General features: G+C 37.3%; 3 protein-coding genes across 9 annotated transcripts; 1 reads left to right on the top strand and 2 right to left on the bottom strand.

Moving 5' to 3' along the window:
* Positions 1-23,752: 23,752 nt before the first annotated feature.
* CYCH;1 (cyclin H;1) lies at positions 23,753-35,359 on the bottom strand. Of its 4 annotated transcripts, none has more exons than XM_010272832.3 (15): positions 35,220-35,359; positions 34,958-35,030; positions 34,748-34,798; positions 34,117-34,195; positions 33,805-33,923; positions 33,640-33,713; positions 33,173-33,293; positions 33,020-33,088; positions 32,815-32,856; positions 27,372-27,449; positions 26,434-26,492; positions 26,231-26,315; positions 24,311-24,399; positions 24,131-24,214; positions 23,753-24,016 (listed from the first exon to the last, which is right to left on the bottom strand). In XM_010272832.3, the coding sequence occupies exons 2-15, from the start codon at positions 35,015-35,017 to the stop codon at positions 24,013-24,015; spliced, it is 1,014 nt and encodes a 337-aa protein (XP_010271134.1). In that variant the 5' UTR covers positions 35,018-35,030; positions 35,220-35,359; the 3' UTR covers positions 23,753-24,012. The 4 variants fall into 4 exon arrangements, with proteins under 4 accessions (XP_010271134.1, XP_010271133.1, XP_088759426.1 ...); XM_010272831.3 differs by having other exon boundaries at positions 35,114-35,305; XM_088903300.1 differs by having other exon boundaries at positions 34,958-35,305.
* A 429-nt stretch (positions 35,360-35,788) lies between these two features.
* On the top strand, positions 35,789-48,996 carry LOC104607249 (Acyl-CoA N-acyltransferases (NAT) superfamily protein). 3 transcript variants are annotated; one of them, XM_010272836.3, is made up of 9 exons: positions 35,789-35,937; positions 36,147-36,249; positions 36,796-36,875; positions 36,992-37,318; positions 37,714-37,790; positions 37,874-37,916; positions 38,022-38,090; positions 44,810-44,868; positions 48,599-48,996. In XM_010272836.3, the coding sequence occupies exons 1-8, from the start codon at positions 35,878-35,880 to the stop codon at positions 44,834-44,836; spliced, it is 786 nt and encodes a 261-aa protein (XP_010271138.1). In that variant the 5' UTR covers positions 35,789-35,877; the 3' UTR covers positions 44,837-44,868; positions 48,599-48,996. The 3 variants fall into 3 exon arrangements, with proteins under 3 accessions (XP_010271138.1, XP_010271139.1, XP_010271137.1); XM_010272837.3 differs by lacking the exon at positions 48,599-48,996 and adding an exon at positions 46,142-48,566; XM_010272835.3 differs by lacking the exon at positions 48,599-48,996 and adding an exon at positions 44,998-45,283.
* A 9,605-nt stretch (positions 48,997-58,601) lies between these two features.
* On the bottom strand, positions 58,602-61,355 carry LOC104607251 (type IV inositol polyphosphate 5-phosphatase 9). 2 transcript variants are annotated; one of them, XM_010272838.3, is made up of 8 exons: positions 61,193-61,355; positions 60,908-61,086; positions 60,695-60,802; positions 60,262-60,604; positions 59,984-60,168; positions 59,444-59,552; positions 59,181-59,332; positions 58,602-59,083 (listed from the first exon to the last, which is right to left on the bottom strand). In XM_010272838.3, exons 1-8 carry the CDS (start codon positions 61,208-61,210, stop codon positions 58,846-58,848), a joined length of 1,332 nt encoding a protein of 443 aa, XP_010271140.1. In that variant the 5' UTR covers positions 61,211-61,355; the 3' UTR covers positions 58,602-58,845. The 2 variants fall into 2 exon arrangements, with proteins under 2 accessions (XP_010271140.1, XP_010271141.1); XM_010272839.3 differs by having other exon boundaries at positions 60,914-61,086.
* Positions 61,356-72,089: the final 10,734 nt, after the last annotated feature.

The following is a 72,089-nucleotide window of genomic DNA, read 5'->3' as shown; positions in this document are numbered from 1 at the left end:
TCAATAGACTACTAAAGGATAAGGACAACGAGCACATGTCAATTTTAATAATAGGGTCATGCTTCAATCTAATAGCAGAAGGGTACATCTCTAGAATGATAAAGATGCATGTCTATCTACTTTTATGATAGAAAAATGGGCACCTTTGTCTTTTCATAAGAGATGTACGTACTCACATTTGTCAAATTGGAATGTGCTCAATCACCACACTTTTCAATTCATGATTGAGCATCATTTGTCTTAACATAGATTCATGTAAGTTCAAAGTATTAATATGTATTTATTTAAACCCACTGATAAGATAAACATTACTAATTAGGAATTAGGACATCTTTCCACTTGGTTTAGATGGTCATGTTACCATTCTCAAACAGTAACACAAATGGTTCTTAACAGAAGGTCAAATAAGTTAATTGGTTGTAAATTATGAGGGGTGTTTTAGTAAAACTCAAGCCATATATAATGTAGGCTGTTGTAAATCTGTGAAATTATAGGGGATGTTTAGTAAATGAGCCTATTTCTATTTACATATATCCCCTCCATGATAGTTATCTTAAATTGAAGTTTGGATTTGATAGTTATCAATTGTGTAATTTGATATCAATCTATACTACCCATAAAAAAGAGCCAATACCCCTTCTTTTTGGAATTTTCATCAGGCATTTTCTACTCCCCTTGTCTAAGCATACAACAGGCATAAAGAGGGCATATATGTCTTTTACTCTCACTTCAGACACTGCCCAGTTATAACCGTTCAGAAACTGCACACTTATAATCATTCAAAAAATGCCCATGAATTATAAATAGTTTTGTCTTAGAGATACTGTCACGTGCAAATGCACGTACACGTTTACTAGTTGATTTTTGAATGCCCAATTTGTTATCAATTCAAGGGAATAGAAATTGGGTGCTTCGCATAAATTAATAGGCTTTGTCCTTCAATGGAAAAATAACAAAATGACTATAATAATCAATCCAACTCCAGCTTTAGCCATTAAAGAGGCCATATCCTCCTTTAATAACTTAGATGTTGTTTGATATTATGGGTGCTTCAAGTAAAAATTAATGCTGCCACCCAAGGTTCAAAATTTCATCATGTATTGGTCGATACGTATCGTATCTTTGAGGCTCTAGCATGGGGAATGGTACCAATTCCTTAGTATCATTCATTTTCATTGTGCTAGAAGTGTATCGTGCCCGTATCGATAGTGTTTTGGTGAGTATCAGCCTATTTTTGTGCTATATCAACTGATACCGATATGGTGCGATTTTATTGTTATAAAAAACAAAATAAAACATCATTCAAAAGAGGGCTTCTAAACCCATTTCAGAAGCCCTCTTTCTTCCCTAAACCCTCTAGAAACCTTCATACCATTCCTAGAGATTGAAATCTAGCCAAAATTCACCAAAACATCCACAAATTTGCAAGATCCAACAAGTTTTTCAAGATTGTTAAAAAATGAGTAAAAATAGGCATGTTTATTCATTTTTTTTACAATCTTAGCCAATGTTTTTGTTTTTTTTAGTTTGGATACTTAGAAACATCTTTATGTATGTTGATATGCTATTCTTGTGCAAAAAATCCCACTTATTTTGCTGCATGTAGATCTTTGTGAATATTTGAAGAAATTCTAGAATAGTAAAAAATCTAAATGATATGAAAATTTTAGGTTTTTCTTGTGATCTACCTCTAAAAATTGATTATGTTGTAGATCTATGGATGATCTACCATGTCCATAGATCAATTGAAATTTCTTCTAAATAATTGATTTTTTAATTTTTGGAATAATATATAATATATAGATAATTTCTTCAATTTTATGTGATGTAACCCTATAGGTTGAGTATGTTGTAGAGATAAAACTTGCATCAATATATTGAAAAATCATGTAAAAGTTTTAATTTGTTTTTTTTATTTTTATTTAGATTATAAATATTTATTTATTTCTCTAATTTTTTGTTATGATCTAAATTCTAATGATAGATATTTATAGTAAATATATGGATGATCTATTATGTCCATAAACCCATTTAAATTTTCTATTACATATTTACTTTTTTAAATTTTAGTTTAATTTTAAGAACAAAACATGCAAAATAATTATTTGAATAAAAATAAATAATTATTTGGTTTTTAGAATGAAACATGAAAAATAATTATTTCACCTATTATGTCCATAAATCCATTCAATTTTTATATTACGTATTTACTTTTTTTAATTTTAATTTAATTTTTAGAAGAAAACATGAAAAATAGTTATTTGAATAAAAATAAATAATTATTTATAAAATACAGAAAATGTTTGATTAAATAATTATAAATTTTACATAATTATTTGATTCAATAATTGTTATTTGTTTAATTGGATTAGATAACACTTGGCATGTTTAAAACAAATAAAAATAATTTTTAGTAATATTTAAAAATGTTTAAAAATACAAAATAAAATGCATTCATATATTTCACATGATAATCTATAATTTGAATGTAAATATAATTGGATATTTGTATTAGTTAATAATTGAAAAAATATATTTTTTTTTAATTTCTTAATAACAATTGAAAACTAGTTTACTAACATATTAACACTAAAAATTGGACAATTTATATAATAATTGATTTTTTATGTGATTCATGTAAAGTTGTAAACATCATATTGGGATTCAAATGTTGAATTTGTAAATTATAATAGATTTAAAATTTGAAGTTGGAACTGAATTAAGTACATTATTAGATAGTATGTTTTTGCCCCTGTTTGCTGATTATAATATGTTTTTTCATTAAACCCATTAAAACAAATGCTTTTTATATATAAATAGCTCATTTAAGTCTTATTTTAGTGATATCGATATTTATTTATGATTTATTAGAGTATTTATAGCATTTCCATGTGTTTCCATGTGTATCTTAATTTTTCGTTTGTATCCATGTGTATCCAAGGCATATCTCGATATGTCTTTTAAATTTGCCTTTCCGATACTTGAACCTTATTGCCACCTCATTGGCCTTGTAGGTATTTTGACTCAAACTCTTGAAAATCTGTTTATTTGACACCATTTTGAATTGAAATGGCCACAAAAAGTTCTGGATAGAAATCGGTGGGGGTGGTTAGAGAAACACCAAAATTCCTACTATGGGAAGCAAAATTACAATAGATCATCTGAGGTGACATTAATAAGATTTTGACGTGGATACAAACAACAAATGCATCCCACCAAACAGGCTTCAAGTATAAATGGCGGTTTTCTGTCTCACGCTGAAATGATGTTTCAACCCAAATACTTGGTACCAAATAGAAGCTTAATTCAAGGAAAGGTAATTAGTTATTAGCTTCAATCACTTCAAGCTTTTTTGCAAGTTGAGAATCTCAAAAACCTCAAAGACAAAGAGCTAAGCTTCATGAGCCCGTCTCGAAGGGGTTCAGCTAGGGGTGTTTACAGTCCAGTTCTGTGTGGTTTAGAGAAGATCTTAGACTAAATCAGTAAATTACAATTTTAAAAATTTATAAATCAAATCAAAACCATTTTGACATGAAAATCAAACCAGACTAAACCATTTTATTACTGTTTGGTGCGATTTCTACTATGGTTTGGGGAATTTTGGACCATTCTTTGATTCTATTGGGCTTAATCTAATTAAAAAGCCCAAATAGCATCCCTAAAAATTAAAACTTAAAACTTTTATTTTATTATTTTATTATAAAATAGAAGCTTATTATATATTTATAATTTTATACATTCGGTTTAGATATATTATATTATATTATATATTTATATAGCATTTGTTTATATAATTATATTGTATATATAATTTCGATTTATGGTTTATGGTTGGTTTAATTTTACTATTTGAACCAAACAATGAACACCCCTAGGTTCAGCTTTGTTGAGCTGCTTTGATTGAACCACGTGGAAGAAGTTACCAAAACTAGCCGAAAAATCAATTTATTATCTCAATTAAAGTTTATCTTGGTTGTCTAGGGGACCATTTGGCAAGTCTTTTTTGAAAGATCTTCTGGAAGCTCTGATAGTCAAAAGATGTAGTGAGTTTTTGCATTGAGATCTTGACAGCTTGAAGACGAGTTGAAAAAAAATCGAAAAGCTCCATTTGGAGCTTCCCGAAAATTGCCCAAAACGAGCTTCACATGTCTTTTCAACATGACATCTTTTAGTGACTATATCTTTTCACAACCAAATGGGAAAAAATGAAAACGTGGGCTGCCAGGCTTCTAAAAAGCCGACAGCCTGCACGAAAATGCACCAAACAAGGCCTAGGTTTTTCATTAAACATAGCTTCTTAAGCTTTTTTGTGTGAGGCTCACCTTGGAAAGTTAGAGGTTGCTGCGTTAAAACCCTCCCAAATGGGCATTATATTACTGAGGTATGACACATGCTCCTTAACTTGAAAATGGATAAAATGTACCTTGTATTAGATGTATTATATCAATATTCAAAAGAAAAATATATGTTGTCGACAGGCCCGGAATTAGAAGGGCTTTGACCAATAAACCCCTGGATTAGATTTAAAAGTTGAACCCCTATTTGAAACACAGATTTAACCATTCAACATGTGATAAAAGTGATAAAACTGGCAGGACAAAAACTATCCCGTTGTTTGACTGGTAGTTGCATTCAACAAATGTGACATTAAAGTTTTTCTACCACCCTAATGGTGCCCTTGTTCAACTTGGGCTTTAAATCAAATTGACCATCATGGCTTACCTTAAGGCTGTGTTTGATTTGAAAAAAAAGGTATGAAAAAGGAAAAATAGGAAAATCTATATAGGGAATTTTATTTTTCAAACCAAACACAGCCTTTCCTTCCCAAACTTTTCTTTCAAACCAAACACAGCCTACCTTGCTTTCCCAACCTTTTCTTTCAAACCAAACACAACTTTAATATAATACATATGTGCAACCTACTCACTAAAAGATCTGCCTTCTTCAAGTAAGAGGAAAATGAGAATATCATGCACGTGCCATTGTTAATGTGGCCAGCAAATTTAATATGTATATCAAAATTCTTAGCTTGGAATTTTGTTGAAGTATAAATCGAGTTTTGGATCCCTAACTTCTAATTCGCAGATTTTGATGTGCCCCATAGTGCCATTAATTTCAGTCCAGATCAGCTATCCGTGAACACACTGAATGGGATCTGTTTCTCATACGGGGGCGCCTCACATGCACATCCACCGTGTATTGGGAACATCTCCCGTGAATAATAATTTATAAATACCAGAGATGTTTTCAATGCATGATACGATGTGTGTGTAAGGCACAAGTGAGGCATCCTGTGTGAGTAGCAGATCCGGTCTCATGACTACCCACAAGGCACTACAGGAATGCATTGGAAACATCTCTCATAAATGACAACGTACAGGTAGAGGAGATGTTCCCATATGCAACTGTAATGTCTTGCGAATAGGTTTAGGTAGTACCACTAATTTAGTAACATAAAAAACCAGGTGATTCATCCACAATGCACATAGTACATATTTTAGCATTAGATTGAAAGGTTGTGTAGATCTGTCCCTCTCCAGACCCCACATTGGCAGCAGCTTGGTGCATTGTAAAAGAGAGAGATTTTAATATTTGTTTGGAACGTAACCAACTATATGGAATGTTAAAGTATTTTTCTCTCTTACTGTATAGTTTGGGACAGGATATAAAATATCACAGGAGCTTGGATTTCCTGCAAGCAAAACTCTGTGCATAGCAACCAATCACACATTAGGAATATTTTTACAGGAAAACCTGTCATCATTATATATAGAATTCTAAGAAGGAAGTTCGGATCACCTGCCAACAAATTATGTTCCAACACCCACTAAGTACAGGATCTGAAACCGCATATTTTATATATGGAGAGTCCTAATAATTTTTATGGTGAGTCCCAGTCTCAGTGAAATATGTGGTATCATATCATGTTGAAAGGGTATTGGAACGTGTTGTTGGCAAGAGATCCCAACTCCTAAGGAGGTCCTTTACCCCTCCAAACATGTTTATCATTGAAATACCATACTAAAAAAAAATAAATCAGGCCTTATTTGATTCGCAAGAATTGGGGTCGGGAATTGAATCGGAATTGGAATGGCCAACCGATACTTAGATTCTTGGACTCTTAATTGGATTGAATCGAATTGGACTAATATCTGATCAAGTTACAGTTACTGCCCAACCTTTTACACATAAGGCAGCTAGACATCAACCCACAATCCTCAGTCCTCACGTCACGGCCTAGGGTAGCACTACTTCAACTCATCAGTCATCATTCATGGTTTGTTTCAACCACTAAAAATATAACTCATGGTGATGATCTGTGATCTGAAATTTCCTAATTGGAAGGTTGTTTGGACGTTATTCGTGTGGCGAGTTGGATCAAACTGCAAAACTGAGATCAGAGAAACCAAGGTGGATGACCCAGTGAGGTCGCTTCAATGCTTAAGTTAATATTCTTGTTGTGGTTGCGAGTTAAAAGTTTGAATGCTAGAGAACTTGAATGTAAATAATCACGCATACTTGGGCCCTGGAGGGGTTGATGCCCTTATATAGTTGAGCTGCCGTGGGTCTCACGAAACAGTTTCGGTATCTTTGGCCTGAGTAGATGAGATCCGTTTCTACTTTAGACGGGGGATAACGTATCAGTCAATGAAGTCTATCATTACCACCCAATCCGAGCGGGGAGAGGATAAGGCCTGCTGTTACGCGGCGTGATCCCAGGAGGTTTGGAGTCCACTGAGAAGCTTCTGGAGACGATTACATGTCACTTCGGTTCCTGGGCCCCGAACTGGCTTAGGTGCCGAGGTGCCTCTATACCGAGGTGACTTTATGCCGAGGTGGCTTTGTACTGAGGTGACCGAACACCCGAGCTCTGAAAACTGATGACTAAGTCCTCTTGTTGAGTTGTCATCCTACTGGCAGATCACGTCCATGTGACCTTTACTTACTAGGTTGTGCCAAATTACCCCTCATCAATTGCCCCCCACTCCTCGTGCCACGGGTCCTGAATCGGCACAGGAAGTTCATGACGAGCCTAGGTGGATTTGGCATGATGTCTAGGTGGTACGGAAGACGGATCTTTGGTTGGACCTATTCGACCATTTGGCTCGACCAGGAAGTGACCCAGATTGCGTATCAGGTATGTGCGAACGTCAAGCCGATTATAAACCTCGCGGATGTCAAAATGCGTGCTCAACTGATTTCAACCTCGGGTAGCATGTAGCCAGTTTTCCTAGGAGCCGTTGGATCGCACAGATCTCGGTTGTTGATCCCTGGATATAATGGCTATAAATAAGGGCCGAAAGGCCCATTTTCTTCACCACAAACCGCAAATCTAAAGTCCTTGAGGTCGCGTTCAAGTCTCCCATCACGGTGTCAACTATTCCCGAGTCCGAGGTCATCTTGCTTTCTTCAGTCTTCTTTGGTGAGTTCGTCTTCCTTTGCTTCGATTCCATTGTCTTTTTCATTAGCATGTCTAGTCTTAGCTTAGATAGCCTTTTAGATGGGAGCGATGAATCCGCTGGGGCCGAGGTGGGAACCTCGGCACAAACCGTGGAGCCTCGTCCTGTTGAGGTGGGCACTTTGGCACAAGATGTGGACTCCAGCCCGTCCAAGGCGGACTGACCTCGGCGAGAGTGAGAAGCCTCTAGCAAGTCGACCTCCACCTTACATCGAGGTTGCCTACCGGATAGCTTTGGCCCGTCTACAATGACAGTGGACAAGCTCTTCTCTTTAGTAGCTTGATACAAACCCCCTAATAACTTATCATATAGTATTCCCTTAGGCAACTTTCCTTGGGATCACAGTCACGACGTGATCGTAGTCTTCAAGGAGCAGCTCATAGCCGGGCTGTGTCTTCCACTCCACCCTTTCATAGTCGAACTCATTAAGTTTTTTGATATTGCCATAGACCAGCTACATCCGAACTCCATCCGCAACATTGTAGGTACCATTTCCCTTTTCCACGATTATAACCGACCTCTAGACCTCGACATCTTCTCTTAATTCCTTTCCATCAAGAAGAACTCGGCCTGTGTTCTACCCGAGCATAGGTGAAGTTATTACATGTCTCCTTGCCCCGAGTACAAGTTGTTGCACAAGTTCCCAAACAAAGTCATGGCCTGTAAGAGACGTTACTTCGTGGTTCATAACACTGAGGGGTGGTTGTTCCCAACTCACTGGAGGGCAGCCATCCAGGACCCCGACGTCAGATTGGACCCAAAGACACGGGAGGAGGTCCGATCTTGGGCAAAGCTTGGCTTGAAGTTCGAAAGCTTCGTGACCAAGGAGAAGCTCGTACAAGCTGGTCTAAGTCCTCCTGGTAGGTCGCCAACTGTTGTACTTATTTTCTTTGTTTTGTTTTATTTTGATGTTGCATCTAACTCGATTCGTCATCTTTTTGCAGCTATCATGGCTAACATCCCCGCCGACGAGCTCTTCTGGAGCATTCAGAAGGGGAAGAAGAAGAAGAAGAAAAGGGCCTCCAAGAAGGCTCGCCTCCACATCGAGACCACCACCTCCGATGTCACCACCTTCTTTGGTGAGTTCGTCTTCCTATGAGCACCCACCAGTTGTCAACTTGGTTGAGGAGGACCAAGGCAAGGCTACTCCACCTTGCGTGCCCGAGGAGACCACATCTTTTGAGCCCCAACATGTGTAGGCCACCACTCCGTCGAGTAGCAATACTTTTGCTCAAAGCATTTTGACTCCGAAGTTCGGCCTCCTCAAAAGCAAGGATGTCGTATTCGCCAAGGAGGTAGCTCGTTGGGCTGACTTACCGGTCGCTCAGCTCGGGGCCAGAGCGGCCACACATTGCATGGTGGTAGGTACTCAATCTTCGAGTTAAATTATACTTAGATTTTTCTCCATACTTAGATTTTAGTTTTTCTTTTGGTAGGTGAACTCCTCGATCCATGCCCTGTCCTACCAGTCTGAGGTGAACTTGAAGCGAGTTCTCGAAGCCGAGGAGTCCTCCCGAAGTGCCCACTTCGAGCTCAACTTAGCTCGCAACGAGATCAACCAGCTAAAGAACGATGCACGAGCCAAGGAGTTGTTGACTCTGCTGATGGCAGAGAAGGAGGATCTAGAGGCGGAAAAGGAGATGGAGGAGCGCGAGGTGACTCTGAAGAGAGAAAATGAGAACCTCGAGGCGCTGGTGAAGGATTGGACTGAAATTCTGCTCCAGGTGATGGAGGATGCCAAGGTCAAGGCCGTCGAGGAGTACAAGTCTTTGGCGTAATATCGCGAGAAGTTGGTCGAAGTCAGGACAGCGGGCTACCGTAAGGGGTTTAATCTCAACAGATGGTTGACTCGGCGTGAATTTCCCCATCTCGACCTCAGTGCCATCACAACATTCAAGATCACCAAGGAGATGGCCGTCGAAACCGCTAAGGACCCAGACTCCAAGGAGGAGATCGACGAGGACCTTCTCGATGATGAGACTACGGGAGAGGGAGTTGATACCACCGAGGACCACATGGAGACAGATCCGTCCGCCGACGCCTCTACTGGGGATGAGGAGCCCCAAACTTATTGATGCCTCTTGTCTTGGACCCCCTTTGTAGATACTTGATGTCCCGAGCCTCCGAGCTCGGCTAAATAGTTGTAATCTTTATCTTGTTGTTGTTTTTTTTTTACTATGTAACCGAAGTGCTTTATCAATGGAATACAAGTATTTTGCAAAACTCTTTGTGTGCAAAAATTTTTCTAAGTGTAGATTACTCCCGAGCTAGCGACCTCGACTCGAATAGGAATAATCTAATCGTTATTGTACGACGGGGTGAACAGACATTGTAGGGTACATGCCCGACCTATCTATGCCCGGGCTACTTTGCCTTGCCCATGACAAAGTGATTGGGTTTTAATGAGTCCATGCCAAAGAGGCAACTGGGTCTTAAGCTACCTATGCCGAAGAGGTGACTAGGACTTCTCTGCCCATGCCGGAGAGGCGACTGGGTCTTATATCATGCCGAGGTCTCTTGTCAGCTCAGCATCATAGCCCTTAGGCTTCTAGGAGGGACTTAAGGTTCTCTCTCCAGTTCGTCATCCATAGGATCAACTTGGTGATCTCATGGACTTAGTCACTTTTGTTTGCGTTGAGGTTTATGGATAGTATCTCCTTAGGTTGTCAACGTTCCAAGCTCGGGCCAAGTTCGGGGTATCTGTTTCCCTTCCATGGTTTCGAGCTCATAGGTTCCTTCTCCGAACACCTGTCTCACCCGATAAGGTCCAAGTTAGTTCTAAGCTCGTTGTCGTTTGTCTCTTCGTTGTAAGCTTCGAGCTGCAACGTCGGTACTTCAATCTCTACTAGGATTACAACTTCCATCCCGTATGTGAGGTTGAAGGGTGTCTCGCCAATCGCGGTCTTAATGGTAGTCCAGTAGGCCCAAAGGACATTGGGTAGCTTGTCCACCCACAACCCTTTAGCTCGCATGAGGCGAGCTTTTAGTCCATGGAGGATAGCCCTGTTCGTCACTTCGACCTGCCCATTTGCTTGTGGATGCTCTACTAAAGTGAAGTTTTGTTGAATCCCCATCTCGGTGCACCAGTTCTAGAATATGATGTCCTCGAATTGCTTCCTGTTATCCGAAATCAAGACTTTGGGTAGTCCGAAACAACACACGATGCTTTTCCAAAAGAAATTTTGCACATTCCGGGTTGTAATGCTTACCAACGGTTTGGCTTCCACCCACTTCGTGAAGTAGTCCACTGCCACGACCAAGAACTTTCTCTGCCTAGTTGCTGGCGGAAAAAGACCAAGGATATCGATTCCCCATTGTGCGAAGGGCCACAGACTAGTAAGATACTTCAAATCGGCAGCAGGTTGATGGAGGATGTTGGTATGCCTATGACATCTGTCACATTTTATGACGAGCTCGAGTGCGTCTGCCTTCATTGTTGGCCAATAGTAGCCTTGCCTTAATGTTTTTTGGGTGAGGGCTATGCCCCCCAAGTGTCTTTCGCATAATCCTTCATTGATATCGTGAAGTACAAACTCAGCTTTTGAGGGTCGTAGGCAATGTAGGTAGGGGAGCGTGAAGGATCTTTGTACAGTTGTTCGTCTATAAGGACGTATCGGGCTGATTGATGCTCTACCCTCTGAACTGCATTGCGTTTTGCAGGTAGGGTCCCGTGGAGCAGATAATCAACAAATGGGTCAATCCAACTTGGTTTCGCTTGCAACACGGGAATGACCTCTCCTACCCTCCTGAGAATGCTGGGCCGAGGCAGGTCTTCTATGTACACAGTTCGCATGGTGTTGTTAATCAACAAATGGGTCAACCCAACTTGGTTTCGCTTGCAACACGGGAACGACCTCTCCTACCCTCCTGAGAATGCTGGGCCGAGGCAAGTCTTCTATGTACACAGTTCGCATGGTGTTGTTGCTGGTACTTGCTAGTCGTGATAAGGCATCGGCCTCAGCGTTCTCGGACCTCAGAATTTGGCTGATGAAACAAGAGCTGAAGCCAGGTAGGATCTCCCTGACTTTTGGTTAAGTAGGCCACCATAGTTGAGTCGCGTGCTTCGTAGTCAACATTGACTTGGTTGACCACCAGTTGGGAATCGCTACACACAATGAGATGTTTTGTTCCCATTTCTTTCACTAAGTTTAGCCCGACAATTAGTGCTTCATACTCCGCCTCATTGTTTGATGCCTCGAATCCGAACTGGAGAGCGTATTCCAGCTTCACCTCGCTTGGGCTATACAGTATCAGTCCTACACCGCTTCCTCGCTGGATGGACGAGCCATCTACGTGGAAGATCCAAAGCTCCTCATCCCAGGTCAGTACTGCTCTAACCGGGACTGGTGCCACACTGGTTGATGCCTCTGACGCGTTAGCGGGCTTAGTCAGTTTAGGGGTCGGTGTGCTGAACGTGCATTCTGCTACGAAGTCTGCCAAGACTTGCGCTTTGATTTCTGGCCATAGCTCGAACTGGATGTCATACTCGCTAAGCTCGATGGACTACTTCGTCAATCTCCTTGACACCTCGGATTTAAGTAGGATTTGCCTCAAAGGTCTATCAGTAAGGACAACGATGGTATGGGCTTGGAAGTATGGGCGTAATTTCCAAGCTGCAACTACTAGCGCGTACGCTAGCTTCTCGATGTCGGGATATCTAGTTTCCGTGTCCTGCGACACTTTACTTACATAGTAGACGGGTCGTTGAACCCAGTCTACTTCTCTAATTAGTACCAAGCTGACCACCTCGTCACTTGCGGAGAGGTACAACTTCAACTCATCTCCTTCCTCAGGTCGAGTTAAAACCGGGGTGGTACTTAGGTACATTTTTAGCTCATCAAACGCAAGCTGACACTCTTTAGTCCATTCGAAAGTTTCATTATTCTTGATTGCCTTAAAAAAGGGGAGGCATCGATCTGCCGATTTAGACATAAACCAGTTTAGAGTGGCTACCCGGCCAGTCAATTGTTGTACCTCCTTGATTTTCTGGGGTGGTTGCATTTTTAAGATAGCCTTAATTTTATCCGGGTTAGCTTTGATGCCACGCCGGTTCACTATGTAGCCGAGGAACTTGCCCAACGTGACCCTGAAGACACACAATTTAATTTCATATTGTATTTTCGTAAAATTTGAAAAACAACATCTAAGTCACTGATTAAAGATCTAGAAAATTGGGTTTTCACGACCATGTCATCAACATAACATTCCACTTTATTGCTAATCAAAGGTTCAAAAATTTTGTTTACAAGTCGCTCCAGCATTTTTCAAATCAAAGGGCATAACTTTATAATAGTACAGCCCGGGTTCGGTTACAAAATCAGTTTTATCTTGGTCGGTTGTGTCCATCTTAATTTAGTCGTAGCTAGAGTAAGCATCCATGAAACTCAACAACTCATTCCCTGAGGTCGCGTCTACCAGGTGGTCAATTCTAGGCAGGGGGAAGCAATCCTTTGGGCTGGTTCTGTTCAAGTTGGTGTGGTCGACGCACATGCATCACTTACCATTTTCTTTCTTCACAAGCACGGGGTTGGCAACCCAGCTCGGGTAATGGACCTCCCTGACGAAGTCTGTGGTGAGGAGCTTCCCGACTTCCTCATCGACTACCCTCCACCGCTTCGGGGCGAAGTTGCGTTTTCTTTGTTTAACTGGCCTGACTAAAGGGTCTACATTAAGTTTATGAGTTATCACACTAGGGTTGATTCTAGGCATTTTTGCCGCGGAAAAATCTAAATTATTAAGTAAGAAACTTACTAGTTGTGTTTGGAGCGGTTCGTGAGGTCGCTCCGATGCTTAAGTTAGTATTATTGCTGTGGTTGCGAGGTTAAAGGTTGAATGCTAGAGAGCTTGAATGTAAATAATCACGCGTACCTGGGCCCTGAAGGGGTTGATGCCCTTATATAGTTAAGCTGCCATGGGTCTTACGAAACGGTTCCGGGATTTTCGGTCTGAGTAAATGATATCCGTTTCCACTTTAGACGGGGAATAACGTATCAGTCAATGAAGTCTATCATTACCACCCGATCTGGGCGGGGAGATGATAAGTTTGCCATTACATGGCGTGATCCCGAGAGGCTTGGAGTCCGCTAAGAAGCTTCTGGAGTCGATTATGTCACTTCGATTCCTGAGCCCCGAATTGGCTTAGGTGCCGAGGTGCCTTTATGCCGATGTGGCTTTGTACCGAGGTGACTGAATACTCGAGCTCTGAAAACTGATGACTAAACTCCTCTTGCACGTCTACGTGACCTTTACTTACTGGTCGTGCCAAATTAGCCCTCATCACATGACATGGTTTGTCGGTCCTGACTGTAAAACATTCGTATAGAAATGCCATTAAGATTGAAAAACTCGCCAACTTATTTGAAAGGTCTCTCATGCAGCCCATGAGTCTAGCTGATTTTTCTACAAAGAAAAAGTAAAAGAGAGGGAAAAAGCCAATTGGAAAAGTATTACTCTATCACCGCCACCGTCCCATCAAGAAAGAAGAAAAAGGAAATGATGAAATCTTCTCTCCTTACTGTGGTACGCATCATCCAGATGGGATCTTGTTAGATGTTCCCGTGCAGTAGCTAGTGCTTGGCTTATGGTCTAAGAGAAGAAAAGGAGGTTAGAGACTAGAATTAGAATGAGAAAGGATGAGAGAATCTTTTGATCTTTTATTCTGTTCATATTGCATTTTAGTTTTTATATTTTCTATTCTCTATTCATTGGTTAAAATGAAGAATTGCTTTACCTGGTTCAGATAATGATGTTGCAGATTCCAGACCATAGGATTAAACTTTGTTTGCAATACTACTTCCTTCAGTTTCAAGAATGATCCTGCAATAACACAACCATCACTCCAAATCAAGTACCTGAATGATCCAGAATTCCATGTCACGGGTTTCTCAGTTTCTGGCAATTGACATTCTACTGTTAAAAATATATATTAATTGATCAGTTTGCCCATTTAGTAACTGCTGAATTGGCTGAAATGAATTGCTTATAGGTTTTTCCTTCAGTGGATTAAATATTAATTGCTTATTCAGATAAGGCAAATGTATAGGCAATTCTGTCCAGCCAATTCAGCCATTATCAAGTGGCCCCAATAAATAAATTAATCGCTGAATGGCATGTTTGGATGATTCCTGTACCATAAATAATAACATTCTATTATATGACTATTAACAATTGTCAATTCTTAGGCTGTATTTGGAAATAATGCAAATAAGTGTGAATATAAATATGTAGAGTGTAAAATGGTTATATAAATTATAAAATTAGGTTAGTTTTGCATTGACAAATTTATCTTCTTACCAAACAGACTTTTAGTTGTAATGGATGCAAACATGAATTCCAATAAAGTATATGTTTTTTTTTTTATCAAAAGCCCACTTGAATGCAAATTTACTTTTTTTTTATTGATGCACTTTAAAAACTTATTATCAATGTAAATATGCATTGATATGTCATTTATCAATGCATAAACGTAATATTGCCAAATACATGCAAAAATGAACCAGAGTGCAAATTTATCCTGAACCGGGATTTACACTCCATTTACATTGTTTCCAAATACAGCCTTATGTCTTTTTATTATTTATTTTTCGTTTAACAATGCCCGTGCATCGCACGGGTACCTGCTAATACATTAAAGGACAAAATAATAGGTCATTCAGTTCAGCCATTATCAAATGGCCCAACATTTATCTCCCCTTTAGGTATAAGTGTAAAATGACTTTAAAATCCTGTTCAAGATTGTGAAAAGTATCTTACAGTAATAGAAGAATGTCAGGAATACACGAGGCTTCATCTTGAAGAACTTCTGTTAAAGTACTTTCTTTCCCTTTCCCATATCCTATTAGCCTTTATTCCATACAAATTCTTAGCGCCTGCTTTGAAGGTAAATTCTCTCCATCGAAGGTAAGGAGATACAGAAAAAGATAACAGAAGGTGCAAAAGTTGGGTTGAGCAGAGCCCAACTTGTCAAAATCCTTAAACAAGAGGAAGCTAGTGGCGACTGGTGAGCAATGGGGAAGGTTTCATTTTGGCTTGCACAGAAATCTGTTAGGCATCATTAAAGCAGTGTCTTTCACTACTTGTGCTTTTGTTTAAACAAACACTATGCTTTTAAGCAAGATTGTTTTGATTTGTTTTTAGAACTAGCAACAAGAAAAAAAATTCACATTGTAGAATTAGGGGGTTTCTACAATGTGAATTGTTTTTCTTATTGCTAGTTCCAAAAACAAATCAAAATCAATTTCTTAGAAAACAGACTGTTTCTTAAAGCAAAAACACAAGAAACATGTTCTTGGTTGTGTATGTGTTTTTTGCTTTAAAAATGCAAAAACACGTTGCTTTCAAAAACATGTTTTCATTTGATTATTGAACATCATGTTCCATAAATCATATAATTTCTATAATAGAGAAATTGTTTTTATTTTAAAAACCAATATTTTGTTGGTTTCAAAAACATGTATTGTTTTTTGACACAAACCAACTTTTTTCTCCCTTTGAAAATGAAAACAGAGTTCTAGAACGTGTTTTTTTTTTGCTGAAGTGGTGATTCTGAAAACAAATGAAAACAAAAACTCATTTTCATGTGCAAGTCCCTTTTAACATAGACCGATGGAGTGAGTTAAATTTTTTTATTTGTTTTGTCGGAAAATCTATGATACTGGAAGAGATTTGACCAATCAAAACACTCTATGAATTTGATGAATACCACCTGATTGGTCACCTCTTTTATGATACTGGTTGATTGGTTGTAAACTTTTCTGGTATCATGTCTTTCTACCATCAAAGTCAAATTTATTTCTTCTTTGTTCCCTAAGGCCTCTTTTTTCTCTCCTTTCTCTTTACGCCTTTACCCTCTACTACTACCCCACCGCTGGTCATCATCAACTATCAGATTGGAGGCCCTTCCACCACGAACCAGGCCCAAGCTAGCCATCACTGCAAATCTGGCCACCAATTAGTTCGTGAGTGTTTATTGTTAAAATAAGTGTTATTGGACGAATGCTTATTAATAAGTGTTTATCCAAATGCGTGTTTGGTGAAAAAGTCCTTCTTGAATTATTACAGGTATTTTAAAAATTATGTGATGGGTCAAAAAGCAATAGGTGCTTAATTTTTTTTTTTTTTTTGAATTTCATAGGTGCTTAAAATTAAGCACTTCTTTGGTATTTATTCTACGGGCTTATTTCCACGAATATATGTCATTATTGAGGCTTATTTACACCAATAAATGCTGATTGGTATGGTCCAGGCCTAAAATAAGTGCTTAAAAATGAGCACTCCCAAACATGAGTCTTCTACCACAAACCACCCACAGAGAGAAATCGGACGGAAGAAGTTTAAAGAGGTTAATCCAAACTATGGTGCTAGCCAATTTTCTTAACCATATCTGAGTCCATTCTTTGATATGCAACTTCCTCTTTTTCTTAGTGACACAAACCACCGAGCTAGAACCAACATAATCGGTTCAATTAATCCAGTTCTATTGCATAGATCCAAAAACCAACCTATTGACAACTCTATAGGACACTTTTAAATTTTTACTCATATAGAGGAATGTGAAACCAAATTTTTATAACTTCTATCCAACTATTCCTAAAATATCTTCTTTTTTCTTTTTCTTTTTTTTTTTTTCGTTTGGTTATACAACAGGTAGCCCATCCCTTATACGGGATGCCCATAACCCCCCAAGGCCCCAACCCCTGGTGTTGTTGGGAATCAATCCCAAGCCTCTCCTGGAACAAGCCAACAACTGTGCCAACTGAGCCATCCATTAGTTGGCTCCAAAAACGTCTCTTTTAAGGCACCTATCATTCCCCAACATTCTATTGATTGTTATTATTGTTTAGGAGAATTTCACCAAAATACAATGTTTTTTTTTAATTTTTTATTTATTCCTTATTATTTTTATGTTTCTTTTATTTAATTAATCATTTATCGGTTTGGCTTTTCCACAGCATGGGACTCTTAACATAAATAATATAAATATTCCTAGTAAGAGGGAGAAATAATATAAACATTTTTTGTTTTTTATTTTTTTCATAACTAATAAACTATTAAACAAAAAAGGGAAATTATAATTAGAGTCGATTGTACATTTAAAATTAAGCTACGGGTTGGTCTAAAAACGAACAAAATTCTAACAATTGGCTCTACATTTCAAATTATAAAAACCCTAGTCATGTCATCAGAGGCTTATGTGGTTGTTGCTAACATGGAACTCTAAATTCATGTTGGATACAGTAAAAAGCCTATACCGAAAAATAGGTTTTCAGTTTTTCTCCCACTCCCTCTATCTCTCGACCCCCCTCCCTTCTTTCTCACTCTCATAGTCATCTCTAGATCTCCCTCTCCCTCTGTTTCTCCCACTCTCTTAGCTTCGGTTTGTAGCCAAATCAAAATTTCTATTTCTCTCCTGTTCTCTCTGTCAATCTCTCTCATTTTGGGTGTGTGTGTGATCATCTCTAGATCTCCCTCTCCCTCTGTTTCTCCCACTCTCTTAGTTTTGGTCTGTAGTCAAATCAAAACTTCTATTTCTCTCCTGTTCTCTCTGTCAATCTCTCTCATTTTGGGTGTGTGTGTGTCAATCCATTGTTCTCCCTCAATCTCTCTCATTCTTCTCCCCCATTCTCTCTCTCTCTCTCTCTCTCTCTCTCTCTATTGATATCTCATTTTCCATCATCTCTATCATTTTCCCTCAATCTTTCTCCCAATCTTTCTCTTGTTTTTTTTTTTTTTTGTTTTTATTACAAACCTATATGGTGTTAAGCAAACTGTATAAAAGAATTAAATGGACCAACCAGTTATACATTCAAATTATAATTTTCTATCAAGTTGGTGTAAATTTCATAGCCAAGAATTTCTTGTGAATTTTTTATCAAATTGATGTAATGATTTTAGAACCATACCATATTGGTCTCATGTTCTTTTATATAGTTTGATTAACACCATTCAAGTGTGTAAGAAAAAATAAAAAAGAATGAGAGGGGCGGGAGAGAAACTGAGGGAGAAGGAGAAATCGGTAGAGAAAGAGAATGAGAGAGATTGAGGGAGAATAATAGGCAAAGAGAGAGAATGTGAGATTCATAGAGAGAACATAGATATAGAAATCGAAAATCATTTTTATTTATTTTCAAGTCACACAGTCGTTAAGTAGAGAGAGAGAGAGAGAGATAACTCTTTTTATTTTCAAATAACCTAGCATTAAAGGGCAATTTTGGTATAAGCTTTTTGTTGTGTCCAATATGGATTAAGAGTGCAATGTTGGCAGCAACCACATAAGCCTCCGGTGATACGGCAAAGATTTTTATAATTTGAAATGTACAATCAGCTCTGACTATAATTTTCCCAAAAAAAGAGATTTTTATTAGATCTAGGACCTCTTTTTTTGGTAGGTTTTGCACTTAGTGCTAGTGGGCATAACCTTAAAAATAAGGAAAATTAATGCAAATGATTTTTTTTGCAGTATTTTTAGTTGGCATAAGAAATTGAAATCATACATTTTCAAAAAATTCCAAAAGAAAATCTCAAATAAAAATATCACCTTTGGAAGTGGGAATACAAAGGACATTCTAATAATTTCAAAGGATTTTGGGAGAAGTGTTCAATGTTTTCCATGTGATGTAGGTTGTTTCTTATAGCAGTATTTAAATGCTCAGTTTGGAAGGAGTACAAATACAAATATGTAGAGCACAAAACCTTGTATTTTGTATTATTTTGCATGTATTTGCACTGTACGTATTTGTATTTGTATTCTTTCCAAACTAAGTCAAAAGATTCAATCAAGGTTGCACAACTGTTGATTTAGGTAAGTATTACATTGCTATTTGGCTTACTTACAAAATTTAATTAGAAAAGAAATTCTTCAAATTTATCCTATAATACCTGTATATTCTATGTTAGGGAAAATTTCAGTATAGTATCTTGAACTTTAAGGGTAGTGTCAAGTTAATACCCGAACTTTAAAACGTGTCAATGTAGTACCCAAACTTTTGAAAACTATCAATTCAATACCCACCATTAGTTGTTCGTTAGTTAATTGACACACATGATGTCACATGTGATTTATAACATTCTGAAATTCCAAAATTACCCTTTTAAAGAAGACACCATTCATTGTCTTCTTCCTTGAAACTGAAATTAAACCAAAGCAACAACAATCTTTTCCTGCTTGTTCCTTAAAACTTCCTAGTATGACCCTCCTTGTTCCTAGAAAACCCATATTTGAGTTTGGACAACAACAACGATCGTTTCCTCATTGAAGAACCAGAGTTACTAATGCAAAGTAAGGTTTTTAAAATCGAATCAGACAACAAATTAGCTAGGGTCCGGTTCTCGGGTTGAATGGTCCAACCATTCAAATCGAATGGATGGCCCATTCTGACAAAAAAATAAAAAAATAAAAAACAGCCAAAACTGTTGGATAGTTCATATGGTTCAAACGGTTCGATTGCCCGGGTCAATGATTTGCTGACCAAATCAATGATTTTTGGTGAAGTGCATCGTCAACAAAAAAAACAAAGTTGTCGAGTCCATCATCACCGCCTGCTCTGATTGGAAACTCGCTCTCTTGACTTCCTCATCCTTGCCCCCACATCGCCGCATTTCTCTTGACCCACTTCCTCATCCTTTGCAATCCCTTCACCTCAGTTTTTCCGACTTTCCATCATTTTAGAACAATTATTCTAAACTACCTCATCCTCTGCAACCTCTTCGGCAGTTCCCTTGGCCTGGTTCATTTCCTTCATTACCAACTGCATTTTCTAAGTCGTTATTCACATTTTCTTGCCTTGAAAGCATTGAAGAATCTTTCTCAGCATCCCAAAACAATCCCTCAAGTTCATTGAACATAGCACCATATAGATTACCCATCAAGAATTCCGGTGCATCAGGGCCATTGAAACCATCATAAATGCCGATGAAGAGCCACCCATGTTCTTCAGACACGACGACCTGGCCCACTGAATGTTTCTTTCCCTCTGGTTCACCTCCATACCCTGACGCTAGACCATCTTTCCGGCTGACAAAATTAAGAACCGGCACCACCTAGGGTCATTTTTTGTCCAAAAATTTCCGGTAAAACGCCTTCCGAATCCCAGAAATCCCCTTCTTCCTCCTTTTTTCATGTAGATCCCCTTCTTCCTCATTCTTTTTTCATGTAGAAACCACCAAGTGGAGCCAAGAGAGGGACTCTCCCCCATCAGAAGCACTGGTTACATCGAGCAGATCGGATAGTGCGCCTCGCTCAATAGGCCCCAACATGAAGAACCCTCGCTCAATTTGATCCGATGCATCGCCGCCGCGTGGGATTGGCTGCAGCAGCAGAGCACTAAAAGACGAGGTGCTTTCGAAGCCGCTGACGATACTGGACTTTGGAGCACCAACGCATTCAGTGGCATCATCGTAAATAACGTCATGATGGAAGACAGTCCTGGGAATAAAAAATTATATAGCGTTCAAAGGGATTTGTGTCATTTCACATGCCATTAACAATTTTAGATTAAATTGACAGTTTTTGAAAGTTTGGGTATTGTCATGAAGTTTGGTACTAACTTGACACTACGCCAAAGTTTGGTACTAATTAAACTGAAAATTTCTCTTTTGTGTTAATACACTAAGGTAAATTACAAAGACGCCCCTGTACTATGGGGTCTGTGACAAAAACTCCCTTGTACTTTGGTTTGCAATAAAGACCCCCTTATACTACGACCGTAAAACAAAAACTCCCTTTTGTTAGCCTTCCGTCCAAAAAGGCCGTTGCAATATTTTTTAATCCCCATATTATCTTCGGATGAAAAAAACACTGTTCATCTTCCTCGACCTCACAATACACTAACAGTAGTGGCAATAATCTCCTCTACCTCAGATTCCTTCACATTTCTCTTTTCTTCCCCAACTCCCACGAAAACTTTAATCTACAGTAACTTCAGCCCCATCTATGGAGGATTACCAAAGAGGTAACACCTATCTTCTAGATTTTCTTTTTGCATTTTTGGCACTACAACTCATTTGACTTCATCGAGTCTCAATCTCGTTTATCGTCGTCTCCCATCTCGACCAAGCACACTGAGTTGGTATCTCTACTCACCACAACGGAGTTCACACCATTCAAGGTGAATTCACTAAAGAAACTTGGAGTAGTTATCGAATTCAACGACGATGCCGTGATGGGTGATTTTATTCAATCAAGAGGGATCGATGTGCTTAGTCGCATTATTGTCCAGATTCTAGTCGACAATTCCGATTTCATGGCATTCCGAGCTTGTGAGGAAGCTCTGGGTGTTCTGAACCAACTCCCATTATCTGATGAATCATCGATTCAATTGTTATCAAAGCCGGAATGCATGAAATCCATGGTGATTATGCTTCAACGAAGTAACAACAACCTCTTTGTAAACGCCTCTCTTTCCACTCGACCCTCTTGTTACTCTTCTTCGTCCTCGTCTGAGATTACCAAAGACGACGAAAATCTAAACCCCAATTCGTTTGAAGAGGACGAATTCGTTTTTAAGCTCAAGCGATCTCATGCATTCGAGCAAAGGAAGCTGTGATCTCTTTGAGGAAGGTAACAAGAACCCAAGAAGAAATTTGGACTATCCTCTGTATGCCTCGATTGCTGTCAGCCCTGCGACCTCTCCTGGTATCACGATATTCTACTATTTAGATAAATGCGGTGGCAGCATTGGTGAATCTATCCTTGGAGAAGATCAACAAGGTGAAGATCGTAAGGTCATGCAGGGGCTATACCACCATTGATTGATGTACTGAAAGGTGGATTCACTGAGGCACAGGAACACACAGCCGATGCCCTCTTCAAACTGGCGCTTGACGATGACAACAAAACGACAATAGGGGTTTTAGGGGCGTTGCCACCGCTTCTGCACCTGCTCTGTCCGAGAGCAAAGAATATTGTGAAAATGGGTTCAATCCCAACACTGTCAAGGGGAAAGGGGAAGAAGAGAGATCGGAGGAGAGGGAGAGAGAGGTTGAGAGAAAGAGAGAAATGTGAAGGAATCTGAGGTAGAGGAGATTACTGCCACTGCTGTTAGTGTATCGTGAGATTAGGAAAGATGAACAATGTTTTTCTCGTCAGAGGGTAATATGGGAATTAAAAAATATTGCAACGGCCTTTTTGGACGGAAGGCTAACGAAAAGAGGTCTTTTTCTCATGGTCATAGTTCAAGGGGAGGTCTTTGTTGCAAAACAAAATACAAGGGAGTCTTTGTAATTTACCCAAAGAATTATGTTGGTATATGAACTTGTTGAGGTGACATTACACTACCAGTCCCAAGCCCAAATATAAGATGTTTGTGTTAGATTGGCAGATCACATAAGAACTTGTATTTATAAACACTAGTGTGAGGGCACGAACTAGGCATGTGTGCAAGTAAAGGTAATGATATAAATTACGATGCAAAAAGACAAAAAGTTTTCAAATTTAGCTTTTATAATCTGTACCAAAATCAAAACAAGAACTTGTATTTATAAAGATAAACTCATAAAAGTTTTCAAATTTAGCTTAATCATTTTATGCCTCCATTGCCATCCCATCTCCCAGCAAAGGTTCAAAGTATTGAATTCAATGATGCGATGCATTAAGATTAAAAATGTTGCAAGGTGCCAATCCCCACCTGCACCTGGGTTAGAGGATAGGCTACCCCAGTTGTGTAGCCCTTTCAAACGATACCCAAAATAATGTTTCAATCTTCAGGCTCAGTTTGGAAGGAGTATATATACAAATTTGTAAAATGCAAAAACTTATATTTTGTATGTATTTGTACTGTAGATTACATATTTGTATTTGTAATCTTTCCAAACTAGGCAACAAGAATAATCAAGGTATCCCTGAGAAGGGTCATTCAAAATTCAAAAATGAAAAGTGGCCACATGTCCTAAATCCCCTTATTTAGCACATCATGTGGGTTCAAAACTGATACATATTGCTCGATACACACCAATACATTGCGATATGTTGAACTTTGCTCACGACAGTATAAAACTGGTTCACTTTGAGTCGTGTTTTGCTAGAAAACAATTTCATGGTTTTACTTGCAAAATAAGGAGACAAGGACTGAAGACAATGGAAAATTGCATCTAACACAAAGTGAATAACATGAAGAAGCTTATTTTTCAAAATTTTGCCTTTCTTCTGGGTGATGAAATGCATAAATTTGAACCATTTGATAGACGACAGCTAAATTCCATGGTAAAGAACCCCATTATCAATTCTACATGGCTAACTGGTTTGCAATGATAATACACCCATAAAGTCTCCTTCTCCATGACATGTACTGAACTACTAATAGTAACCTATGTCATTATTACCACTCTTTTTGATAGATGAAATATATCATTATTACCACTGTGGTTAGTCAAACTACATGCAATCTCAGACTGTTACAAGCTATTTGACAAGTATACATAAGGATCACAAAATTTTTCTACACTCCATCTCCAAAGAATATTCCTCTGGGCTTTCAGAATTGTTCATTGTATGCAAAAGTAAACATTCACATGATGAAGCTGTTTCAAACTCAAGGAATGTGAAGAAAAAGTATATTTACCTGAAAGTAAAAACTAATTAATCAGTATCATTACAAAAGTTGAAATCAAATCAATTATCAGAGCTAGGAATAATAACTCCCAGTGCTATAAAAAGTAAAGGAGGTACAACTTACAATGGAGCAACAGAAGGCATGCCTTGCATTTCACTGGAAGTTCTTTTGGACTTGTGCTTTGATTTTTTGTCCCGCTTCTTACTCCTATCAAACAAACCAATACCAACATCAATCCAAGGACAGAGAAGGATATTACAATCATGAAAATGATTTTGATGTATGCAAGTGTCTAGAAAGTACTCATCCTGTGAGGTTGGATCCAAACATGACTTGAGTTTCCGATCAATGTGCCTCATATCTTTGGTGGTAGGAATATTGAGTTTCCTCACCTGCACAAGAGGTCATTATTCAATGATGTAAAGAATGCATACTTGACAAGATGGAGATTATTGTTAGAAACATGTACATTTTGCTGCTAATCCCTGGGCATTGCTAAGAGTATTAAAGAGTAACAATTTGTAACCTGACAGTTCTATCAACACCTGAGGAGAGAGAAATAGAGGCTGCAACAGCAATCAAGAGCTTCTGAAACTTATACCACGAAATGGAATTTGATATGGCAGTTTCTCAAGATTCCAGCTTCTTGAGATGGTTATAGCAAGGTACTGACATGCATCTAAGGTACAACTCAAACTTGGTTTCACCGCCAAATTGATAGGCTATTCCAAGTCATTGATCAAGTCAGGCAGGGTCCTCCCTCCCTTAGGCTCAACTTTTTTTTTTTGATAGATAACAAAGACTTTTATTAATAGATATTAATAAAGAAAGATACAAAAGGAGGGGTAAAAACTCATAACCCTCCCAAGAAAGCAGTTCAGGTTACAGTATTGCCCAGAAAAAAATCTCTTCCCATCCCTTGTTTGGCCAATGAATCTGCCAAGGAATTGGCGCACCTCTTATCCATTGAAACTTGACTTCCATATTTTGTATGAGATGTCTAACTTTCTTCTTTTCATTTAGAAACTTCCACAAACTAGAATTATCTTTCATTAACCAGTTTATAGCCAACTTAGAATCACCTTCCACTATCAGTTTTTTGATATTTAACTCTTGAGCTCTTTTTAACCCTTCCAAAACAGCCAATATTTCATCTCTAAGAGAGTCCCCCCATCCAATAGAACCAGAATACAATGCAATAATTTGACCTTCATCATCCCTGAAAGCTCCCCCTATACCCGACAGGCCTGGATTTCCTTCACTAGTACCATCAAAGTTTAGTTTAGTGAACCCTGAAGCTGGAGGGGACCAAACTGGGTAAGATGCATTCTTCCTTGGAGCTGACCAAGCTACTCTCCACTTCCTGATGATATCTCCTTCTGAATAGTTTTCAAAAATTTGCAAAGTCTTAACCCAATGAATCACCCGTTGGTTCCTTTCCTCCCAGACTGTCCAATATACAGCTGTTCTTACACACCTCCACAGAATTTCCCTCTCTTCTTCAGCCCCCTAACAGTAGTAGAATGGAATAGGCTTTGTACATTTGAGGGGGGGGGGGGGGGGGTTCCACCTGCAACCAAAAAGATAGAAAAACCAACACTAGATTTCTGAAACAAATGAGCAAGAAACCAATAAGTGATAACAAATCTCACCATTCTTCTTACAAAGGATGCACCAGTGTGGGGATAAACACCAATTAGGCATTTTTCTTTGGAGTAATTTGCAAGTGTTACACTTTTCAAGGAAAACTTCCCAACAAAAGGCACTAATCCCTTAGGCTCAACTTTTAATGTAGTTAAGGAGTTCCTATGTTTCCATCAATGCTAAAAACCAGGATCTACACATCAAACTTGTAGGTTGGACAGAAAATCATGTATCCTACTGTTCTTTTTCTCCAAATCTGGAGGGTAGGACAATATTATATCAAGAAACCCTTAATCCCTTATAAAGATGAGCAATATCAATGCTAACAGCCGGGTTCAGTACATTGAATTTTAGTGGTTTACAATCAAGACTTGTCTATAATGCCACAATCTCGGATAAAGACCAAGACAGGCACTTCATTGTTGATTGTCCAAACCCTGATATCCACTAAAAGGTTAATATTTTTTTTGATAAACCATTAAAATATTAATAATCACTTAATTTTGCTTTATGTTGATGTAAAGTTTGAAAAATCGCAGTACTTTGAATTACTAGAGGTTATAAAGATATTTTTAGTACCCAGGAGTCTATGTCATCCAGTGATTCAGTAAGCTCCAAAATGCTATGTGCAGAATGTTGACGAGAGATGATGTTCTCCAGGTATCTGCAAAGATTTATGAAAATTTGGAGCAAGTTGAATAATTAGTTAGAACAAGAGGGCATTCCACATGCAAGAGAGAGAATATGAAATATGATGAGTGCATGATGGAAAAGCTTAGAACCTCTCAAAATCGAGGACTCTGTGTACCTCATTTGACCTACGTAGAGCAGCCAATGCTAACTGCATAAAACAAAAAGAAACATCATGAATAATAGCCCTTATAACCAAAACCAACAATTGATTTTTCAATCTGGATTTCCTCTGTAAGAGCAAGATCTCAAAAGATAGCCACCTTTTCAACTTCATTTAATTCTGAAGCCCACTAGAGCATGTCTACAGTTGAAAATGACATCAAAGAATTTATTCACCCTTCTTTGTTTACTAGCAAATAGTGACGGTGCATATTTAAATCAAACATTTTCTTTTAGCAGGAAACAAAGTTTTTTAATTGAAAATAAAATTGAAATATTCATATATGGAGTACAGGGAACAGTGCACCATATGCAAGAACTGTATGCAAAAGACAAAATTGTTTCTATACAACATTTTATATATGATCAAGGTATTATGGACTTGAAATGCCTTGTCCAAAGTCTTAAAATGCGTAAAATATAAGATACAGTCATGGGCAAAAGAACTAATATCAATACAAAGTCATAGCATCCTTCTTTCAGTTTTTTATTTATATTTCACTCTTTCCAAATTCTGCCAACAAATCCCAGCATGATCTCCAGTCTCCACCAGAAGCTCTTGGCCACCCTTCAGAAAGCTCCCTAGCATGAACACCTTTCCCATTAAGTCCTACTCCATATCTAACCTTTCTCAGGTTGCATACCTGGGGCATTGGCCATGCTGCTCTTGGTTATTTCATGCTATGGCAACCAAGATTGACAAAAACTCATCAAAGTGATTCATAATCTTTATTTGAAAGATCAAATAAATTTTATCCATTGTTAAACCTGTCCTATATTACAAATGTTTCCCAACAATCCTTACTACAGAAATAACCACTTTGGATGAACAACCTTATGCTACACAAGAAGTTTAATTGAAGAATACCTGTCCAGGAGGGAAGAGAAGTGGTGCATCTGTAAGCATTGTTTTATCTACCTCCAACTTGGAAGTTTCTCGTAAATCCTGTTAAAGTATCAAGATAGAAGCACAAAACATGTCAGTTGAAAAAAGGAAAAGAAAAAGCTGGTGAATGCGTTGCCTAGGCACCCTTGGTTGGGCACCTCACCTGAGCATCTAGACTTATAGCAAGAAGGCATTTGTCGAAGCAACCAGGTGCCAATCTAGGCAACAAGGAGCCCAACTAGATGATAACGTGCCCACTTAGGCGACAAAATCACAAGGTAGATGCCTTGTTATAATATTATTGCTATGGCTACATCTTGCTGACATGTATGTTTATACATTCTATTATATACTATATATGTCATTTACACTTCTTTTTGAAGTTATTACTTAAAAGTTTTAATTTTTAAAAAGATTCAAGGTTTTGAGATGGAAAAAAGAAAGAAGAGAAGGATAAAGAGGTTTCTTTTTCTTTTGTATTTTCTATTATCCCTCTCTCTCTCTCTCTTGCATTAAATAAAATGGTGGCTCCACCAATGTTCTTTTTCTCTTTTTTTTGATATAATTTAAAAAAGGTCACCCTTGACTTTTGTCTCCAGCTCACTTCTTCCCTAAAAATAAGTCTCTTCAGTTCACTTTCCAGTGCTTCCTTCTCCACCTTGGCTTCCTGAGAAGAGCTCCCTTCCTCTTCCTATAAGTAAGAAAGAACATAAAATGTTGTCCAATCAATACATTTTCTTCTTTTTCTTTACTAATTTTGTGTTTTTATATACTAATTTCTTCTTCTTCCACCTTTTCTTTTCTTCTATTCCTATAACAGAAATAGGGGTTCAGCCCCTATATTTTTCGAATTTTCTTTCTTTCTTCTTTTTCTTCTCATGAATATGTTGGAATATGTTGGTTTTCTATACTTTACCTGAAGTTTATACTTTTCTTATGAAAATTATGGATATTTATTAAAGAAATATGATTATGGAACCTAGGGAACTACCCTAGGATGCATGTTTTTACTTAAAAAATCCATCGCCTAGGCGACTAAGCGCCCCCTTGTCGCCTAGCCTCGCCTTGGTGCCTTGAAAACTAGGGGTCCAGCCACATATTTTCGAACTTAAATGGCTTTGTTCCTGATCTCTCAACAAACTTCCTCAATATAAGTTTATGATCTGATAAAAAAATATCAGTAAAGCTTCCTGCACCACACCCCCTACATGCTCCTCCCATTCCCCTGAGAAAAGAAACCTATCCAATTTCTGCAAGATAGCTGGATATTGGCCATTTGACCAAGTGAACCTACCTCCATTCAGTGGTGGATAGATTAATCCATTTCCTTTGATAAACTCCCTAAACCTCTTCATTCCCACACTTATTCTCCTCAGAAAAGAAACCTATCAAATTTCCGCAAGATAGCTGGATATTGGCCATTTCCTGATTCTACGAGCCACCTCTGTGCCACGCCCCTCGAGGCAAGCCCAAACAAGTCCATGTTAGGGTCTTAAATTCTTAGTTTTCACACAAAAAATAATGATTTTATAGTTTTAATTGTTTTTTAAGAAGATATTTTATTAAGATGAATGAATGAACAACATTACCTTTGGTGAGTGAGCGATGGACTTGTTTGGGCTTGCCTTGAGGGGCGTGGCATGGGGGTTCGGGGCCGGAGCCTCCGGCCCAACCACTAGAATAAAAAAAAGCAAAAAAGCGTCAAATTTTCAAAAGGCGCACACCTGAGCTGAGGCGCAAGGCGCACTAGGCGCACCAGGCATGCACCTTTTGAAAGGGCTACGCCTAGGACCTGGGCAAGGCACCTGCCCTAAAATGCGCCTTTTAAATCACTGCTCCAACACCAATCGCCCCCAACTTCCTAAAGACACATTGAAATCGAGTAAACATCTCTCCTTTCCCCAACCTTCTACATCCATCTAGGGTCCCATATAATCATCATACCGCCATCCAATCTCTAGCATCATAACCCCAAATCTCATTTTTTAAACTCATGTCAACAGACTCCAATTTTGTTTCTTGTAAAAGCACCACATCCAGCCTATGTCTCCTCAAAATGTTTCTCACAAAAGCTCTCCTCCTTTCCTCTCTTAATCCTCTCACATTCCAGCTTAATAATTTCATCTTCCTACCCCTCTCCTCCTTTCAGCAATAGGCTTCTCCCAGCTCCCTACTCTTCCCCTTCCTCTTCATCCCAACCTTCCTTCTCTCCAAACTTTCTTTCTTCTCACTCTCCTCCCTTTTGGCTTTCTCAAAATGTTCAAATGTTCTTCTAACAACACCTTCCCTTTCCAATAAGAAAAGCCCCAAAGACTTTCCAACCTCAATTTGTCTCTCCACCAAACTAGTGATCTCCACTCTTCCTTCCACGACTCCTTGGCTCCCAACTTTGTCTTCTCTCCCCCCCTGTCCCCTTTCGCTTCACCTGCCCCCCATGCCCCACCCTCGGTACCAATCTCCCCCTTCTCTACCTCAGTCCCCCTAGACTCCTTAACACCCATACCTTCTTGAGACACCTCCTTCCCATTTCTGTTATACACTTGCTGTAATTGGTCCCCACTCTCGTCCACACCATCAAGCTTCCTCTTCTTTCTCCCTTCCCTTCATCCTTTCCAGCTTTTCTCTCCTCTATCTTCCTCCCTACTTGATCCCCCTCTTTTGAGTTAGAGAAATTAGAAGATTCACTCACCTCGATAACCTTGAGAAGAGAAGAAACATTGACATGGGGGCCTGATGTAGTGTTGGAGGAGCCACTCACAATAGGGTCACTTGAATGCACCTCGTTTGCCCCTACTCCAACCACCCAATTCACCCCACCTAAAGAAGGCTCCATGTGCTGAGTGTCTGTGATCCGTATATGTTGTAATTTGAACACCAGACTCTTAGACAAGCCGAACGAGCCATGGACCAGACCCCGACCTCCTCTCCATTGTTTGAAGATCTTCCTTTATCCTTCGATGTGTGACATGTGTCTTCCCCCCTGTCGTTCCCTTACCACCCTCTCACTTGGGGCTCTATGTTATCGAAACCTTCTTGCCATTCTCGTACCTAGTCACAACCCAAACGCAATCCCCCTCCTCAGTCCCATCTTTTTTCTTTCTTTTTCCTCTTCGAGAGAAGACACGAATCCCTAAAACTCGCTTCCCTCTCTTTCCAATACTATCCTTACCCTTCACAACCCTTAAGCTTCCTCTTTGAATGCTACCTACATCCCCTTTTGCATAACTATCTACTATGTGGGCCCTAGCCCTCACGTTCTCCTTATCGAGACCTACCCCTCATGTTTATACCCATACTTCAGTGTCTTTGCCAATGAATCAACCCCCTCTTTAATCCCTTTCAGTCGATTGGTTCACTATCAAATCCAAAGAGCTTATAAAGAGACTAAGTCTAACAAACTTTAATCCGTAAAACAAGATGAAGCCCTGCCTTGCTCCCTTTTTCTAGTTCTTTTTTTTTTCTTTTTTCCTCCTTGTCTTAGCCTGTTAGGTTTCATCTAGAGTGGAAACTCTAGTAAAGAAGAGGATGAGTCTATGTATTATGGTTTTGCTGCATTGGTGTCCATGACTCTTTGCTTATTTGAGGAACATTTTGTTCAGCATTCCTTTTCTGCCTTTGAGATAAATTTGGCAATTGGCATTTCAGTATCAATAGCTTTTACACTTGGGCTTATTGCAAATGCTGTTTTATAAAAATTACAGGAAGAATTGTTTAAGAGAAAACCCAAAATCTCAACTTGAGTTTTTATGCTTTATATGTGAATCTATAATTCCCAGATTTCCTTTTCCTAATTCCTACTCTGTTAAGTAGAGTATCTTTAATCTATTTTGGGTTATTACTTCTATAAAGTTTAGTTCTTTCTATAGTTCCATGCTTACTATTTACAGCAATTTATTAGTAAGTTTAGGTAGAACTTATTGAGATTCAACTTAATCACTTGTGGTTTATCAGGGACCTGCAGCACCTCATTAATTACTATGTCCTTAGCTTCAAGACTGAATACCTTGTTCAAATGGGCCAAAGGTCAACAGAATCTACCATGGGTTCTTTAGTTAGAAAGGCTGTAAATAGGATGAATTGATGCAAGCCCTATTGGGTTAGCATTCACCTAAGCCAGGCATCTGAAGGTGTACCTTATATTTTAAAGGCATGGGCCACAAGTAGGGTGAACCTCAAGGTGTAAGCATCATGCACTTTTTCAAACATTGTTATTATCTTGTCTCTATTTTGTATTTTTAGGCAATTCTCTTGGATTTTGTCATCACCATATACTCAGCTTGAACCCTCATCACATTGCATGTTTACTTATATAGGTTTAAAGAGAGACCATCATCCAATGTTGGTCCAAGATATTTAGGGTCTTGAGAGGGGTAGACTGGATACACCTAACCTTTGCATTTTTTTTTTGGAATGTCATTGCTGATTTCTTTGCAGAGAAATATGATTGATTCTATCCTATCAATTTGGCTGTTTTGTTAATGATATCCACTCACAAGTCACAAGTTTGGGAGATAGTAGTACATTAGGGACAATGTTTTAAAAGCGCAAGAGCCAATTTGTGCCTGAGGCGCAAGGCGAGGTGCACGCCTTTCTTTTTAAGCAAGGCGCAAAATTACAAAAAAAAGCTAAAAAATAAAAAAAAGTCAAAAAATTCAAAAAATGCCAAAAAAAAATAAAAAAAAATGCAAAAAGTATTAAACATAATGTTAATAAAAATATAAACTTAAATTTTAAAATAAATGTTTTAAAAAACCTATTATCTAAAATTAAAATACATACACATAACATGTAAAGCGTATTCAAATGAAAATTTAAAAATAAAAGCCAACATATAAAGCATTTTCAAGAATGTAAAACCCACAATCTCTTTTTTTCCTTAATTACATTGCTTCAAGTAGCTAATGTGATGTAAAACATATTGCACTCTTGATTCTATGAGTTGCCTTTGTACCATGCCCCTCGAGGCAAGCCTGAACAAGTCTATGTTAGGGTCTAATTCTTATTTCTCACATAAAAAATAATGATTTTATAACTTTCATTGCCTTTTAAGACGATATTTTATTGTAATGAATGAATGAACAACATTAGCAAATAGGGGGTTCTCACACGTCTGGGCTGAGGCGCAAGGCGCATCAGGTGCACCAGGCGCATCAGGTGCACCAGGCGCATACCCCAAAATGCGCCTTGCTTGTGCACCTAGGCGCACCTTTTAAATCAGCGATCATGGATGAACTAAAAAATCTGCTGATTGTCCATGTTTATAAACAAGAAGCAGCCATGTTCATACACCTTCACTTAAATGCATATCTGTGGAACATGACTACATGTTTATGTCAAACCTTTGTTTGGAAGTGTCATAAGAAGTTAATTGACAACAAAGCAGGTAAGCAGTATAAATGCATAGATAGATAGATGGAAAGAGCACCTTCAACATTTGTAGCTGGCCATTCTTAGCTTGACAAAACTCCTGAAGACCCATCACAAAATGTTATAATATAAAAAATAAATGAGCAAAAAAACAACAACATGATATACTAATAATAAAATAAAATCCTTGAGTGGAAGTAGAATCTGTCTGTGGTACAAAAATGTGTATAAGGTCATAGATAAGTGAATATGCCTTAACCCACCTCCATATCATCAATGAAGCCTTCAATTGACCGATATGGTGTAAAAACAATAAGATCAAATCCGAGGCTCTGCATAAAAAGAAATAAGTACTTGAAACTGATGAATGAAAAAATCAGTGAGATAAAACAATAACATGCAGAGCATATCCATGCCTGAAGAACTATCATCTCATTATTGAGAATCACTTGATGGTCCTGTTGAATCCCCTTACCAAGCTCCTCTGCGGAAACATGATTTTCTTCTACTTTACATGATGCATATATGCAAGTTAACCTGTACATATTAAAGGGCCTAATAAATAAGTCATCTAAAATCCCGATTAAAATATCATGAAACAAACAAAAAAAAAAGAATATCAGATTAAATTATCCCGATTAAAAAAGAATTGTATCACCAATAAGAAACTCTAAGGTATATGGCTAAGATGTAGATTTCACATAAGAAAATTCAATGCATAGATCAATATTACTTTCAAGCACAATGTATGTTCCTTACCAATTATTTTAGACAATCATATTCTGATGAAACAAGAACATTTTCATATGACTTAATATAACCGTAATGTTTTAGAGGATAAAAATTCAAAGAATGTATGGAAATATCAAAAATGGGCACTTACATTATGTGTTTTGGGTGGTGCTCCATGACAGACCATTGCAGATAAAACCTTTTGAAGTATAAGATGGCTGTTGCCTGCAAAACACAAGCTTTTCATTTCCAAGAAAAGGTAATAGTACAAAATGTTAAAAGCAGCCTTTATTTTCTAAACTACAAATTCACACACCTGAATTTTATGTGGGAATCCAAAGGCTCCACAAACTTCTTGAATCTTGTGTTCATAAAATACCCGCATGAGTTTCTCTTCTTCAGTATTAAGTGGCTTTGGAAGGGAATGCTTTTCAGCTAAGATGCAGATAAAATAAAATTTTCACAACCATCAGAATATAGTGATTTTTTTATAAGCTAACTTTCGGGAACTCTTTGTCAAAAGAAAAAAGAAGAATGGCCTTATCAAGCAACTGGGAAACTTCTGGAGAGACATAAATGTTGTCCAAAGAGAAGGATGAAGAACTTAGAAATCTGATACAGAAATTACCATGATTTTTTCCATCAAGCTGAGGTTCTGGGTAAGACAGTGATCCATCAACATCTACTTCAATACGTGTTGCTCCAAACTACAAAAAGTTATCAGTAGCTAGCATTGACGAGAACACATATGCTATGCAGACATGAAATACCAATTAGTAAAACCAACCCAAAATAAATTCCAATGATGAGATAAAACCACCAAAGTATTTGCCTCAGAAGAATGCTGGTATATCCTATTTTCTAATAAAAAGTCAATAAATCATGCCCTAGATATGAAACGGTTGTACCTTGACATTCATTGTCAATATCCCTAATCTTAGATTCTGCTAAGAACATGAAGTATTGATATTCTAGAACTGGTGCAATTCCTGAAACTTTTCCAACAAGCAAGTACTAATTTTACTTCGTCAACATATTCTTGATTAACTGCCTCGCGGAAAGAAAAAAAAAAGAGAAAATACCATCTGCGCATAAAATCGAACGAACTGCATTAACATATTCTATTCAAACAATGCACATAATTTCATTCTAATAACCATTGCCCACAAAAACAAATCATTCCAATAGCCATTTGACCACAGATCGCTTACTGCAACTATAATACTGATAGGATGCAGGAAAAAAGACTAGATCCATACCTGCTCCAGTGTTTTTATAGCTCTTTGATTAGTAGCTTGGTATTTTTCCATCTATACGGATAAAATGTGAAAAAAAAACACATATTAGATAACCAAATTTCTTCTTTTAATTTACAACTTCCATTTCCTACATTAAAGGAGATCTGGTTCAGGAAAGAAAATAGGAAATCTTGAACTGACAACAGCAACGAACATAATGGTATGCTTTACCAGATCGTGTGGGGTGAAAATCCATTTAGCTCGATGGGTCGATGTCTGAAAATCAGCCATGGCGACTGAAACCCTGAATTCAGAAGCTCTGGAATTCAATATACGTATACAATTAAAAAAAAAAAAAAAATCTATGAAGGTCTATATTGTTAACACCAGAGATCGAGAATCAAAATCGAGAGAGACTTGTAGGAAGAGAATAGAAAACAAATTCGAACAGATTAGGGTTTTGGCATGGTTTTGCAAGTGAACCGCGAATCACCATTAGAGAGGCTTTAACGAGGGAGGAGTGCTCTCTCAGTCTCAGGAGAGGGAGGCGCAAAACAGCGCACTGCTAGGGCCATGGGCAAGTTTGGGACGGTAGGGATCTGCCACCAACAAAACGCTCCCAATGCTGCCCCAATATGCCACTGAAGCCGTACATCGGGAACATCTCCCCATTCGTTGAAAGATGTTCCCAATGTCCGACTGCAATGGCTGGTTGGGGCCTATTGGGAGCGTTTTGTTGGTAACAGATCTGAACTCCGTTTAGAAAAGAGTTAGGCTAGTTCCTCCCGATAAACTATTCAAAGAGGCTGTAGTGGACAGCCCTTGACTGACCGACAGTGGATTGGGGCTTTCAGATTAAAATAGCCGTATGGGACCCACCTCGGAAAGCCAGAAGCCGCTGCATTTAGCCCTTCCAAAATGACAGGTGCTTCGACCCGAGTCTAAACCCGAAACCCATTGGCCCAATTCCCAATTGCAGTTGGGCTGCAAACGAGCCGAGCTAAGCCGTGATCAGCTCGAGCTCAGCTCTGGCTTGTCAAGGCTCGAGTTCAGCTCTCGAGCTTCAAGACAAGAACTGTGCCTGCAGCCCGCCTTCCAAGTTCCAAAGTCTGAACTCTGTGTGTGAGAGAGAGAGAGAGAGAGTTGCAGCAATGGAAGCAAAGAAGGTTCACAACGGCAGCAATAGAGACAAGAAATTGAAACGAAAAGAGGTTATTGTTTAATCCTTCTCTGCGTTCTCTTATATTTGTTGATCCTTACTTCTCAATGGAACCAAAATCGATCTTTTTTGTATTTTGGGATCACAAAGCAATTGAAAATTTCTTGCTTTTTCCTCAATTTCAACTGTAACCTATTGCCCAAGGCGATACTGTGATTTCTGCATTTAAACCGGAGTGGGGTGTGTGTTGTATTGGTGTAGATACTGGAAAAGAAGAAGGCTATTGATGAAATTATAAAAGCTGCATCGAATGAGAAGGATCATCTAACTTCTTTTCCACCCTTCCGCCATTACGACAGAAATGGTATAATAATAGAAGACGGGCTTATTTGTTTTTCTTTCTTCTCTTTCTTTCCTCACTGTTTTCGGTGTCTGAAATGCAATTCCTATGTAGAATGTTCCCTCAATAAACTTCAAGTAACTGTGCAGATTCTGTGCAGTCATATTTTTTGTCCTCTTCTAGCGGATATCTGTCAATGTTTGATTGATTAGTTGTGACTCTCTCCCCTTTCCTGTGCCTGTTCTTTGAGATTTTGAAGCAAAAAGCAAGATCTATTTCCTTTTAATTCATTTTGAATGTCATAGAAGAACTTGGTTAAAGAAAAAAATAAGCACATTTTCTATTTGATGTCTGATTATTGGCAATTCATGGAGTTAACTGTATTAAGATAATTTCATACTGTTAGCCTTTACTTTACCACTGCAGTCTCATTTGCCTTCAGTTTCAACTTGCCTTTATGTGATTGTCTGTTCATAATTGATGAGGATTGTAGCTCATAAATAAAATTTGTGGTTCGATAATATGTTAGGTGGAGCCATACCTCTAATTTATATTTGACTACGGTACTAGGGTTATCTGTATACATGGAGTCAGGTTCTGGAGAGCATCTATCCTCTTCTATGAAGCGTTATATTCAGAATCTCCTTAAGGTAGTGAAAATGCAGCGGTTTAACTAGTTCTTTTCTTTTGTTGGATCAGAATGATTTATGCCTTCTCTCCATAATTGTATGATGATATGATACCAAACCAATCAAAAACCTTTTAGGTGAATATGGAGGGCCCATATGGACCAGAATGGCCAACAGAAGAGAAAGTGAAGCGCAGGGAGATGGTTGCTCCAGAGGCTCGCTATATATTTGTTCGTGAGGCTCCAACTGCAAGTATAAATGAGAATTCAACAAAAGAAAGTAATATGGCATGTATTCATCTCACAGGAGATGGAGATCCTCTTGTTGGATTTGTGCACTACCGCTTTATTGTGGAGGAAGATGTACCTCTTGTTTATGTGTATGAACTACAGCTGGAGGCTCGTGTACAAGGGAGAGGATTAGGGAAATTTTTGATGCAATTAATTGAGCTTATTGCCCGCAAGGTAGGGATTTCATTTTCTTCATTTTCTTCATTTTCTTCATAATACAATCTTCACTAAAATAAATAAGAAAATGGTTGGAATAATTTCTTATTGTAAGATTTAATCATATTTTTCATTTATCTTGTTGGTGTCCTATGTTAAATATGTCATTGTTTTTGTATCCTTATCCAACAAGGATAATAAAAATATAAAAAAACAAATTTGCATATTGTCATTAAGGTGAGGATTAGGTTAATTTTCAATAGTATTTCTATATATTGCCTATATGTTTTGACCTACTAATTTCCTTCGGTTGTTTTCTACATACAAACTCAGTATTTTATTAATATTGAATTGTTTAGTTGAGAATAAATTTCATGCATGGTGTTCACATAGTGATTTTGGATCTTTTGTAGAACCACATGGGTGCTGTGATGCTAACTGTTCAAAAAACCAATGTTTCAGCCATGAATTTTTATACAAATAAGCTAAGGTAAATAATGGACTTGATTTTTAACACACTAATGTCTCAATTTGTGGAAGTTAATTTCAGCAAAGGTGTTTTTGACAATACAGATATACAATCTCATCAATTTCACCATCAAGAGTCGATCCATTGGTATGTAATTATATGTTCTTATGTGTCAGAATTTTGAAGTTTATTGTCCACTAATTTATTTTACCTCTTTCCGTCTCTTTTTGCATCACTGCTTTTTTTTTTCAGATAGGGTTGGAGAAGAGTTATGAAATTCTTTGTAAAGCATTTGACCATGAATCCAAATCCAAATTAGAGGTATATCATGTCTGGCAGAAACATATAGATATGTTCTTTGTTTACTAATCTTATCCTTATACTTTTTACTTTATGTCATCTTCCATCATGCGTGCTGAAAGCATGCAACCATAAATGCATACATACAGTCAAATGTTAGTCCAACCATTTTCTTGAACATGTATATGCAATTACTGGTGATTGGTTGCTTGTGAATATTGAACTAAAAAAAGATGAGTTTGATGCTTTTTTTGAGTAACTTATTGATGGAAATCACCAAGGGATGCCTAAATTTCTCATGAAATGTAGTCAGATTGGAAATAGTTTGCTACCCAGTAAAGAATTGTATAAATGTAGTTAAGGTCTAAACACTATCTCTGGGCCAACATGATAGAAGGATTTGGAAGTGGGATTATTCAGGTTCTTTCACATTGAGGTCCTTTTTTAAGAAGCTAAAATCACAACCCAGAAACAAATTCCAGAGCTTCAAGCATAGCTTTCAAGGCGCCAAGGCGAGGCTGGGCATCAGGGGGGCGCCTAGGCGTCGCCTAGGCGATGGATTTTTTTATATAGAAAACATAGATCCTAGGGGGTAGTTCCCTAGGTACCATAGCCATATTTCCTTAATAATTATTCATAATTTTCATAAGAAAAGTATAGAGTTCATGTTAAAGTGTAGAAAATCAACATATTCATGAGAAGAAAAAAAGAAGGAAAAGAAAATTCAAAAAATATAGGGGCTGAACCCTTATTTAGTAGTAGTAGACAAAAATTTAAGTTCTTCCTTACTTATTGGTTCAGGTTTTAAAGTCTTTGAGGGTTCAATACAGCATTTAGCAATGTTTGTATTGATTAAATCCTAACAAATAAGAAAATAATAAAAACAAATTAGTATATAAACACAAAAAATGAATATTTTAGTTTAATAGTGCCTATTTTATAATTATAATGTCAAAAAATAAAGAATAAAAAAATATTTTACAATGCATAGTACAAAACTGCTTGGCGATTAGGCGAGGTGAGCCTCAAAAGGTGCCTTGTCGCCTAGGCGTCGCCTTGACAACTATGGCTTCAAGATATGGCTATTAACTGTACCATGAAAAGTGTTTTTTTTTACATCAACAATAATGTTAGAGAAGCATTATTGTAAATAAAACACAAATGAAGGTTTGGGTATAAGAAGACTAAGAGAAGTGAATTTAACATTGCTTGGTAAGTGGTTTTGGAGGTTTGGTCAACAAGGGAGTTCTTTGTGGAGAGTAATTCAAGCAAAATATGGCACAAGAAATGAAGGGTGGGATCCAGGTGAAGCAAATCAGTTGTATGGCTACTCAGTTTGGAAAGGAATTGAAAAGAGCTACAGTGTTTTCAGTAGAGAAATTAAGTTTGAAGTGGGGAGGGGAACTGGGGCCAGGTTCTGAAAGGATTGTTGGTGTGAGAATATTTCATTAAAGGATAACTTCCCAGAACTCTTTGCTGCTGCTATTGATAAGGAGGCGAAAGTGGCAGACTATGTGCAGTTTCAAAATGGGGAATACATATGGGATCTACAGTTCAGAACTCAGAAGATACCTGAGTGATTGGGAGATTGAACTGTTTCGAAGGCTACTCCAGAAGCTGTAAAACATGCAAATTGATAGGAATTCAGAAAGATAGGAGGGTGTGGTGAGAGGATAGTAAGTGTCAGTTCACGGTTAAATCTTTTGTAATAAGTTGATTCGAGAGGAAGAGCGGGATTTTCCTTTAAACATAATCTGGTGCAGGCATATCCATAGTCGTCAAGGTGACACCTAAGCGGGTGCCTAGGCGACAAGGTGCCCTTGGAGGCTCACCTCGCCTAATGCCAAGCAGTTTTGCACATTGTGCTATAAAGTACTTTTATGTTCTTAATTTTTTGAAATTAGAATCATAAAATAGACATTATTAAACTAAAACATTCATTTTGTGTGTTTATATACTAATTCCTTTTCTATTTAATGCCATATCATTTGTTAAAATTTGGGCACTTAAGTCATTTATAATTATAACTACTTTGACTCAAGTCCTTTTTGGTCCATCTCTAGCCCTTCTACCCTGTTTTAACTTGAAACAGATCACTTCTTCTTATGGATGTTGTTAGTGGTCTTCTATGCACGTGACCAAACCACCTTAATTTACTTTCTCTCATTTTTTCATCTATTGGAGCTATTCCTAGGTTCTTTCGAATAACCTCATTTTGTCACCTATATGCATTTCTGTCACACTCATTTTTTGGACATGTTGTTTCTTGACTTTCCAACATTCTGCTCCATACAACATAGCTAGCCTTAAAACTGTTTTATAATATGCTTCCCCTTCTCTTTATGCCTTTTCTCTGTTTAAAAAAGAGCCTATCTCTTATTTTTATTCATTATTTGATGGGGTGGTGTGGAGTTTGGGTTTCATAAGAGGCTTGAGAGAATGGGTGCTCCCTTCTTGTCACTGAGTTATTGCAAATTCTTTATTCAATTGTTGTAGACTCTCTCATGTCTACTGAGAAAATTTGGACTACCGACCCCAAAGGTTTCTTTTCTTGCGCCTCTTTCTTCCAGGCTAGTATCACAAATTTCTAATGGGTCCTCCTTTTTGGTGAGTGAAATTTGGTGCAAACTAGTTCCTTTAAAAATAAAGGTTCTTTGTTGGGAGGTTTATCATGGAAAAATCAACACTCTGAACTTGTAGCAAAAAATAAGAAAAAAAAATGTGTAGTTGTCCCCAAACTGGTGCACACTCTATAAGGCAAATGGTGAAACTGATTATCACTTATTAATTCTTGCTGTTTCATTACCTCTATTTGGGAGTAGTTCTTTTCTCTCTTGGGTGCAAGTGGATTCTACCTACAAGTTTGGTTAGTTTGTTTGCAGGTGAAACTTTTAGGTGGCCAAGGGAAAGAGGAAGAGTAATGAGATGCATTGGGCTGCTATACTTTGGATAGTTTGGGAAGAAAGACATGTGAGACTTTTCATGGAAGAGGAAATAAATTTGGAAGCAATTTTAGAATGCATTGTAATAAGGGTGATTCATTGTGTTAAATCTATGGACTTGTTCTCACCCTACACTTTTAATGACTTAAGAAGGAATTGGAGGGAAGTGGCTTTGTCATCTATAGGAAAGAATAGAACACTTAAAAGCTTCGGAGCTATCTTTGGAAAATTTTGTAAAACTTAATTTTGATGGGAGCAGACTTGGTAACCCAAAACCCTCAGGCATTGGGGAGTGGGGGGTAGGGATAAAGATGCAAGTATAATAGCCATTTCCTTGGGTCCTATTGGCCAAGGAGATTCCACTAGAGCTTGCTTGCTGTACTCAGTGGGGCCCAAATATTAAAAGAGTTAAATTTGGAAAGGTTGATTTTGAGGGGCACTCTAAAGTGGTGGTAAGCTGGCTAAAGAATGAAAAGAAGGCAACATGGATTTATAGAGAAGCAGATGTAACTTTTCATTGGGTTCCAAGGGATGCTAATGGGTTGGCAGGCCCTTAAGCTAGGCAAGGGGTAAATAGGGGGCAATTGTATTGGGATCATTTGTAATGTCTGCACTCCCTAGCCCTTTGGATCCTCTTTGTAAATTATTGTTTATATTAATGAAATGATATATCATTAATTATAAAATAAAAAAATTTCTCTTCGGTCTAAATGGTATCGTCTATCACACAGGACTCCAGATGCACTCCTCCATTTTGTCCATCCTGCTCTAATTCTATTAGCAACATCCTTCTCAAAATTTAGGGGGTGTTTCAGAGATGAGGGAGGTAGAGTGCTGGCCCTGTATTCAGGCCCTATAGTGGTGGGAGACTCCTTAAGAGAAGAAGTTTTTGCTTTACTCGAAGGTCTCAGATTGGCAAAGCGTTGTGGGTTGCAACAGTTAGAACTGGAGGGAGACTCCAAACTGGTAATAGGCTGGTTGCAATCTAGAAGCTTGGGCACGTCGCTTTTCAGACACCAGTTAAGGGAAATCTCAACCTTAACAAGGGAGATTGGGGTGAGGTTTATTTGGGCAAGAAGATCAGCAAATGGTTTGGTTGATGCTTTAGCAAAGCAAGGAGTCAATAGGCAAGAGTTGTTTTGGGCCTGTTTATGAGACAGTTTGTATCAAAGGGTTCTGCATCTGGCCCTTGGATGGTGGGAGTTGTAATTTTTATCGATTGTTATAAATGAAAGTTGTCGTTTTCCCATCATAAAAAAGAAAAAAAAAACATCCTTCTCAATCTCTCCCTTGTTATGAATTATCGAACCTAGGTACTAGAAAAGGTCACATTGCATTATCCCTTGATCCCCAATCCTAAGTGTATCCTCATTTGCAGTCCTATTATTATTAAATTTAAACATCATATATTCTGTTTTAGTCCTAGTTATTTTAAATCCTCTTGTTTCTAAGTTATTTGTCCGTAAACTTAATTTTGCATTAAGTCCTTTGTTAGTTTCATCAATTAAGATATTGCATTATAGCAATACAATATATTACCATTAAAAAAGTAAGGGAAATTCTTACCGTGGAGTGAGTGCATTGAATGGTAAAGTATTCTCTAAATAGGATAGTTTGAGTGTAGGAAATTGGAAATTAGTTTTGGACTAGTGAGTAGTGAAGGGTGGGAAGATGTTTTGAAGTTTGCCCAAGATTATTTGGACTTTCTTTATCCAAAGATTTAACTGGAGGTTAATATAAAGAAGAAAATTGAGAAAGTAAACTTCTAATCTGGTTTGCAGGCATCTATTGCTAGAAGAAAAAGAAAGTACACATTATCTTGTATCTAGGAGGATGCAAGAGTCTAGATTCTTGGTGACCTTGTTCATTTCTATAATCCCAATATTTTTCTTAATTCACTTAAATTGTATACATCTAGAGGAACCATTGTTTCCATGGTTGATCCCCTTGCATCCATAATTTCTCAAGATAAGGCCATTATGGGTGATAAACTAAAGAAGTAAGGAATCAATATTTCCAAACAGCAATTAGGTGTATTTTGTGCCCAAGAGATGAGGTAACATGAATTCTTTATTTTATTTTTTTATTGTGATGTAGCTAGGGATTTTATGGAGTTTCTTCTTTTTTCTTTCTAGTTATTGTGGTGTGTCTGTTAAAATCTTATGAAATTTCATGTTGTGGCCACTGGCCAGTGTTCCTTTTGGAGTTTGAGGTTGCTTTCTTGGATTGTTTCTCCACTTCATTTATATTTGGGGCTCATGAAAAGAAGGGGACAGGATAAAGGACAAATTGAAGACTTCTCTGTGGCTATGTTTCACTTTTAGTTCCGACTTGAAGCTTTGGGTTGAAGGAACTCAATTGTTTTGAGTTTCAGGATTATAGGACGAGTGCAGTTTCTATTTTGTTGGAGGTATGGTGCAGAATATTTTTATGGACTGTTTTCTGGATTTAAGTTGTAAATTTGGTCCATTTTGTATTTCAAGATTAATGAATAGTAGAAATGGAAGAAACAAAGGAAAAAGAATTGGGGCATAAGAGAGTGAGAGCTACGCTTCACTAGATATTTTCTTTTTATTAAATCTCAATAATAATGTAAAACTACAATAGTATCCTCTTTTAATTGGCAGACAATGATCAAGTGCAAAATACCCTATGCAGTATGCTAACAAAGACGTTGGAGGGTTTATTCTTTCATACTCTTATACAGCTAAATATACAATTTGAATAGAGAACAAAGCTATCACAAGTGTTTGTTTCTGCAGAAAAAATGACGACAAAGCCTTATACCAACTTTATGGGGTTGGGCTTATGCAAAAGTATATATGGTCAATAGTATGTTCACATATGGAAGCTAAGAAGGGCTAATTGACATCAACCACTTAGTGGCTGCAGCTCTATGGAACCATTTCATCAATTCTGCATGTTTGCATCTAGCATTGTATGTTGTTGATACTGGTAACTTTGAAAGTAAAAATTGTAGAAAAATAATAGAAAAGAGAAGCATGAGAATAAGAAGAGAAGAAGATGATGCAAGAAAGAAAAAGCAAAGGTGTAGCAATAAGCTGTTCCATCCAATATGTAGAAAATGTTACAACTATGTAAAAGGACAATTATATCCTCAGCAGGTTGGGTTAAGTGGTAAACCCGCATTGATCCAACCCTTACTGGTTAAGATTGGGTCAGCCTTGATTGGATTTCAGGTTGGGTTGGGACTGCCCCATTCTAAACCTGGCCTGTTGGCACATGGAATTGAAACATTTGTAAAAATAGCCTTGGTCGAGTATAGATTGTACTATTTGTAGGGAGGGTCAGATCAGGTTTGGATTTCTAATTCTTTAGACAGGTCTGTTCAGTTTTGGGTTAAGAGTGTCTTCAGGTCAGGTTTGGGTTGAGCCTTACCTGTACTCTACCCGACCAGTTGACATCTCTAACCCTGATATACTAGTTGTTCTCTACAATAAATGAAACTGTTTACTAATGGTTCTATATGTTTGTATGTCGATTGTATTTTTATAAAAATTGATGTGGGCATTATATTGGTCAAAATTGACTAAACCTCTATTTATTGATGATAGCCCATGTGCATGTCTCTTTGTTGTTGATCATCATCATTGTTATTATTGTTAGTTTGTTACTATCATCGTCATTTTTATTTTGGGTGGGGGAGGAAGGTTGGTGCTTGCATGTGTCATGACAGATTGGTGGTTAACTTTTATTTATGGGTTGGGCTTATGCTTTAGTGCAGCAAATTGCTTATGAATGTACTTGGCTGATAGACTAGTGCTTAATTTAATACAGGAAAGAAACTTTTTTATTGATGAGTAACTTCTCCAGCCAACTACCCAAACTTTTGAAAGGTATGCTTTCTTATTGCTGCTAAACTGCATGGGTCTTACTGTTGAGAAATTGTGTTTGAAGTTTTAAAGGGAGTTATCTAAGTTTAAATAATCTCTTTGTGTTTTTGATTCATAAATTTTTATATTTAGGGCTGTTTTCCCCCAAATGTAGAGCCAAGGAGTATCAAAGAAACAAGCATGGTTGCCAAGGAGTTGGGTTTAATTGGCATTACATGTCCGGTGCTCCTGATCTTTATACCTTTTCATGTCAATAAAATAAGAAAATCACACAAGACTAACTTCCATCCATTCTGGATGATGATTTGACAAGTTTATTATTGAGGAACTTGTAAAATATAGCTTGCATCAAATTTACTCAAGAGAAGAATCCATGAATTCTAGGAAGGATGGTAGTGCATTTTACCACATTGTGACACTATTTCTTTTATCTTTGGCTATTCTCGACGTATTTACTTATTTAGCTTATTTTATGTTATCACTGATGAAAATAGATTAAAAGGTTGCAAAAATGTAGAAACTAAAAAAATGTATAAGCAATTAAGGGAATTAATAAAATAAAATTGAATGGAGCATAAAATCAGAAGAAAGCATTAGCTTTTGAAACAAGGATGGACATATAGACACATGAAGGGTGAGGCTTAATCAGAGTCAGAGAAAAGATTACAGACACATGAAGAGTTGGATTACCAGTCTGAGAAAGGATGAGCATTCTTTCCATTATCATTTACTAAGCAAACAGTAAATCTTCACTGAGGAAAATAAGTGACCTCAAATCACACATTTGATGCTGCTGCTAAAAACCTTAATTTTTTAAAGATAACTACAATTGTAAACCATTTCTTTTGTAGGGACTAAGAATTAAGACCCTAACATGGACTTGTTTGGACTTGCCTCAAGCGACTTTGTACAAAGGCAGCTCGTAGAATTAGAAATGAAAGATGATTTTTAACATAACATTATCTATTTGTTAATGCAATTGGGAAAGAAATAAAAAAAATCAAAAGTTTGACATGCTTGAACTATTGGGTGCTTGAATATGTTTAACACATTATGTTTGATTTTATTTCTGTATTTTCACTTTAAATATGTTTTATTATATATTATGTTTATGTAATTTAATTTTAACTAATAGTTTTGTTTTTTAACATCTAGTTTTAAATTAAAGTTTGCATTGTTTTTAATTAATACTATGTTTATCATTTTCCTGATTTATTTTGATTTTTTACGTTTGTTGCAAATTTTTGAATTTTTTAAAAATTGTGCCTTGTTTCAGAAAGCCGCACGCCTCACTTTGCGCCAAATGCCCTTTGCACTATTTCGCGCCTTGTGCTTTTAAAACACTGGACGCATTTTAGACCAGATCCACTTTCTCTCTTTCACACACAGACATAAAGTAGTTCCTATTATCTTCTGCACTTGATCTGGTTGCATCTCCATGCTTTTTGGTTAAGGGCCATGTTTCCCTTTTCCAAACCTTTTCATTTTTCTTAGTATGTCTTTATAAACCATTCTAATTTATCTTTGTGGAAATACAATTTAAATGTCAATTTGTCCTTTATTTGGCACTTGTCAAGTGTCCTTTCATTATTTTCTAGACTTTCCAAAAAATGCCAAGCACTGCTGCATATTTGGAGGGATACTTAACTTGTGTTCTAACCTAGTTTTGATATGGCTTATTGTCCATGATCCCGCAACCTAGTTTTGATATGGGCTTAGCACGGTTGAATTGAATTAGGTAGATCATGATGGCTGGCTGCAGTCACCGCCAGCGTTTTAACTTTGAAGACTCGGACCGGACTAAAGACCAGAATGCCTCATGGCTCCCAGATTTACTGGTTAATCGGCCAGTTTGCCCTTCAGGCTTCAACCTATGAAAACCTGCCAAAATTGTCATTAACTGTGAGTCTGAAAGACCATTGGTTCACGATTTTTATGGGCTGACCATCCAGTCTGGGTCGAGTCTTAAAACTCACCGCTATCTCTTTAAATTTTAATTTTTGTTTTATGACAAGCTGTCTTTCCTTTAAACCTTTTTTTTTTTTTTTTTTCCTTTAGCTCTCTACCATGGCACCATCAAAGGGCCTTATTGAAAGATTTTGTTTAAAACGTCAATAGTATTAGAAAACCTTTAGCTACAGCTGCAAAATATCACCTTCTCCAAATTCCAATCCGGTCCAGGGTAGTCTGAAATCCATTTATATTTAGATTGAATATGGTTTCACTCCACTCCAATCCAACCCAACAATCTGATAATATCTGAATATATATGCCTCATGCTTGTATCAACCATTAATTTAAGTTGTCTTTCGGTAGAATTGGTTTGAATGTTGTATCCTTACTAAAACAATTAAACAATCATAGGTTCTAGTCTTGTAGTATTTTATTCATGGTAATGATATACTTATTCTTGGAATAAACCCAACGTGGTTCTAGCCTTCTAGGCTCAATGCCCCTGCCTTGGCTCATGTGGTAATGCTGGAAAGAACGCTGTAAACTAGTTATGGAACCTGTTTCATTCAACCCCCTCTCCATATTGGTTTCAGACCAAGCCCAAATTACTGAATTGATTCATTTTAAAGTAGAGTAGGAGAGGTCCTCTATACAACTCGTTGGACAGCATCAACCCTGTATGATTCATCGGCTTTTTCCTCATACTATTAAAATAAATGTAGATAGAGCTGTGGAGTCTGTGAATTCTGGCATTGGTATTATTACGCATGATCATCGTGGACCTCTTGTCTGTCTTTGCACTCTCTATTTGCCTACCGGCTACCACATGCTGACTTTGAGATTATGGAAGCCAAAGCCTTGAAGGCAGGATTGCAGATGGAAAAAGATCTGTGCCTTTCTCACATCATCCTTGAAGGAGACACAAAAGATTGTTCATCTTGTGGAATCCTCTCTTTAAGGTTCCTTGGTGATAGCATACCATTGTCGCAGATTGTAAGGAATCTTATAGTTGGTCATCCACATGTGCATTTGGTTGTATGCTTGATTGTGATCAAGGTTCAAAGTATTGAAAATGCAAGGTGTCTCACAAAGGCAATTTAAAGAGACGTATTAGGACACACATAGATACAAGTGAAAAAATGAAGACAAACATGAATACACAAGAAAATCCAAAACAATTCTTCAAAAATATATTAACAACAATAAAAACAAGTTTTATATGACTAGCTATTTATTTAAACATAAAGAACATACTTTAATGGTTTATAATTATATAAAGTATCAGGACATAATTGTTAACCATTGAAAAATAATTGAAGAACTAAAATGTGCTTGTATATATACTGATATTTATTAGTTGATATTTATTATATATAAGTTAGAATATATACCTTAATTTTTAATGAATAAATATAATTTATATTTATATTTATTAATATATAAATTTTAATAATCAAATTTTAGCATTTATTGAGAAACATCTACTAAGAGAAAATAGATTACTTAAAAATCAAAATACGTATTATGAAGACAAGCAATTAAGGTATGGCATAGTGGCCAAAGTACATTGTGAAATTTTAAACCTTGGCAATATTCACACATGCAAGTGGCATGGGGTTTGTTATGTATCTATAAATACAGCACCAGGCTGATTGAATAATGATATAAAGAAATTATTTTCTTCTTCCCATCTTGCTTGTCATTTTACATGGTATCAAAGTTATTGCTACAAATCAAGAAGCTCTTCCATTCCAGTTTACAACTGTGATTGGTATGGCAGCAAGTGAAATCACTGATGACCAAACCAGAGCTGATATAATAGCAGATCCAGACTCTTCTTACTACTTGCATCCGTCGGACAAGCTGGGAGCAATGCTTGTATTAATGCCTTTTAATGGATACGATTATTCAACCTAGCGAAGGGCGATGATCAATGCACTTTGGGCAAAGAACAAAGGGAGAATGGCTGTTCAACACACCCTAAGAATTCTTAGCCTCACTGTACAGTTGGAGTAGGTGTCAGCTCGGAATTGATGCCAATACACGGCCGAGTGTTGATGTTTTAGGGTGGGGGTGTTTGTTATTTTAAATTATATAGGGTTGTAGTGGAATTTAGAATTTTACAGTGTGGTACAGTGTATTTTTCCGAAGAACAAAATGGGATTCATTGATGGAATGATAGAGAAACCCTTTCAATCCAAGGTCAGTGAACTATGTGCCTGGAAACGTTGTAATTCAATAATAAGGTCAATGAACAAACCACTGCTTAGGCACCATTCTTGGACAAACCTTTCAGTTACCAACACCACAACAACACCTCCAAAGATATTGAGAAGCAAAGTTGTACATCAAAAAGTCCCATCGTTCTTGCCCACAGCACCCTTGCAAACTTGCAATAAATAAATATATGAGCTACCTCTTGCGTGGCCTCTCACTTTCTTAATGTGGTTGTCCATACTCCATACCAAGAAAGCTTCTTTGGTGCTACAGTTTTCCACACTTTGGTCTTATGGAATCTCTCCAACTCTTCCTAACTTAGCCTATTGTAGAAAGATTTTAATGTGAAATTTTTTATCTATTAGGTTTGACTCTGCTAATCCTTTGCATCATCTCCATTCACTGCCCTATCTCCTAGTCATTCGGGTTCCTTCTAAAAAAGCTGACACCAGTTGCTAGGAGTTCACATCGTCTGTCCCCCACAAATGGGGAGTGGCGTGGCAAATTGCTATTGGTCGGGGACAAAAAAATATTCTGTACCAAGGGACAGATGATGTGGATTCAGTTGCCAGCATCCCTATCATAGGAAAAGACATAAGACGTCTTAGATCATGTCTTCCTTGTTCTGTGCGATCTCAAAGAGAGTTGGGAATATCTCTTTAAGAGATTGATTTCTAGACCAACTATCCTGCCAAAATTTTATCCTTATTTCATCTCCAACTACAAACTTGATAATCTTTCTAAATTCTCTTGCTAATTTATGTGGACCCTCCATATTGCACACAGTTATTATGTTGATCTCTCCCAGTTCCCAATTCAGATTGCTTGAACCATGTTTTGCCAAAATAGTTCTTCACCACAAATTGTTAAGTTGAAATTTTTAATTCCCCCCCTGCCTTCCTCGAGTTGCAAACCTTACTCCACTTGACCAGGTGGAAATTGAAATCATCCTTCCACCTCCACCCTTTTCACAAGAAATCTCTCATTTTCTTTTCAATCATCTTGACTGTATTTATCGGGGTTGGGAATAAGAATAATAAATATGTAGTTAGAGAAGATAGAATACTTTTGACTAGGGTTAAATTTCTTCCTTGTGGCAAGTATCTTGTTTTCCAGGAGATTAATTTCCTTTTAATTATCTCCATCACCACCTCCCAAATCTTCTTTGAAATGCATCTCTGTCCAACATCTTGTATGGACCTATAGCTCTTGTTCATATCCATGGTCTAGGAAACCAACCCATCACATCACAACAAGAAAAGGTCTACTTGAGAATGGTGTAGGCCTGATGGTTCAGCATTATTTACTCCCTAGCAAGAATATCCAGTAGATGGGTTAACCTTTTTTTAAGCCAATATATGAGTTAGCCTTGTGTTTTCCTCATGGTTTCCCTATCTTTATTTCCCATATGGATTCATATTTTTAACAATTAAATTAATTTTTAACCTACAAAAATGGAAAACAATCAACACACATTACAATAAAACCCCCTCCTAGGTCTTCATTTTTTTCAATAAAATCTATCATTACTCTCTAATATTTTTTTGATCAATATTATTACCCTCTAATAAAATCATTCTTAACCCCACTCCATCAATAGTATTACTTTGTAAGTTGTAGCATCTCCCCTCTCTTATTAAATCCCTTTTTTTCCTCTTAAGTCCCCTTTTTGACTCTCTTAATAAAGGAAGGGTATAAAATATATGGTTTTTGGGTCAGGTTAAGGGTGAACCCAACCTTAAATATAGAACCTAACCTGAATAAAAAAATTATGTTAAAACCCAAATTTGCCAAATAATGTGTGGAATCGAGACAATTAAACTTATCAGTGCACTTGATTGTATGATTGCCACAATGTTGTAACTGGCAAATAGAACTAATGATGGTGTTTAAACCTCACAATTGGCAAGCCCTGGTAGGGGAGCTCCTGATGAGTAACTGATCTTGGCCCTAGTATTTGGATTGAAATTGACTTAACACCTCTTTTTTCCTCTCTCTAGCTTTAGTTTGAAATTAACTTAACACTTCTTTGGTGGCACTTGATATCATAGGGAGTGGGTATGAGAGACTGACATTTTGCACCCAAAACCAGAAGAGGAGAAAAAGGTTTTAAGAACCTTCATTAGAGAACCCAATAAAGGACAGATTTCAATAAGCACCCAACCAAAAAGCACAGAATGACCCAATAAAAGACACAAGTGGACTTGGATTGGTTCGAGAGGATCGAATAGACTTTTTGGTTTTTTCAAACCATGATTTTCAATTTTATTTATTTATTTATTTTTTTGAGAAATTGGATGATCCATCAAATAGAACTTATGAAAATCATCTGGATTTTATAATGGGGGGACTTGAACTTGTAACAATTGAAGCATAATACCACATCTTACTTTCAATTTATCTGATGTCTATATTGACTTAATATGTATATTCTTGCATTGCAAAATTGCAATTTACATGCCACAAAAATGAGGACCATGTATGCAAACAAATGGAACCATTCAGCCACAATCTGCATAGGTGTTAAAATAAATAGTATTTTATATTTCCAAGTTTAAGGTCACTAGTCATTGGGCCAACCTAGTAGTTGATCAAATAGCCTTTCTGGGTTTATAAATGCTCTAGGTCTGACAACATTGGACACATGATACACAATGGAACAAGCTCCGACCAACCAATTTCAATCCATGACAAGCCAAAAAAATCATCCCAGCAAAACTTACTTTGTAGCATTTGCTAAGATGAAAGGAAATACATCTCCACTACATAAAAGCCACTTTGGCTTGGTTTTTGACTGAGTGGTCACTCTTCCTCTCCATTTTGATGTTTTTATGTTAAGAAACCATTCCTTTAATATATATAGAGAGAGGGAGAATAAATAGATGATACACAGAGGCTAGCTTAAGATTGAATCTCTTTTGGAATGAGATATGTTGTTGCTTAAAGCTTATGCGTTGGAAAAAGTCTACGTTCGTTCTTGTTTTCCTAAAAAAGATTATGTTAAATGGGATGAGAGAGAAATGGATGCATATAGAAATTTTGGATACACAAATGTTATCTTAATTTCTTCCCCCTATTGGCCTGCTTGACCAAATTGCCCCCTCTCTAGCTTGACCTAACTTTCAGAGAATGAGAGATCCTAATGTCAACAATCAAAGAGATTTATAACCTAAATATATGGAATTGAAAATGACCTACGAGAGAGTTCTCGAAGATGGTGTTCCTCTACAAAGTAGAACCTCAACAAGCTTCAACTCGAACCCTTGCAAAATCACTTTGAGAGATTTATTCTTTTGGTTAAAGTTGAACTCGTTGATGGTGTTCTGGTTTAAGTCAAAGAGGAAGAGTGATGGAGGGAGAATTGGAATTGGTGTGTGATTCTCAATGGAGGGAAAAGTATAAAATACGGCAGCTTGGTGGTGGAAAAGGGAAGTTTCTAATTTGTCTAGTTAGCAACAAGTAATTGTTTTTTAAGCAAATTGTCAACAAGTAAATTGATAAGGAAAAAATAGCAATGGTTATTTTAATTAGCAACTAAAATAATTTAGGCTTCTTGCCTTAAATTGTGAATAGATACATAATATTATATTTTTTATTTTATTTTGGGTGTTGAATCAACAACTTGGGCTGAAACAATCGATAATTGATAGGTCAACCTATTATACTTTTAATTTTTATATTAAAAATCAAGATTTGAGGATAAAAAAGCGATGCTATAAAAACTCATGTTTTTCGACCCACCGTTGATCTGGCCAATTAAATCATCACCCAATTAAGATTCTAGGTTCGGTTTGCATGAAACCCATCATTTGGTAAAAAACCATCTAGACTTACACAATTGAACTGTTGACTTGTTCAACCTAGTCAACAGATCATAGTTGCACATTCAATGTATATGCAAACTTATGGAGGCCATAACTTTTGTGTTTGGATGTTCGATTAAGATGATTCTTTTTAAGTAACATTTTGATATTTGTGTCTTAGGTTCCTTCTCCACTCTTTTCACCAAAGAAACCCCTTTTTTGGCCTCACATCACAATTTTTAGCATTTTTATAAAAAAAATTAAAAAAAAAATTAAATATACATATATTACATCTAAAAAATAATTATAGATGGATAGATATTAGGGTTACGTTTCAATGGGCATTCTGGTGACCCCCAACTTTCTTGAACAGAAGAGGAAAGGATTTGAGACTGTTCATTTTTATCAACATGTGGATGGTTGATAAAGAAAATTAGATGACACTTAAAGGGCATTTGTGTCTTTTCAAATGTCATTTAACGACTAGTTAACAACAGGTACTGGATTGATACATTTTGAAAGTTCGGGTACTGAATTGTTGCGATTTAAAGTTTGGGGACCAAAGTGGCACTAGGCCCAAAGTACAAGGTACTAATCGGGAATTTTCACATTTTTTTAAGGATTTTATCTCTAAACGCTTTGACACCAAAACTTCACATTTATAGACTAGACCATGGTTCAAAGTATTGATACAATTGATATGTATGAACATGCATATCAGTCATTTTGATACTATAAAACACTATTCATTTAATTTTTTTTCTCTGATATTTTCACCGGCGGGGTCTTAACACTTAATAAGTCAATCTTCTATGAAAGCCTTAAAAAGGTATTTCGTTTAACCACCAATACGATATGATACACCCGATACAGGGGGTGTATGTGTTAAAATTTTAACCTTTGGACTGGACTGGTGGCAGCCACCACTTTTTCTTCTTCATTTTCTTTTTCTTTAAATTTAACTTTTTAGCCAAATCCTAGTGTGTAAAAACAGTGTCCTTTTCACACAGCTCCCATGAAATGAGAGACTGAGGATGTGTTAAAAAAATGTCCATGTTCCACAAGGGAGATTGTGGTTTGTGGATGAGAATAAGCTGATACAAACAACTGTGTTTTAAGTATATAAATTAGATGTTTATATTTTAATTATCTACATAAAATTAAATCTATCTTTTAAAGTAGAGTTTTTTTTTTTTTTGAACTAGTGTTGTAGAAGTTTCTTTCATACCATTCTATTCATGATAAACTGATTCTTGTGAAAACTTTGCAAATAAAATTAAGTGGGTTCATTTCAATTATACCAAATCTTGTGCAAAGTATATTTCATTTTATCTCTCTTTCGTTTACTCTCAACTGATCCCATGAACCCAACATGATATAGAGGTATGTAGCATTTCCATCCAGACCGACTCCTGCCCTGTCATAAAAATAAGTAATAAATAAATTTAAATTCTAGGAGTAGCCAGTAGGTCATAATAATTTATAGGGTCATTTACTAGAACATCCCATATAATTTTATAGATTTTCTTAAACCTATTTATAATTTTTGTTTTACTAAAACATCTCTTATAGTTTACAATTAATTTATTTAATCAACCTTTGATTAGATGAAAGTAGAAAATAGCAGTTTTAACCCTAACATCAATTTAGATAAACTTATTCGAAAGAAATTAAGAACAAAAATGCCTTTTTTGCCTTAGTAAAACATAGACAACAATCAAGAAAATAGGTTTTTAGCAACTAAGTAAAAAAATTGTCGTTGTAAAACATTAATAACGTTAAAAATAGTTTATCGTCGTTATTACTGCACGAGACACAATTATTTAACCACCAACTTGAAGAGCCGTCATTATAGGTTAATTAGTTACGCCATTAATTTTGTAAAATTAAATTAAATATCTAAAAATAAATTAAATATCTAAAATTAAATTAATAAAAAAACTACATAAAATTAAATCTATGTGCCATGCTGGGTTTTTATCGCGCTAAAACTCCACCTTGCTCTACTATTGACATAGAATTTCATTTTCACCATGTTTCAGTTGAAGGAGAGCATTAATTGTTATAAGGTCCCTATTGGAGTTCTCTTCAAACTCCCATTGGCGTATCCATCAAATAATAGGGGTGAACAAGAAAAACTGAAAAATCGAACAGATCAAGTCGGTAGTTGTAATTTACTCTAGATTTTTTTTTCCCTGTGTGAATGAAGAAAGGGATTAAATGGCAAGATTTACATGGTGTTTCGAAGCGTTGGCGTTTTTTGGGATTGATTTTCAAGAAAAAATGTCCATACTTCTAAGACCTGTTTTTCACAAAAAAACGCTTCTGCCACGTAGGCAGTGAGCAACTGTATACTATTTGGTAAGGTGATTTTCATCACCGTTTTTCATGTATGTGCTGACAGGTAAGCACCACATAGGATACATATCAGTCCACCGTTGGGGGAAACGATTCACTAATGCATGAAACACCAAATTTGGCGTTTCATGCATCGATGGGGTCCCGATTTTCAAGACATATCCGATTTTTTAATAATCGGCTGAACCAAACAATGAGATACATGGGCGTTTGTTGAAATGCCTATGTGGACCTAACGTGGCACCGCTTTTTTGAAAAATAGCCGTAGTTCCAAACATCCCCTTAAAAAACCACAAATTTGGGCCATTGCACTGTTCTCTGGATTTACACAGCCCATTTTTGGAGTCCGGTTAGTGGAATTTGTAATTCCATTTCCCCGATAATTCAAACACAAGCTTGAATGGAAGCACGATTCATAAAATTTGGTCTGAGATGAAGGAATATATAACACCAATCAAGCAAGTAATCTTGTCCATCTAAATCAATATTTTCAAAACCGGATCGGACTGGATGGTTGGATCCGAAAAATCAGAAATCAGTCTGACTGGCTCCGTTTTACCCCAAAACTGTTATTTGGCCAAAAACCATTGATTTGGTCAATGAACCATTAACCTGGGCAGTCAAACCATTGAACCGTTTGACCTGAGAACAGTTTTTAACCATTTTTTGAATTTTTTTTAAATTTTTTTGTCAAAACAGCCCGTCCTATAATCAAACCCTTTGACCCAAACCCATAACGATTCCCTGTCTGATCTGATTTTAAAAACCTTCATATAAACAACTAAATGCATAGATCATTGGTCTTCTCTGTTTATGGGTTTGGTAGACTGTCTCCCTAAACGGTGGTAGTATTTTATCACCCAATTTTTTGACCCACTAATGAATTAAGATTCGCCAATGGTTTCACCAAAAGTTTTGACCCAGTGAATTTTAAACAAGGCTTTGTCCTACTTCTTCAATCAATGGTATAAATATATTGATTTGGAGTATTTCTACATATATTTCATATAGTTAGTTTACCCTGGATTCATATATAATTAGCTAGTTTATTTTGAAATGTTCTACAACTCCCTGCAGACTCTGATGTGACGACATAAATATATTGAACGCTAGCTATTCTATTTCTTGGCTCTTGACACTTTCCAAAGAATTATCTGATATAAAATGGAACAGGGAATTATTTGTCTATTTGCAACTCTCAAGATATTTTTGAATGTCAACTTTCAACAACCATAAAAAAAGTAAGCAACTCTCTAATTCTTATCAGGATAAACATCTGATTTGTCAACTTTCAACAACAATAATAAAAGGGCAGCACCTGCAACTTTCCAACTCTAGCTGAATATATGAATCATATTCTAAGCCCACTTGCTCACTAGCTTGTATCTCTACCATGGTGCTGGTTGTAGGGTTTATACGTTAGGTCTAATCCAACATTGTCTATATTGTGTTGCCCTTTTCAGCTTCTAAATGCCCTTTCAGGGTTCTCTCTACATGTGTATCAAATTTGTCGGTGGCAGTGGTTTGGGTCAAATGGGCATACCATATTAGAAGAGGGAAACCTAAATCCTATTGACCAATATTGTCTATATTGTATAGTTCTTATAGCCCATATCGGGTGCATTTTGTTTAATGGAAATTAAAATCCTATTGACCAAGATATTTATGTTCTTTTTTTCAGATTTATGTAGGGTTTATAGAAAATTTATTTTCTTTGATTATACCCATTTCCGAGGTAGGTAAGTAACAATCTCATTTAAGGAATAAGTTGTCAATACTTAGATAGGACAAAATTATCCCTTTTAATAATGGATTTTTATGATTAAAATGGTCATTATCATATTTACATGGGAAGTAAAAGGACATGAATAAATGCACTTGCCTGAGTAAGTATTTCCCAAGAAATACTTAAAAGAAAACGGAAGCTTAATTTAGTATGTATTTGGTTTCATGGCCATTTATGGATAGACCATTTATTTGTACATTTCCACTTTAAACGTTTTTTTTTTTTTTTTACTTTAAACATTTCTTGTTTTTGTTGTTTAGTTCTTCACTTTAAACGTTTTTTACTATCCACCTCAGATTAATACCCATTCAAGTGTGCCACATCAACATTTGGTTTCAAGAAACGCTGGGGTGTTGGGGGAAACAAGAATTTGACATTTTCCCAAATGCCCCATGCACAAAAATCAAAGCGTTTCAGTTTTCTATTATTTATTTGATAAGTAGTAAAACTGAATAGTTGTTTCATTTTGCTTCATATGCAATAAACACCAACGCCTATATGCAATAAACACCAATGCTTATATGACGACGCTGATATGGCAGCATTTTTCAATAAACGAACCAAACACAATCTTATTCCTGTTTAACACAGAAACTTGAGCATGAGAGCGGAGCCATCCAATTCATCAACTACACAGAGAGGTTATATACTGCTCATCAGATGCATGCACCTGATTCTCTTTATAAAAGATGAGAAGGAGATGGATAAGGAAATACATAGTGGACAAAAAACTAATCCAGCTGGGTCAACCTGGTGGTCAGGACAAACTAGTCGGTCTCATATTTTTTGCTACATCCAATACCGTCCCTGGTTCCAAGTTCTGCCTCTATTTTCCTGGTTAATCGGTATTCAACCAGCTCACCAATAGTAGTGTTTGCGTATGGTGGTCCAAATTCCACTTGCCCTCTGCTTTACTGTTTGTTTGTTTTCTTTTATGATCTTGTGAATAGTAATACCACAGGAAATTGAAAAATACTATATAAACCAATCTAGTCACCGACCCACAAATTATCAGAATTGATTGAAGAGAGAAAACAAACAGAAAAGTTCTCCCCCATAACATAACAAACTTCAATATTAGAAAACTGATTAATTGCTTTTTTAATACATATCTCTACAAAGGACACCATCAGATTTTACTTTCAAGTATCAAAACTATGTCCTTTTCATCCACACCCACCACACTATTTGCATCACTCTATTCCAATTCATACCTCACCGATTAGGGTTTTTGACTCAGTTTGGGGTAAGCCAGGAGTGGAGTCAACTCGAGAATGATGGAGTTGATTCAGGGGCTCATCTTAGAATTTAAAAGTTTTAAATTATTCTTATATGACATGCAAAATAATGAAATAATCTATTTTTTTTTTTAGCACTAATCAATATAATATCTCAAGCTCATGCAAATATTAAAATAGTTGAGTTATTATTGTATTATGAATTACCCAAAAAAGGCGAATAATATAAGATAATACATTATGTGTATCCGGGGATTATTGAGGAAAACGCCCCTTATATCACCCAACCCATCACCTCTAGAAGTCATCTGTTGGTGGGGCGGCATGAGACCTACCCATATTGATCAAGAAAAAAAAGATCATCAGAGAAGAGACGACATCTAACCACTCTATATATATATTTCTGAATTTAATGATAGAAGGGGAAGAGTTAGACAGCATTTGAGAAGGAAAAATAACGAGAGAAATTAAAAAAAAGAAGAAACAAATAACTGTACACTAACAAATAGCAAGCTAGTACGTACAACTGAGCAAGCTCAGATAAGATCTTTGGAGTTTCTCATACTAATTAATTCAGGCCAAGGACTGATCACAGCGTGATAAAAACAGCTGCTTACTGTTAAATTCAGATACTTGATCTACCATTACACAAAAAATCAACTGTTGGGCACACCTCAAATTGGCTCGGTACTCGCTCAAATCTATCAGACAAGAAGTAGCTTTCAAACCCTCTTGAATCTCTCAAGACGTCGACCTCTGCAGTGAAAATTGCCGAGACGGGCCTGTGATCTGACAACTTACATTCTCCTCTACTGTACTGGCTTTGCTTCAACCCCTTGCCAAACCAAAGAATCCGATCGCACCTATATACAAGCACCTTCTCCACATGAATCCTGAATACTAATTGATAAATTAATTGAATTAGTCGATTGATCATGGAGATTTGGTGCTGCTACTTACCATGCAGGAGCTCGTCTCTTTTCTCCCCTTTTACCTTGAAGACACCCATAATATACGTCCGAATTTGGGCAGTATTTGTACGTGGGTCCGAATTCAATTACTCCTTCATTCCACCCTTCGAATACGTGACCCTCCGTGAGCTCAGTCCTTAGCTTTACGTTCACGAGAAATGATTTCAGAATGCTGATCATTTACAGAGAATGTTGATTTCTTATAAATTTATGAAGTTCATAACTGTGATCATTTAGAAGAGAATTTAGCACCTGATCGTTTTCTAATAAGACGTCCCATTCTCCTTTCTCGACTAACAATCGTGTGGTGGCCTCTGGTAAAGAAATTCTATAGTTCAAGTCTCCAAGCAAAATTACCCGGCTGCATGGGACCAGACATAATTAGTGGAAATACTTCAAGCCAGTTTCCCTAAATTTATAATTTGCAGTAGTTAGCTTGAAGACAACTTTAAATTACTTCATGATATAGAAAATTTTAAAAAATAAAATTAAAATGAGGTAGTTGAATCGCTAATTAACAAGATGATTTAATTTACCCAGAACGTGTTTCAGGTGGTTTAATTTGGTTTAGCTATGAATTCAGTTTACTAATCTATTCCAAGTGATGATAAAATAATCTGGTATTAGCCCGCAAGAGAGAAAAATGGGTAGCATAATCACATGAGAGAGAGAGAGAGAGAGAGAGAGAAAGAGAGAGAGAGAATTTTAATTTCAAACAGTGAAGGATTGCGCTTTATACTTTTATGTGATTTTTGTAGCAAGAATTTGTTTCTATAGATTGAATTTACATACTCGTGATCTAGAATTGTTCGTGGCAAATCAAGTGACGGACCGCGAGGAAAGCTTGTTCTAGATAATATTTCTGCAACATTTGAGTTTCTGTTCCTCTCATCTCCTTCTTTCCCTCCAGAAGCTAAATGACTACAAACAAAGCAGAAGCTTGTTTCACGCAAGTAAAATCTGACGGACACCGAGCCCTGCATACCAATATTTGGCAAATATGAGAAGCTAAAGTTTTGGAGAGAGAGAGAGAGAGAGAGTAACAAAGGTTCTTCCTCTAAGTGAAATACCTTATTTCCAAGGCAACCCATGATACCACAACCTACGCATGAGACGCTTGGATGCCGGATATATCTGTGGAGGTCGCTTCTAACCCAGACTGAGATCAATATTCCGACCATCTTCTTACTTATGATGCATCGGAAGGTTCGTGGAACACTGCTTTCTTTCAAATTTCCATCCTTCACAGGATAAACTTTTTGTAACTCTCCGACTTTAGTCTCTTGGTATATATCAGATGGAGTTATTTTCTTGTTCAGAGCTGCTCTAATTAAAGAGTTCCATTTCATAGAAATCCTACTGTTTTCAGAGCCCAGAACATTTCCAGCGTTGAGAGTCACGATCTCCTGGAACCTGAATATATGAAATGTAAACGCATATATTTTCTATCAGAGTCGATAGAAAATTAAACCAACATAATTATTGTTTTGTTTTGTATCATACCCAAGAACATAAATGTCACAAGGGTTGTTCTGTACGTTCAGCAAATCCTCCATGTTCAGATCCTCCATTGGTGCAATGGCTCCCACATTCCATGTGCTAACAAACACTCTATCAAAGAAATCATCAGAAATTAAACAAAACCCAAGTTAGAATACACCAGATAATATCATATGGACCAATTCAAGAATCATCAGATAAAAGTCTAGAGCTTACTCGTACTTGAATGAACACTTCCGATCACTGAATTGTGCCTTGGGGGAGGAAGAAACATGATGTGATGAGCATGGAATTTCCAGCAAGGTCTCGGTGTTGTCAGGAAAATCTGCCACAAAATTGTTGCTACCCGATCTCTTTCGTAGGATCTTATTTGCTACTAATCTAGGCCACATGACCTTACAACCACATAAGATTGAATTAGTATAATCACTACAAGCTAGGAATTAGTCAGAAAGAGATCTGAACTTAGTACTTGTGGAAATGAGAGAGAGAGATGCTCACCTCCCGCCTTCCCTGCATGGTGTTTGTGTCAATCTGCTCTTGGGGTTGTCTCGAAGAAAGAAGAGCTGGATATAGAAGTCCACAAACAGATAAACTAAGAAGAAAGACATCATGCGTGGAGAGAGATGAGGCTTAGGTGAAGGGCCCACAACTCCTCCCTCAGCCGAAGTAATATTTACAGTTGGGCAAGTTGTAACGGGAGAGGCTTTGGAGTGATATTAATGATGATGCAAGTGGGGGTTAACTGATTGGAATAATTTTCATTTGTTTATATATGGAGAGAAACAAGAAGAGATAATTGAAAACATGGGTCTCTCTACGGCCTCGGTTGTTTGTTTGTTTTGTGGAGGTTTTTGTCTGAAGATTTTATTTATAATGAAGCAGGTGGGTGGGTCCATAGAAGCAAATGCTCCTCATCAGAAAGAAGACAAAGGTGCCCAAGCAACTTGTTGGGGCTTGTGGCCTTGAGGTCAAAACACTCGTTTGGTGTGTCTGAAGAAGAACCACGACGGCTATGTGGGCTGTCTCTCACTATTAGAGGACACCATTTGAGAGGGCACGGGAGGCTGGGAGAAGGTCAAGAGATTAGTGGCCAAAGATTGATGACTGAAATATTTATGGCTATAAAATTAAGCACATTTTATCAAACACCTTTTGGGTATTTTTCGGCTCAAAACAAGAAAGAAGTTAGTGACTTAAACTATAGTTTTTTGGTGATTCTACACTCTCTGATGGATGAATCTCCAAGGGTGATGACCTACGGAGTGGCATGGGACAAACTGATTGATATAGTTAATTAGCCATTGTTGTTACATATCGGATAGCCCAACTGGGGTCTCAGGGCCATGGTACGCATGGGCATCTCTTGACCCTTGAATAGGCCTAAGCTTTTCAACAAAAAGAAAAAAAGGATAGGCCTAAGCTTATTATATATTTTCTTTTATTTCTTTTCTTTGTTCTCTAGCCTAAGTTTAACTAAAAATTTAAGGCCCAGCTTTTGACAGATGAACTGAATTTATTGGGTGTATCTCTATTAGAAATTGGCACATGTGGAGAAAATACTGTATGAAAGGGTTCGCATACTGTAGACTAATAGAAGAAAAGGAAATAATATCCTATGGGAAAAGGACAAAACAGAAAGGACAGGAAGCAGATCTGGGTTCATACAGGCTAGTGGGAGGCATGTCTAATCCATTTGCATGAGAGACAAATGATTAAAATTAATGAAACCACTTCGATGAAAATGCCTTTATTCAATATTAATTGCTTTTAGTTATATCAGAAATATTCTTTTTTTGGTAGGCCATCAAATATGTTCAATAAAAAATTGCAGATTTAATTTACAACACTTGCTATATTTTAACAGGCAATTAATTACTGGTTTTAAGATTGAAATGCACATGTGACATTTAATTTCTATGAATAATAAAAGTATAACACAATGAAAAAGAATTAACTCAAATGATATTTTTAGATAATTAGGGCAGTAGACTTTCATAAATTTAAAAGCAACAGTAGTTTTCGATCAGCTATGTTCAAATTCTTCTTATCACATAAGCAAAGTTGGTTTTCTTCATAAAAGACCTTAGTAAGTAAGGATCATGCTCATGCTTTAAATGATGATTTACATTTTAATTTGAAAGTTTTGCCAAGTTTTTGTTGTTCTATTAGGCGTGTAAGTCAGGCAGATTGGGCCGGGTTATGGTCAATCTCAGCCCAACTCTAAAATCTGGGCTTAAGGCCCGAGTCTGAGGTGAAGTCCAATTTTTCTAACTCAAGCCCAGCCCACATTGTAATTTGATGTATTCAGGTTGGGTTTGGGCCCAGCCTGGGCTAGGATTGGTCAATAAATCTACTTTAAAATTATACATATATGTATTTATGCAAATATATATATATATATATATATATATATATATATATATATATATATATATATATGTGTGTGTGTGTGTGTGTGTGTGTGCGCGTGTGTGCCTATGCAAAAATTAACATATATATATGATGCTGCGCAATCCGGGCACTCCTAGCTCCTGACTGGCGACGGACGGTACCTGAGAAGAAGACGGTGAAGGATTCCCGGGGGACTTGCCCGGTGGGAATACTCCAATGCTTAAGTTAGAACACTAGAGAAAGCAGTAAAGAGTGCAGGTCGCGCTAGATCATTGAGTGTTCGAGATTAGCTCGAGATAAAGGTCAGATATGTTCAAGATACCTTTCCCCTTCGACCATGGGGCTCTTAAATATGAGCGTTCTTGTCAAATCAGGTGTAACCGCCATTGGACCTCTATCGCAGCCGTTATCTGCCAAGGCTGCGCAGGTAATCGTTGCAGAGTACTACCCAATCGGATGAGCGACACGTCTCGGAAGGACAAACACACCACCATCTGTCAAGAGACGTGGGTGCAATCTGTCGGGCTGGTAGGGACTGCGTTGTCAGTTAGGAGACGTGGTGCAGTCTGACGGGTACGGTCTTGTTAGGTAGAAGTTTCCTGAAAACATCGCATCGCTTAGTAGCGAGCTGCCTTGTAGCGAGCTATCCTGTTGCGAGATACCTTGTAGTGAGCTCCTAGGGGTACTTTGAGATGATTCCTTTTGAGGTTGCCTTAGGGGTAGTTTCTCTGCCTGAGTATCGGAGCGAGTTGGTTATCGTAGCTCACGAGCTGGGATAGATTTGTCTTAGAGTATTCCCTTTCAGTACGTCGAGGGTCCTTGAGCTCGCGCTGTAGCGAACTCACCCTGTGGCGAGCTGTGATGTAGCGAGCTGCCCTGCGGGCTCGTTAATTAGTCGCGATCAGGCCGTTGTGCTGAGCTGTTACTTGTGCTGAGTCATGTCCACGTGTCACCGTCTCAAAGGATCGGGTCAAATCACCCTCCATCAATATACATATGTATATAGTTGGGACAGATTCATATCAGATTCGGACTACCTAAGGGCTAAGCCCGGGCCTACTCCAAAAAATAGAAAAACCCGATTTTATGGGCCTAAGCCCAGCCCATGTAAAATTTTGGACTAGGTCGGTTCAGGCTCGGGTTGGGCTGCCCAAGTTGCACCTCTATGTTCTATAGTGAGCTATAAAAAGTAACATTTGTAATTGCTAATAAGATTTTATTTGTTTTCATTTGGTAGTTATATTTTAGTTATCCTACTGCATCAATATCCATTTGGTAGTTATAATATTAGTTATATTAGTTCATGATTAATGCTTTCTAATCTGTCAACTAATAATTATTTTGCACTGGACGCGTGAACCTGCGAATGAGAAAATGACACGTCGATCAGGCCAACATTAACATATGTTTGAGCGTTAATGTGGTCTGGTCGGCTCAATTGGACGGTTCATGCGGATACGAACTGGTCTGGGACAAAAGGGCCTCATTTCTTCCATTTTGTTTCCCTGAGAGCTCCTTCCGCCGAACCCTACCCATACACCAAACCCTTCCTCCACCAGCGGCGATAGAGCTCCGACGATTCATTAACGACGACAAAAAGACCTCCGGCGGCGACATATTCTTCTTCTCATCTTCTCTTCTTCTTCTACTCTCCATTCTTCTTCTTCGACAAGTAACTATGGTGGTAGGGTCAGCGATCATTCTTCTTCTCTTCTTCTCGTTGGAGTTTGACCACTATGTTTACGAGATGCACTTGCACCGGCAGAAGGTGCCATGGAAGCTACTCAAGAGGGAGACACCAGAGGTTCGAAAGAGAGTGTTTGTTTGCCCATAACCCAGCTGCTTGCACCATGATCCTTGCCACACACTTGGCGATCTCGTCAGCATAAAGAAGCACAACAATCACAAGCAAGTGGCTGGGTGTGGTTGTGCGAAGAAAAAGAATAAGACCTCTTCTCTGTGTTGCTTAAAAGAACAAGAAGAGGAGGTTGTGCCTGAATGGTAAGGTCTCTGGTGTTTCCACTCCCTTGTTGACCGGAAGAAAAGCCGAACAGACTACTACCGAGAACACTATGCCGTCTGAAACCCGAACTAGAACCTAGTGCTTGAACGGTAATGTCTCTGGTGCAGAGGCAAACCTTCTATTTCTTCTCCATTGTCGCCCTGAACTAGCGCCTAGCACTACCTGAATGGCAAGGCCTTTGATGTAGAGGCAAACCCTCTATTCCTCCTCCATCATCGCCCACGAAAATGCAATGGCATGGACTTCGGCTTCTTCAGGCCATCATTTCTAGATGGATTTATAAATTAGGGCTTTAGCTTTTTCAGGGCTTCAAAAATCAAAAATCAAAAATCAAATTCCATAGAGAGAAGAAGAAGAGAAAAGAACACATCGCCGCTAGAGGTCTCATTACCGCCATCGATCAATTGCTGGAACTCTGTCGCCGCCGATGGAGGAAAGGTAGAGTTCGGTGGAAGGAGCTCTCAAAGGGAAACAAAATCGAAGAAATTTGTCCATGTTTCAGACCGGTTTATATCTGCACGAACCGGTTCATTTCCGCGTGAACCATCTGATTGAACCGACCAGACCACATTAACGCTCAAATGGACGTTAACATTGGCCTGGTCGACGTGTCGTTTTAGGGGTGGGGAGCAGAAGAAAAACTTCCAAAGGAAATTAATTAAGATGAATGTTAGAATAGACCGGTGTAATATCAAAAGTATTCGTGTTATCACACATAGAATAGGATGCAGATAATTAACAAATTAAAGTTATAACTCTTGATGGTGAAGTGGTGAAACAAGATTTGTAAAGCTGGAGAACAAACAGTTGGAATTCAAGTCATTCTTTGTTCCCTTTACATGTTATGAAGAGAACAAATCCTTTAGTTGAATTTGATTATATATGGAGTTAAGGTAAAGAGTGGGCTCCTGCTCAACCCATTAATTCTTTCCTTCAATTGTTTTTTTCTTTTTTTTTTTTAATTCAATATTCTAGATGAAAGTATGTTTGATAAAATAACTTATGAAAAAATAAAAACACATCACCATGCACAACATTTAAAGTATCTGCTATTAGTGCACCGTTGTATTTGTGTTGCTTCTAATTAAGCGGAATTCCCATTTATAAAAAAATATGGGCATTCAGATAGTAGCCATTCTTTATTGTGGGATTTAATTAGATCTAAAAATTGGAGGATTTCTTAATGGTTTAACTGTTAATTTTGAAGTTATAAGTTAAATTTGATTACCCTTCACTAAACGACAAACCAGTAAATCATTCAGTTCAGCCAATACTTCAGCTGTTTTGCATAAACTACTGCACCGATATTCCGCTTCAAACTATTATCACCCTGATGATGCTTTTGGCTTTTCTACAATTTTTTTTTTCTTACACTTCCTATATATTTGCACACATACATTAGAGCACGTGTCATACAGTGATTAATGTGTGGTGTAGTGACTAGGGAGTTTAGGAAAATAAGGTGTAGGAAATGCAGACTCACTTTTGGCACCCCACTGGTAGATTAGAACAACAATATAATTATGAGGTAATTTATTACAACATATATATTAGAAATTTAAGTTAGTTAACTTCAGGCTGCGTTTGAAAAGGATGCAGATATGTAGAATATAAAACGGTTTCTATAAATTGCAAAGTTGAGTTATTTTTGCACTGACTAATTTATCTTCTTACCAAACAGATTTTTAACTATAATGGATGCAAACATGTATTCTAATAAATCATATGTTTTTTTTTTATCAAAAGCTCACTTGAATGCAAATTTACTTCTTTTTCATTGATGTACTTTTACATCTTATTATCAATGTAAATAAGCATTAGTCTATCATTTGTCAATGTAAAAATGTAATATTACCAAATACAGGCAAAAGTAAACCAGAATAAAAGAGCAAAGTAGCAACAAGATAACCAGACAACATTTACCTTTGGAGCTCAAGTTTTGACACAAACTGGTTGTGGAGCAAAGTCCAAACATATCCAACCTTTTCATCTTACTTTTTATTATTTGCAGTCTCCCTTCAGAGCTATTAAAAACTTCTCTTCATTTTGCAAGGCACATTTATAAGTTTTTACACTGCAAATTAAACAAATCCAAGTGAGTCTTATATATTTGTGGTGTTTGCTAGGAATGTCACCATTAATATAATGCAAAGATCTTGTTAACTCCATATGTCCATATCTAGACTCCTTCAATGATAAAGTTGAATAATGGACCTCAGATCAACCTGCCTTAAGAGACATTATATATTGTGGTTTTGTTCTATATATGCCCATGTTTATATGAGTAGCTGAGCTCAAAATGAAGTCAGAGAGACTTCATTAATTGGACGATGAATCACTGTCTGTAATCTGTATTAGTTGTGGCAAAAAAAAAAAAAAATGTAAGATGCCTGTTAGAAAAGGGTTGTCGGCAATAAATGTCCCATTCATTGAATCTGACATAATATTTTATTTAGTAATGTTTCCAATTAAACAGTCTGCTGATCCAATCCCAAGAATATCTGTTATATTTAAGACTTAAGAGAATTGAAAAGGGAAATGGTTGAAGCAAGTATCACACCAGTACAACTCTTATAATTATTTTTAACCTAATAATTAACTACTTCCTTGCAGGACAATTGATGATACCATTTTTTCTTTGGGTCCACTTTACTATCTACTGTCATTAGTTTATAAATTAAGGTATATTTATGTCTGTCTTAGACAAGTCATTTGGGAAGAAAGGTATAATCGACTTAGGAATACTAGACTTGTTTTTTTCTTTTATTTTGAGGTGCACCTAGGAATATTAGACATGAAAGCATAGGTGGAGACCCTTCCACATGTCCTCTCCTTTATGTGATTCACATAGGGCACATTTCAGTCCAACAGCTCCTGCCATGTGAAAAAATCAAGGTTTTAAAATCGAATCGGGCAATGAACCCAGTCAGGGGTCTGGTTGTTGGGTCAAACGGTCTATCGTTCAAATCGAATGGATAGCCCATTTTAACAAAAAATTAAAAAATAAAAAACAATCAAAATCATTGGATGGTTCGAATGGTTTAAACGGTTTGACCGTCCGGATCAACAGTTTACTGACCAAATCAACGGTTTTAACAAAATAACGGTTCTAGGATAAAATGAAATCGATCACCTGACCGGATCCCAGTTTTTCTGGTCCGTTCTGATTTTAAAAACCATGAAAAAAATTAAACCCATTTCTTTGAGCACTTTTTAATTTAGAAAACAGTGAGATTCAAGGGCTAACATCACTTTAAATTTAATTTGAAGTATGTCTAATGTTGGAATTTCTCTTTTTTGAAGAACTATTAGTTTGGCCATATTATCTCTGAATTTGCTTGAAGTAGCTATATTCTATGTAGAAGAAAAGTTCAAATTATAGAGTGAGAGAAGGGGGAGTGGGGAATATTACCTGAGGCCCATAGGAAGAAAAAGAAGTATACTTGGAGAAGGTAGATCAGGATTCGTGGGTTGGATGCTATATATGATGGTTCTGGATATTATTTAAAATAGGGCCTATGACCTTGGAACAGTACCCAACCAAACCTATACCTACAGCCTAGCTATCATTTTAATAACAATTCAATGCTAACGTAAACCTTTTGCTGTATGGTTTCTTTATTTGGATGACTCCATTAGCAAATGGGTTTTTTATCAGGAATCATTTCCAACCACAGGAACCGAATCACCAATAGAAGATCTTTTATAGATAATGAAGTCTTTATTTAATTAACTGGACCAGACATACATCACTCTCACTCATATAAAGAAAAGAGAGTGTTCATTTTATTTTGTTCTAATCTATTTTCCAAAATATGAACATTGTTTTGTTCATTTCGTCATAGTTTATAGATTATAGCTTTCAATAGAGGAAACCCATGTATTTGTATCCTGAGAGAGTGAGAGTGTGAGAGAAGTGAATCGAAGCCTAATTAATTTTTAGTTTCAAATCCAAAGGCACAATTATTACAATAATCAAAATTTGATAAGCCAACATTTGAGTTATAATTACAACAAATATTGTAATTAAACATAAACATGTAAATGAAATTTTTATTTATTAGAACTTATCATTTGAGATTAATGCAATAGTTAGATATTCAACAACCCCACAAGGAAATTTTCATATAACCCTGAATCTTTTTGGGCTAAAAGAGTCTAAAGTTGCTATTACTTCAGCTGCCTTCAATAGGAGCCAATTGTCTAAATTAAAGCGTCAACCCAGATACAATGCTTTATAGATAGCTAGTTAGCTGTAGAAAGAATTTATATAAAATATGAATCTCGGTTCATCTGAAGGACAGAAGAAAAAATGTCGCCGAAAAAGATTTTATTAAGCATATTATAATGTCATTGTGTACAAGTAACCTTTTTAAATGAAATGCTACGCAATTCCAATCTTTTCGGTTGAACCACTGCATCACGTATCATGCTTGATTGTAACATTTAGATTTAAGTAAGCTCCTGATGCTTAAATAAACACTAATTACTGGTCAGAATTTCTCAAACGTTGTCTGGTTGAGGTCCTAGCAGCAGCAGCAGTAATTAATGAGATGAGGAACCAAAGTCTCATCACAACCTAAAATTGTCTCCTTAGGAAATTCCTAAGGCTGATTTAAAAAACAAAATAAGGTGAATATTTTATTATTAAGAAGGGAAAAGTATATAAGATGTATATAAATCCATGGAGGTGTCAACCAGCTGATTGGTAAGGTTTTCTGCTAATGAGGTCGAATCCTACTTACACCTAGGTTGGGGAGTTGTATGTTTGGAGATGGATTACCCTCACGTTGTATAGCTCTTCAAAACATATAAAAAAAAATACAAACCCATGGAGCACAAGACCACCATATATAGTTGGACTAAGCCCAGTTCCCATCCAACTCAAGCGTAGGACCTGGGAATTGGGGATTAGTTGAACCCAGTGGTTGTCCAACAGCCGGTGGAACCAAAGGCTAAATGCTAAGTGATGGGCCCACAACCATATAATCCATCCATTAAATGCTAAGTGAGAGACTCAAAGTCTATGGACCGTATACATTTTAAAGGTAGGATTAGATGAATGCAATAGCTGTTCAGAAGGATGTGGAACTAATACTTACACTCCATACCAGTTATAAAATACATGGGCCCACAATTATTCAAAATTTCTCACGGCAGGCTCCATGTATTTTGTCACTGGCGTGGGGCATTATCATTGGTTCCACAGCGTGCTATACAGCTAAAGTGTTTAATTAATCCGGTTTCTGCTTTATGACTGGCATGAGGCATTATCATTAGTTCCACAGCCGTTAAACAGCCATTGTGCATTAGGTAAATCCAGTCCGAGTACTTGGGCCCAATCACCCCACCAATCCCAACATCAAACCAACTGTCCCAAAACAAAAGACATGGCTCCCCACTAATACAGCAAAACAAGGCCCCAAAGCAAGAGTTCACATCTGCGCCTTACAAGGGGGCATCCTACAGTGTCCCACAGCACATTCTGTTGTGCATTGGAAACATCTCCCGATGATAATACCAGTCTCAATGATGTCATCATCGAGAGATATTCTCAATACACAACGGGGATGTACTGTGGGACACTGTGGGGCACAGATCTGAACTCCCAAAACAACAGCACACATCCAACCGAAAACATAGAAACTCCTAACCTAAACCACTGAACTCGACCAGCAGAGTTCATTCCCCTTCCACCACCAAGGGGCATTTTCCTTGGTGGTGGAAAAGAATTTCCTATAAAACTATTTTCATCTCAGCATATTAATGTTTGGTTATTTGAATGGAATTTTCTTTTTTGATAATATTCTATCAGAAAAATGCATAAGACAGTGCTATTGTTTTTTTTTATCTTAGAAGATTTTAATCTGTTCTTAAAAATTACAAGGAATACCATTACAAGCATTTTCTTGAATATAAACATTTAAGTTGTATTTGACCTGAGAAATAAGAGATAAACAGAGGGTTGAAGGAATGTTCTTAAGGAATTTTGTAAAAGTTCTTAAGAACTTTCCCTCAACATTATTTTTTCTATCTTATTTTCTATCAAACCATAGCCTTATTTTTCTAGTTTTCTATCCAAGATTACAGAAAATATTTTATATTCAAAAGATTCAACTGTTGGCTAACAAGAAAATAAATATATACAGAGAAGGGAATGGAAAAAGAGCTGTATACTCTTGACAATTGACATAATGCACATGTTATCTCACTCCCTTTTTCCTTGGACTGTCCATTATTGGTAAGAAAGTCTCAAATTAAAGAGTGGTTGAATACAATTCCATATACCAAAAATGATAGTATGGTTAACCTAGTAAAGGAAATCCTGGAATTTTTCTATGGCACACAACTGCAACATACCCCCAACTCATCATTATTTGACAATAAATTGGACTGTGATGGTTTAAGAGAGACCGTTATATGATGAAGAGCGATTTGGCGCTCTAATGACATGAGGACCTGTGGCACCTCAAAGCAATTAAATGACATCTTAGCACCTTGTAAATAAGCCACGAAAGCACCTTGGACACCTCGCACCCGCCTGATGACTTCGACATCACCTCGGTAGACCGAACTGTAAAGGGCCCAACAAGACATCAGGTCGGCATGAGAGGGGACATGCCTCCGCCGACCTGACCTAAGTTCAGCTAGCGACCTGTCTAATGCACCGAACGACCTCCTCCTTAAGCAAGTTATTATCTCCGACTTCCTCGAGATCACGATTCCACGTCAAAAGAGCCGGCTATCACCTCGCCCACTTCGGGCACAATTGGATAAACACTACCCGCTTATGCGGATTCCACCTCCGAACCAGATAGGCCAGAGATCTCATATGTGTTTCATGAGCCTCATGACAGCTTGCCTATATAAGGGTGTCCCCTTGCTCTAAAAGGTACACGCGATTTATCATTTACATCTCTCTATCTCTCTCAAAACTCTTCACCAACTTAAGCATCGGAGTGCCCGCCCCGGATAAAATAA

The sequence above is a fragment of the Nelumbo nucifera genome, chromosome 4, assembly GCF_055504915.1.
Source record: "Nelumbo nucifera cultivar China Antique chromosome 4, China Antique-T2T, whole genome shotgun sequence".
In the NCBI taxonomy this organism is placed as follows: Eukaryota; Viridiplantae; Streptophyta; class Magnoliopsida; order Proteales; family Nelumbonaceae; genus Nelumbo; species Nelumbo nucifera.
The sequence above is the reverse complement of the archived record's forward strand: the minus strand, read 5'-3'. Positions and strand labels throughout refer to the sequence as shown.

What these genes read in the sequence shown, in the direction of transcription:
- LOC104607251 (XM_010272838.3), bottom strand. An exon ending in TCTTATTAGAAAACGATCAG is followed by an intron (nt 59,333 to 59,443) that starts GTGCTAAATTCT and finishes GTGAACGTAAAG; the next exon opens with CTAAGGACTGAGCTCACGGA. An exon ending in AAGAGACGAGCTCCTGCATG is followed by an intron (nt 59,084 to 59,180) that starts GTAAGTAGCAGC and finishes GCTTGTATATAG; the next exon opens with GTGCGATCGGATTCTTTGGT.
- LOC104607249 (XM_010272836.3), top strand. Translation starts at nt 35,878, where the DNA reads ATGGAAGCAAAGAAGGTTCACAACGGCAGCAATAGAGACAAGAAATTG. An exon ending in AGAAATTGAAACGAAAAGAG is followed by an intron (nt 35,938 to 36,146) that starts GTTATTGTTTAA and finishes GTATTGGTGTAG; the next exon opens with ATACTGGAAAAGAAGAAGGC. An exon ending in ATATTCAGAATCTCCTTAAG is followed by an intron (nt 36,876 to 36,991) that starts GTAGTGAAAATG and finishes AAAACCTTTTAG; the next exon opens with GTGAATATGGAGGGCCCATA.